The sequence below is a fragment of the Rutidosis leptorrhynchoides genome, chromosome 9 (genome assembly GCF_046630445.1).
Source record: "Rutidosis leptorrhynchoides isolate AG116_Rl617_1_P2 chromosome 9, CSIRO_AGI_Rlap_v1, whole genome shotgun sequence".
In the NCBI taxonomy this organism is placed as follows: Eukaryota; Viridiplantae; Streptophyta; class Magnoliopsida; order Asterales; family Asteraceae; genus Rutidosis; species Rutidosis leptorrhynchoides.
Window position 1 is genome coordinate 15,276,046 of NC_092341.1, and position 72,089 is coordinate 15,348,134.

Below are 72,089 nucleotides of genomic sequence, written 5' to 3' on the forward strand. Positions count from 1 at the left end.
TGGGATGATTGTTGTAGTTGCTGTTGTTGTTGTTGTTGTTGGGCCGTTTGTTGTAGTTGCGATTGATGTTGCGATTGTTGGGATAATTGTTGCGATTGCTGTTGTGGTTGTATTGGTGATTCTTATCACCATTTTCCTCCCACTTTCTTTTGACTTGCTTCACATTGGCCTCTTCAGCAGTCTGTTCTTTAATTCTTTCTTCAATCTGGTTCACTAGTTTGTGAGCCATTCTACATGCCTGTTGTATGGAGGCGGGCTCGTGTGAACTTATATCTTCTTGGATTCTTTCCGGTAATCCTTTCACAAACGCGTCGATCTTCTCTTCCTCATCTTCGAATGCTCCCGGACACAATAGGCACAATTCTGTGAATCGTCTTTCGTACGTGGTAATATCAAATCCTTGGGTTCGTAACCCTCTAAGTTCTGTCTTGAGCTTATTGACCTCGGTTCTGGGACGGTACTTCTCGTTCATCAAGTGCTTGAATGCTGACCACGGTAGTGCGTATGCATCGTCTTGTCCCACTTGCTCTAGATAGGTATTCCACCATGTTAACGCAGAACCTGTGAAGATATGCGTAGCGTACTTCACTTTGTCCTCTTCAGTACACTTACTTATGGCAAACACCGATTCGACCTTCTCGGTCCACCGTTTCAATCCGATCGGTCCTTCGGTTCCATCAAATTCCAAAGGTTTGCAGGCAGTGAATTCTTTGTAGGTGCATCCTACACGATTTCCTGTACTGCTAGATCCAAGGTTATTGTTGGTATGTAGCGCAGCCTGTACTGCGGCTATGTTTGAAGCTAGAAAAGTACTGAATTCCTCTTCATTCATATTCACTGTGTGTCGAGTAGTCGGTGCCATTTCCTTCAAAATAGTCAAATGGAACAAGTTAATCATACAGAATATTAAGAGTAGTTAATAGTATTTCGTAGCATAATATGAACTCATTTATAAAAGCTTTTTCTTCATATTAGCGTTTTATAAGTTTAAATTCGGGTAGTACCTACCCGTTAAGTTCATACTTAGTAGCTAATATACAATTCAACTACTACAATTCTATATGAAAAACTGATTATAATAATATTTCGCGTTCAAACTTTTACACAATATTTTACAAACTTACAATACCGCTTATTTTACATATAGCATGAAATATAGCACACAATAAATTTGATACAAGATGGTTGTGAAGATAATTCAAGCTAGTACACAAGTCGTTCAGCAAAGGCAATAAAGACACGTAATTCATACGTCCAGAAACAAGTCATGCATTCTGGTTTTACTAGGATTACTTCCCATCCTTGGTCTTGTGGAACATAACCGTTATGGCCGTTGATAAGACAGCGTGTTGTAACGTCGTCAAAGGGACGAGGGTTACGTAATGTCCAACAGTCCCGTAACAATCTAAAAACCTCATTTCTTACCCCAATTACCGACTCCGTCACTTGTGGGAACGTTTTGTTTAATAGTTGTAGCCCGATGTTCTTGTTCTCACTTTGGTGAGAAGCGAACATTACTAATCCGTAAGCATAACATGGTTCTTTATGTTGCATGTTAGCCGCTTTTTCTAAATCACGAAGTCCAATATTCGGATATATTGAGTCAAAATAATTTCTTAACCCATTGCGTAAAATAGCATTTGGGTTCCCCGTAATATATGCGTCAAAGTAAACACATCGTAACTTATGGATTTCCCAATGTGATATCCCCCATCTTTCGAACGAAAGCCTTTTATAAACCAAGGCATTCTTGGAACGTTCTTCGAATGTCTTACAAACTGATCTCGCCTTAAATAGTTGTGCCGAAGAATTCTGACCGACTCTAGACAAGATTTCATCAATCATGTCTCAAGGTAGGTCTCTTAAAATATTGGGTTGTCTATCCATTTTGTGTTTTTATACTGTAAAATAGACAAGAGTTAGATTCATAAAAAAAATACTTATTAATACAAGCAATTTTTACATATATCATAAAGCATAAGCACACTATATTACATATATTACACCACACGAATACAACTATCTTATTCCGACTCGCTTGTTTCTTCTTCTTCGGTTTTGGTTCGTTTTGCCAAGTTTCTAGGGATATATGATGTTCCCCTAATACGAGCCGTCGTAATCCACATTGGTTTAGAAAAACCTGGTGGTTTAGAGGTTCCCGGGTCATTGTTACAACTTAAGGACTTCGGGGGTTGACGATACATATAAAGTTCATCGGGGTTGGAATTAGATTTCTCTATTTTTATGCCCTTTCCCTTATTATTTTCTTTTGCCTTTTTAAATTCAGTTGGGGTAATTTCTATAACATCATCGGAATTCTCGTCGGAATCCGATTCATCGGAGAATTGGTAATCCTCCCAATATTTTGCTTCCTTGGCGGAAACACCATTTACCATAATTAACCTTGGTCGGTTGGTTGAGGATTTTCTTTTACTTAACCGTTTTATTATTTCCCCCACCGGTTCTATTTCTTCATCCGGTTCCGATTCTTCTTCCGGTTCCGATTCTTCTTCCGGTTCCGACTCTTCTTCCGGTTCCTCTTCGGGAACTTGTGAATCAGTCCACGAATCATTCCAATTTACATTTGACTCTTCATTATTATTAGGTGAGTCAATGGGACTTGTTCTAAAGGTAGGCATCTATCACATAATATCAAACGCGTTAAGAGATTAATATATCACATAATATTCACATGTTAAAAATATATAGTTTCCAACAAAATTTGTTAAGCAATCATTTTTCAAGTAAACACGATCGAAGTCCAGACTCACTAATGCATCCTAACAAACTTGATAAGACACACTAATGCAAAATTCTGGTTCTCTAAGACCAACGCTCGGATACCAACTGAAATGTCCCGTTCTTATTGATTAAAAACGTTCCATATTAATTGATTTCGTTGCGAGGTTTTGACCTCTATATGAGACGTTTTTCAAAGACTGCATTCATTTTAAAACAAACCATAACCTTTATTTCATCAATAAAGGTTTAAAAAACTTTACGTAGATTATCAAATAATGATAATCTAAAATATCCTGTTTACACACGACCATTACATAATGGTTTACAATACAAATATATTACAACAAAATAAGTTTCTTGAATGCAGTTTTTACACAATATCATACAAGCATGGACTCCAAATCTCGTCCTTATTTAAGTATGCGACAGCGGAAGCTCTTAATAATCACCTGAGAATAAACATGCTTAAAACGTCAACAAAAATGTTGGTGAGTTATAGGTTTAACCTATATATATCAAATCATAATAATAGACAACAAGATTTCATATTTCAATACACATCCCATACATAGAGATAAAAATCATTCATATGGTGAACACCTGGTAACCGACATTAACAAGATGCATATATAAGAATATCCCCATCATTCCGGGACACCCTTCGGATATGATATAAATTTCGAAGTACTAAAGCATCCGGTACTTTGGATGGGGTTTGTTAAGCCCAATAGATCTATCTTTAGGATTCGCGTCAATTAGGGTGTCTGTTCCCTAATTCTTAGATTACCAGACTTAATAAAAAGGGGCATATTCGATTTCGATAATTCAACCATAGAATGTAGTTTCACGTACTTGTGTCTATTTTGTAAATCATTTATAAAACCTGCATGTATTCTCATCTCAAAAATATTAGATTTTAAAAGTGGGACTATAACTCACTTTCACAGATTTTTACTTCGTCGGGAAGTAAGACTTGGCCACTGGTTGATTCACGAACCTATAACAATATATACATATATATCAAAGTATGTTCAAAATATATTTACAACACTTTTAATATATTTTGATGTTTTAAGTTTATTAAGTCAGCTGTCCTCGTTAGTAACCTACAACTAGTTGTCCACAGTTAGATGTACAGAATTAAATCGATAAATATTATCTTGAATCAATCCACGACCCAGTGTATACGTATCTCAGTATTGATCACAACTCAAACTATATATATTTTGGAATCAACCTCAACCATGTATAGCTAACTCCAACATTCACATATAGAGTGTCTATGGTTGTTCCGAAATATATATAGATGTGTCGACATGATAGGTCGAAACATTGTATACGTGTCTATGGTATCTCAAGATTACATAATATACAATACAAGTTGATTAAGTTATGGTTGGAATAGATTTGTTACCAATTTTCACGTAGCTAAAATGAGAAAAATTATCCAATCTTGTTTTACCCATAACTTCTTCATTTTAAATCCGTTTTGAGTGAATCAAATTGCTATGGTTTCATATTGAACCCTATTTTATGAATCTAAACAGAAAAAGTATAGGTTTATAGTTGGAAAAATAAGTTACAAGTCGTTTTTGTAAAGGTAGTCATTTCAGTCGAAAGAACGACGTCTAGATGACCATTTTAGAAAACATACTTCCACTTTGAGTTTAACCATAATTTTTGGATATAGTTTCATGTTCATAATAAAAATCATTTTCTCAGAATAACAACTTTTAAATCAAAGTTTATCATAGTTTTTAATTAACTAACCCAAAACAGCCCGCGGTGTTACTACGACGGCGTAAATCCGGTTTTACGGTGTTTTTCGTGTTTCCAGGTTTTAAATCATTAAGTTAGCATATCATATAGATATAGAACATGTGTTTAGTTTATTTTAAAAGTCAAGTTAGAAGGATTAACTTTTGTTTGCGAACAAGTTTAGAATTAACTAAACTATGTTCTAGTGATTACAAGTTTAAACCTTCGAATAAGATAGCTTTATATGTATGAATCGAATGATGTTATGAACATCATTACTACCTTAAGTTCCTTGGATAAACCTACTGGAAAAGAGAAAAATGGATCTAGCTTCAATGGATCCTTGGATGGCTCGAAGTTCTTGAAGCAGAATCATGACACGAAAACAAGTTCAAGTAAGATCATCACTTAAAATAAGATTGTTATAGTTATAGAAATTGAACCAAAGTTTGAATATGATTATTACCTTGTATTAGAATGATAACCTACTGTAAGAAACAAATATTTCTTGAGGTTGGATGATCACCTTACAAGATTGGAAGTGAGCTAGCAAACTTGAAAGTATTCTTGATTTTATGAAACTAGAACTTTTGGAATTTATGAAGAACACTTAGAACTTGAAGATAGAACTTGAGAGAGATCAATTAGATGAAGAAAATTGAAGAATGAAAGTGTTTGTAGGTGTTTTTGGTCGTTGGTGTATGGATTAGATATAAAGGATATGTTATTTTGTTTTCATGTAAATATGTCATGAATGATTACTCATATTTTTGTAATTTTATGAGATATTTCATGCTAGTTGCCAAATGATGGTTCCCACATGTGTTAGGTGACTCACATGGGCTGCTAAGAGCTGATTATTGGAGTGTATATACCAATAGTACATACATCTAAAAGCTGTGTATTGTACGAGTACGAATACGGGTGCATACGAGTAGAATTGTTGATGAAACTGAACGAGGATGTAATTGTAAGCATTTTTGTTAAGTAGAAGTATTTTGATAAGTGTCTTGAAGTCTTTCAAAAGTGTATGAATACATATTAAAACACTACATGTATATACATTTTAACTGAGTCGTTAAGTCATCGTTAGTCGTTACATGTAAATGTTGTTTTGAAACCTTTAGGTTAACGATCTTCTTAAATGTTGTTAACCCAATGTTTATAATATCAAAAGAGATTTTAAATTATTATATTATCATGATATTATGATGTACGAATATCTCTTAATATGATATATATACATTAAATGTCGTTACAACGATAATCGTTACATATATGTCTCGTTTCAAAATCATTAAGTTAGTAGTCTTGTTTTTACATATGTAGTTCATTGTTAATATAATTAATGATATGTTTACTTATCATAATATCATGTTAACTATATATATAACCATATATATGTCATCATATAGTTTTTACAAGTTTTAACGTTCGTGAATCACCGGTCAACTTGGGTGGTCAATTGTCTATATGAAACCTATTTCAATTAATCAAGCCTTAACAAGTTTGATTGCTTAACATGTTGGAAACATTTAATCATGTAAATATCAATCTCAATTAATATATATAAACATGGAAAAGTTCGGGTCACTACACGACAGACATTCTGGCAGTGTATTTTATTTTTAGTTGGGGTTTTGAGGTACCCGTTACCTCAGTGGGTTTAATACAATAAGGGTGGTTACGGATCGAATGGTCCTGTTCCTTTTTAATAATTAAGGACATTTTGTTATTGTGGTTGTTTTTATTATCTATAGCAAGTTGGAATTTCTCCTTAGTGACCTCTTTTATTTCATTAGAGAAATCCTCCTCTTTACTGATCTCGTCTGATGACGAACTGTCTGAGTCATGTGTAGAAGAATATGATGACGAACTGCGAGAATATGTACCGGTGGTCATGAACCGAAATCTGCCAGGCGTAATCGGCACAACCCGCCTGTCGGCGGTATATCTGGACCAATGTCCATGTTCGTTTAGAAATGGACGATCTTCGTTTACTCCAGGGATCATAGGTCCATGCCAACGATACTGTGGCTCCAGAAAACTAAAGCTGGGTGGAGCTGGAACCTCCTCTGGGTTTACCGGGAGTTGAGATTCCCCGGCTAACACAATTTCTTCTTTAATAGGTATTGGAACGCCTTTTTCAGTTGTGGATAGAATAGATTCAGTGTCCGATTCTGAGTCGTACAAAATGATAGGATTAGAAGAAGTCATCTATCACATAATTGAAACAACAATTACGTTAGCATATAAATATATCACATATAATGTTTTTGACCAGATAATAAGCAAAAATCAGTAAAAACAGATATGGTCATAGTTCAGACTCACTAATGCATCCTAACAATTACTAGTTAAACACACTAATGTAATTTCTGGTTCCCTATGACCTCAAGCTCGGATACCAACTGTAACGACCCGCCAAAATCGCTATTGACGCGGCACGTTAATCATTGATTCCATAGTGAGGTTTTGACCTCTATATGATACGTTTTGATAAAATATTGCATTCATTAAAATAAGTGACTTTATAAACATAGAAATTTATAAACATGTGGGCGAGTGCTTAGGTATAAGCAAAACCCCAAAATACATAAGTCTTTAATTTACAGGTTGACATTACAGTCTAATTATTAATTACACAACGCAGTTTTATTTTGAATGCAATAAACTTTGTACAAAGCATGAGAAACTCCATGCAGGCAACAAGCACATCACAGCGGAAGCATTCTAAGGACCTGAGAATAAAACATGCTAAAAAGTCAACACGAATGTTGGTGAGTTATAGGTTTAATTGTTCGAGTCATAAACATATATAAAGATAGACCACAAGATTTCATCAAAAGTTTATCAATAGATTCTACGTAACAGAGCACCCTGGTAACTAAACTTAACGCTATAGTGATAATTACCCCATTCGTTTTAATACACGCAAACCAACGTGTCTTAAACTCAAATAACATACGTCCGTTAAAAGGATAGCGCTCTAGCTCGAACGGGGATGTCAAGCCCTATGGATCCATATACAATTATTCGCGCCCACCAGTCCATATCCTATGTACTGGCAGCTACTAGTTACCAAAGCTAAGGGATTTTTGATTTAACTCAGTGTAGAATTTAGTATGTACTTGTGTCTTATTGCGTTTAAAATAAATTGCATGTATTCTCAGCCCAAAAATATTTAAAGTATTTAAAAAGGGAGACTATAACTCACGGTTCAATATTGAGACTCAATATTGTAGGCAAATTGCGTAGACGTAATGATGGTAGACGACTGTATAGTTGGCCTTGGATTCAAGAACAATACCCCGAACAATACCCAATATTTCCTTAGCTTAAAGCGGTTTGAAACCCGAATTAAAACACCCTCGTATATATCTTATTATTATTAAACTTAAATTTAAAATTATAATTATAATATAAATATAAATATTGATTGTAAAAAAAATAAAGTGTATATATATCGTCGAACAAACTGGCCTTTTATAGGCACATTTCCTGATTTTTATCCCCATGCGATCGTATGGGTTTTCAGTGTTTTTGCCATGCGATCGCATGGCCGCTGAACCCCTTTTGTTTGCTAGTTTGTCGACATCAAATAGTGTTTACTGTAGCCCATGCGATCGCATGGGTTTTCAGTGTTTTTGCCATGCGATCGCATGGCCGCCTTATCCGTTTTTGTTTGATAGTTCGTCTACATCAAACAGTGTACTGTAGCAATAGTGCACTGTAGCAAATAGTGTTTTACTGTAGCAAATAGCGGTTTACTGTAGCAAATAGTGTTTTACTGTAGCAATTGACTGTAGCAAGGCATTTTCACTGTAGCACTGTAGCAAAATATGGTTTTACTGTAGCAAATAGTATTTTACTGTAGCAAATAGTGTTTTACTGTAACAAAGTCATTTTTACTGTAGCAAAAAGTGTTTTACTGTAGGAAAGTCGTTTTTACTTGTACATATATATATATATATATATACATACATATAATTGTTCATGAATCGTCGAGAGTAGTCAAAGGTAATTGTATATATGAAACAGTTCTAAAAATTTTGAGACTCAATCTAACAGACTTTGTTTAGCGTGTCAAAATAATAAATCGTATAGAGAATTGGTTTAAATAAGTCAAAAAATTTCGGGTCATCACAAACCATAACACACATCAAGGTTGAGAATGTTAAGTCTCACATAATTAGTCAAAATTATGTATGTTGTAAGGTTGATTAGCTCTTGTAAATGTGGTGACATGGAGGTATAAATACCCTCACCACCACTTAAGATAAATAGCCTTTTCTTACAATTACGCCAACTCTCTCACACACATTCTCCAATTCTCTCCAAATTCCGTAGCACATTGTAAACCTAATCTTGTTCAATATCAATTCAACATCCATAATCAACTTCATCATATTGTTCTACTTCATTATGTTCATATATATACACATAGATACACACGCATACATAATGTTATCTCACTCTAAACACAAATTGAATTGAAATTAGGTTTAACACGTTTTGGGAACTCTAATCTTGTTTGTCTACTTTGCTCGAGTCAACAAGATAACCATGATCATTTTTTGCGTGTTGCTTCTCTTCTTAGATGTGTGCACATGCAAGAAGTCACATTCCTTTCAAATTATTGAGCGAGAATTTGGAAGATTAAAATGAGTTATTTGAATCAATTTGCACATAAAAAATTGCACCATGTATTGTTGCTAAGATTCTATTTGGTGCTTCATTGTGTTTTATTTGATAAGAATGCAATAGTAGGCTTCTTAAGAAGAAAGCTAGATCATGCGATCAATTAATGGTGGTTATCTTCTCAGTGGTTCGATTGAAGTTAACTTCGATTCGCTGGAAGAACTCAAATCAAGCTTAGACGAAGAAGACATCTTGAAAGTTTTCTTAATTTAGTTATATGTCTGGTTTGGTTTAGTTAAATTTGGTTGTTTTGAGTGTCTGTATGGTGCTCGTTGGTTTGTTGACTTGTTTATCTTTTTACTTTATTTTTAGATGTTATTCTTTATTTTTTAATATAATTTTAGGTAATTTACTATTTATCTAAAAAATTATATTTACCTTTATATATATATATATATATATATATATATATATATATATATATATATATATATATAGCCAAAAGTTCAAACGAGAATCACAAAAAAACGAGAATTGCGGGAACTTTTGATTTATAAGGATTTTCACATATAACTAGATTGAATCACACATAAATCTTGATGAAAGGTATGAATGAACATAAAATATTTGGAAAAACACTTTAATTTTACCTATATAATTAAATATATAGTTTCTCGTTCACACGTGCATATTTGTTTCCGAACATGTGAACAGTTTCATATAATTAACAATTCAACATGTAATTTGAGCTAATGAACATATGTTTGTTAATGATATGTGCATTAATTAACATTTGCATGTAATTTGTTGCATATAAACACATAAAAACTATTAAATTAAATAGTTCTCGCAGTTCTCACATTTTTATTGGTTCTCGTTTGAACCTGCCCCTATATATATATATATATATATATATATATATATATATATATATACACACACACACATACATACTTACATATAAGCATAAAAGATCATCGTATGTTCTTTTTATCGGACTTTCTGACATTTTTACTTTTATGTTACTGTGAAATTTCTATACTTTTATTAGTTAACTTTTAATCTGAATGTACAAATATACGAATTGCTAACATATTAAAGTTATATTGATAACATAAAAACACATTGTTACTTACTTACTGTATCTTTTCAAAATAAGTGTATATCTTAATATCTATATTCATCACAAAATAATTGTTCATTTTCAATGATAATAACTACATATCATTAAATTCCTCAATTCATTATCATTTGTTAATATTTAATCACATATTTATTAAATAAAGGGCTAAAGTCATAAATAGGCTATATACTTTCATTTTTTTTCCAATGTAGGCTATATACTCAGAAAAATACCAATGTAGGCTATGTACTCTTAAAAAGTGTATCGATGTATACCAACAAAACTTAGAAACCTGATAATATCATCATCTTCATCGTATCAACATCATCATCTAATCGGAGCTTCAAATTACTTGAAAATGATGATGATGAGGATTTTACACCCAAGTTTGAAGAGGTTGAGGATGTTAAGACTGAGTTCTGTCCGGTTTACACGCTTGGGTATGATAGTGATGAGGATGGTACACGAGAGATTTTTTCGGTAAATAATAGTCTGCTCGGGTATGACGGCGATAATGATGAGGTTTTAACTACCGATTTCGAAGAGGTAGAGTCATCAAAGATCATCGAGACTGCGGAGTTTGTTATAGAGGAACGAAATGAGGAGTCCCTACCTCATTTGGAATTAGTATACCCTCAAAAGATCAGCCGATGTGTAACACCCTGAATTTTGTGCGTCAGGAAATGTTCCTAAAAGTGTCAGAAAATGTGTGCACCAGAAAGCACCACAAAAGGTCTACCTAACACTTATGCATTTTCAGAATTTACATCAGAATCAGGATTAGTCAGAATCAGTCCCTGAACTTCAGAATCTGTTTAGACCCTTGTGCGCGACGCGCACCCCACTTGGGACAGTTTTCTGCTTCTTTTCTATTTTAGTTAAATGAGGGGCTTTTTGGTCTTTTCACTTGAGGACGGATCTGTAGCCTTATTGGCAGATTTGGATCCAATTATGGATCACTTTCACATCTACAACTCTCCCATCTTCAAATCCTAGAGAGAGGAAGAGTTTTTAGAGAGGGAAAGCTCCACTTGGAGAAGAAGGAGGTTGATTCGGGCTAAGGTGCAAGAGTTAAGGTTGTTCGCCTCATTAACGGCTACGTTTTGATAGTGTTGGTAAGCTTTAACTTCGAATTTAATTGTTAAGATTCTTGTTCATGTTTAGGGTTTGAGCTTGTTTGGGTTCTAAACCCCATTTCTCATGAAATTGGGGGTTTTTGTCATATTGATAGTGTAAGTAAACCCGATTATTGTGGGTTTAGGGTTTGATGATGAATTTGGAAGTATTCGTCATGGTTTGGGTGTTAATTCACTAGATTGTAAGTGTGTTGGTGTTTTAGATGTTCATAAGAACATGTTTGCTAGTCTAGATGGGTGTTAACCTTGATTTGGTGTCAAACTAAGTTTTGAGTCAAGATTTAAAGAATCAAGTATGTAAATGCTTGGTTCATGCGTTAAATGGTGTTTTGGAAAGTTAATCACTAGCCGTTAGTGATTAAGGATGTTTTCGGGACTTATGTCAAATGGGTGAATTGAATTAGGTCAAATTTGGTAATGACTCTAATTTTGGATTAATTGGATGATAAGCACTTTTGTTAAGTGTTAAATGGCATTTGAAATGATTACTACTAAGTAGTAATTTAGTGTTAAGACCTAGGTTGGTTTAAATGGTGACAAGTATAATTTAGGTTAAATTGTACTTGTTTGATGGGTCGGAATTACCACCCGTAGTGGCAATTGGGTTGAGCTCATTAGGTGATAAATGGGCGGGGTCAAATGAGCAAGGTGAGATCCCTCGACTATGGGATGTGAGTGTTGAGTTCTCTTTTAGAGAATTGTTATTTATGTATATTTGTACCTATATGTGTATTATAGGTAAAGGTTTGCTCGGTTGCGTTTGGAGGCGGTTTATTGTGCGGGCATTTCATGGTGAGTGGAATAATTATGCATGTATGTATATAGTGTATTTATTTGTATGCTATGGCATGAACCACGCAGCCGGTAGTGCCATAGTATGTGCGAGTGTGCTATGATGCGAACTACGGAGCCGGTAGCATCATGGTACGAGTGTTGTAGTGTGAACCACAGAGCCGGTAGCACTATAGCACGAGTCGTTAAAGTGTGAACCACGGAGCCGGTAGCACTATAAAAGAGTATGACTAGAGTTGTGATGTGAACCACGGAGCCAGTAGCATCAAAGTGTGAACCACGGAGCCGGTAGCACTATAAAATGAGGTATGAACCATGGAGCTGGTAGCACCAAAGTGTGAACCACGGAGCCGGTAGCACTATAAAAGAGTATGACTCGAGTTGTGATGTGAACCACGGAGTCGGTAGCATCAAATTGTGAACCACGGAGCCGGTAGCACTATAAAATGAGGTGTGAACCACGGAGCTGGTAGCACCGAAGTGTGAACCACGGAGCAGGTAGTACTATAAAAGATTATGTCTTAAATGCGTAGTGACGTGAACCACAGAGCTGGTAGCGTCATAGCATTGCGTATGGTGTGAACCATGGAGCCGGTAGCACCATGACGCATTTATGGTTAACCATATGGTTGTGTATGTGTTGTTATATAGCATAATATATTATTTTGCAGTATATGCTATTGTTTATGCTAGTTGCGGTAATGGAGGTTATTAGCTTTATACTTGGAGTTCGTATGCTAATATTGTATTGCTAGCATGTTTGCGGTATGTGAGTAGGTGGTTGCAAGTAGGTATATTGTATATGTATGTGTATACTTATTGCACTCACTAAGCATTAGCTTACCCCTCTCGTTGTTTACCTTTTTCAGGTATTGTGTTATAAGGCCAGCTAGTTGTTAGACTAGTTGCATAGGAGCGCTTGGGCTCGATGGGGTAGCTTTTGGATATACGGACGCGGATTGGGGATTTGGTAGTCCCCGGGATTATGCTCTTAGTATCGGGTTGGGTTATAGAGTCCTAACTCGTCTAAATGTAAATTGGGATTGAACCTTGTATTTTGTACGAAAGTCGTAAAATGGCCGATGTGGGCCCGGTGTTGTAAACCTCGTTTTATTATTGGAACGTGTTTGTTTTATCTAATATTATATGTTGTGAAAAGTGTTTCGTCTAAAAGTGTCGGGAAGTGGGAGATCTTTAATTGAAAATTTGAAATTTCGGACAGAAGCTGGCCAGGCCTTGTGCGCGCCGCGCATAGGCAGTGGAGCGCGCCGCGCACCATTCTGTCATATAAAAAAAAAATTTGCTGCGTATTCGGTTGGATAACGGGTTGAGTCGTTACAAGTGATATCAAAGCATAGTCTAAGGGAATTAGGTGACCTTGGAATAGGTGCCTAGTCTTTGACTTATTAACGGTTATGCATTATTTGCAGGACTTGTAGGAATACGGGTCGGATTGAGATTTGTTAGTGTCTTAGAGTAGGTGACTAACTAGGACTTCTGTTTGTCCAAAGTGTGATTATGTGGGGCCTTATTTCGTGTATAAATTCGTGCCTTAGTTGGATAGTGCCTAATGTAAGTAGGCAAACTTGAACGTTGTTTTAGTGATAGTCACCTAGGTTGTAGGTTGACTCGTTGTGCGGTGTACTTATGTACATTTATTATTACATTGTATATAGGTGTATTTATATATAGATATCTATTTGATGCGGTGTCCTAGGGATGAATCTATTGGAGAGATTCAAATGTTTGACGGTTTTGAGTGATCAAGTTCGCGGTATGGACTTTGATCATTTGGGTACTAGGAGTTATCGCATGTTATTTGGTGTAAATGTTGCGTCAGTCCGAGTAAAGTAATTTGCGTGACCATGTGAAAATGGTAAGGTACGCATTTATAATAGTGACCGATCACCATTATTACGAAAGTGTATCTTGACATCATGGTTGGGGTAGATTCGGGATGAATTAGGAATCGTTTATTGGTTCCTAGGATATAGTTGTCTCGGATGATGTGCTTGTAGAAACATCGGGTTCATTGTTAGTCGGGAAGTGTTACGGTGGTTTTGGTTAGTTAAGTGAGTGAGAAAACTCACGAGTTCGACGCGTACTTAGTCACCCTACGTAGTGGGTGCATTATTGAGATTGTCATTGGTTGTAGTTACCCATCGTAACTAGGATAACCGATTAGTGTATGTGTGTACGACGAGGACTTAAATCCCGTAATGGTACGTAACAAGTCTAAGATGGTAGAATTGGGGTTACACTCCGTAGAGTATGTGGTTAGAGAATCGCGTAAGGATTCTAGTTATGAGTTGTCTTGGAATTTTCGAATCGAGGAGTCTTCGGGTCATTAAACTCATGGGAGTGAGATCCGTATGACAATGGTTGCGTTAGTGTGATGGGTTATAGGGTAACATTCCTAATGGAATATCCCTTATTGTAGTGGATGTGTCGATGTGCGGAAGGGTGTAAGAGTTGGTGTTTCAAAGCACCTCTTAGCGGTAGACGGAAGTTTTCGTTAGGCTATATCGTTTGGCCTTGTGGAAATTACGGGTAGCGTGTGATCGGTAGAAACTTTTGATAAGACATTAAACAGTAAGGTCTTTCGGGAAGGTATGACTTCAGGTCATTATTATGAGAGGTAGGTGATGTCGGGTTTATGGAACCCAAAGATCGAGTTTCTAAATCTCGATAGGTTGCGGTGGGAGTGTGCATGACACGGCGTCAGGTGCCTTTTTATACATGCTAGTGTAATGTTCAACTCCGGTGATGGTGTGTTCACTTTGTGCTTAGGGTGCCCGTGAGATACCCTTGGAAGCATCGAAGGTTATAATAGTGATCGACGAGTGATAGTAACTCGACGGTTGCAAAAGTTGAAGTTTAAGAGCATTGCGGTAAATACTTCTTATGAAGTGACGGGTGAGCGAAGCTTGTTGCTCTTAAGTGATAGACGGGTAAAGATGACCGGTGAGTCAGTGATGGACTTAATGGTCGGTTAGGCCGAAGGTTATGATGAAGTGTTGATGTTGCTGTCGATGCAATTATTGTGTCGGGTTGGTCACTCTTCTCCATGAGAGTGAACAATTTTTGTTATAGGTTCGTTGAGTGAAGGGTCGGGTGATCTCGACTGGGATGTACGACTGATTAAGCGGAGTGGAATATGCCTAGTCATAGAGGCGTATGTGGGGTTTTGGTGGAGTTCGCTTTGCGAACGACTAAGGCAGTCGATTTTGATTTATGGTATGAAGGTGCGAAGTCGTCGCGTGTACGACATCTCTGGTAATTTTGTATGACGGCTCTGAGAGCCTAAAGTGAATTTGCAGTGATTCGGTGTTTATGATTAGTGATGATAATGATCATGTGTGTTGTGGAATGGTGATTCCGCGGGATGTTATCATCTTTGCGGTAAGAATGTGGCGCTAAATCCTAAGTGGGGAAGTTTTACTGCCGCCCGAGGAAGCTTCCGTGGTACTAGATCAAGTGAAGTGTAAGACTTCTTATGTAAGGTGGTCGAGTAGTACCAAAGTGCGGTATGAGACCAAGTGTGGAGTTTGAGATCACGGAAGTGAGCGAATGTAACTGTTATTACGGGTGCTCTCGTGATATAAATTTGGGTTGGTGTGAAACCCGGATAGTATTGTCGAGTGAGTACGAGTTCGAGATGGTGGTGAATACTGTATTTTCCCTGTCGGGAAACGTGATCGTGGAAATTGTCAGTGGATTATTCCACTTTATGGACTATTGTGAGGCGGGGAATTTCGATTTCGATTGTCTCACTTCGAGACACGCAGATGTTGTTTGTTTACGAGGGTGTGTTCCCTAGTGGATGCGACCCATTAGTTGCGTTGAAATGTCAAGGCCATCCCAAACGGACAGTCGAGGAAAAAGGATTCACCAGGCATTGGTGGATATTTTTGTGGGTTGCATGATGAATTTTAAATTGTTGTGATGATAATTCACTGTTGGCGGGATTCTAGTACATGAATAGTTTCCATGCTAGTACTAGGAAGCCGTATTGTATAGATATGTTGTAGGGCTTAGAGGAGAAACCCTGTGTCGAGTGTTGATGTTTTGTCCAACTCGTGGTGTGTTATTGTCGTCCTGGATTAATCCAGAGACTAGTGGTCGTGTGCGGATCGATTGATGGGAAAGTTTGTGTTCCCAGTGTGAATATTTGGGGATACCAAAATTTCTTTGTTGAAGGAATAACCCGGTCGTGGTGACTGTAAGAAGTACTAGTCGGAGGAGCGTGTCGATTACCCCGTTGGCATCGACTTGTAAAATTGCGAATCACGGGTTTTCTGGGGTGGAAAACAAATGTTTGCACATAAGCGGATGTGTGATCGTTGAGTGGTACGGTTATGGACCGTTGAAAGTACTGAGTTTCGACACGACATGAATCCTTCTCGATTGGGATTAATGCAAGACTTGGTTCACGGCGTAGTGGACCTAGTAGATCGCGTTGGGTGATGTAGTTATAGATGTAGCTTGTTGCGAGTTTCAGTCGAGAGAACTTGCAGGGATAATGGTGTTTTCCGTATTTTGACGTTGAGTGTATGAGATATCGCTTGTTGCGGTAGTGCACGCTAGTGATTATTAGCGTGTGGTGAGATCTTAGAATTTACGTAAGATGTTATTGGATGTCGGCCTTGATTGTGTTTCGTCGGATACGTGATTACTACATGTGTGACTCCGCATTTGGAGGCGAGAATGTTCAAAGGGAAAGTGCTTAACTTCTGGTATTCGGTGCGGATCACGAGGACGTGATCCAGTCTAAGTGGGGGAGAGTTGTAACACCCTGAATTTTGTGCGTCAGGAAATGTTCCTGAAAGTGTCAGAAAATGTGTGCACCAGAAAGCGTCACAAAAGGTCTACCTAACACTTATGCATTTTCAGAATTTATATCAGAATCAGGATTAGTCAGAATCAGTCCCTGAACTTCAGAATCAGTTTAGACCCTTGTGCGCGACGCACACCCCACTTGGGACAGTTTTCAGCTTCTTTTCTATTTTGAGTTAAATGAGGGGCTTTTTGGTCTTTTCACTTGAGGACGGATCTGTAGCCTTATTAGCAGATTTAGATCCAATTATGGATCACTTTCACATTCACAACTCTCTCATCTTCAAATCCTAGAGAGAGGAAGAGTTTTTAGAGAGGGAAAGCTCCACTTGGAGAAGAAGGAGGTTGATTCGGGCTAAGGTGCAAGAGTTAAGGTTGTTCGCCTCATTAACGGCTACGTTTTGATAGTGTTGGTAAGCTTTAACTTCGAATTTAATTGTTAAGATTCTTGTTCATGTTTAGGGTTTGAGCTTGTTTGGGTTCTAAACACCATTTCTCATGAAATTGGGGGTTTTTGTCGTATTGCTAGTGTAAGTAAACCAGATTATTGTGGGTTTAGGGTGTGTTGACGAATTTGGAAGTATTCGTCATGGTTTGGGTGTTAATTCACTAGATTGTAAGTGTGTTGGTGTTTTAGATGTTCATAAGAACATGTTTGCTAGTCTAGATGGGTGTTAACCTTGATTTGGTGTCAAACTAAGTTTTGAGTCAAGATTTGAAGAATCAAGTATGTAAATGCTTGGTTCTTGCGTTAAATGGTGTTTTGGAAAGTTAATCACTAGCCGTTAGTGATTAAGGATGTTTTCGGGACTTATGTTAAATGGGTGAATTGAATTAGGTCAAATTTGGTAATGACTCTAATTTTGGATTAATTGGATGATAAGCACTTTTGTTAAGTGTTAAATGGCGTTTGAAATGATTACTACCTAAGTAGTAATTTAGTGTTAAGATCTAGGTTGGTTTAAATGGTGACAAGAATAATTTAGGTTAAATTGTACTTGTTTGATGGGTCGGAATTACCACCCGTAGTGGCAATTGGGTTGAGCTCATTAGGTGATAAATGGGCGGGGTCAAATGAGCAAGGTGAGATCCCTCGACTATGGGATGTGAGTGTTGAGTTCTCTTTTAGAGAATTGTTATTTATGTGTATTTGTACCTATATGTGTATTATAGGTAAAGGTTTGCTCGGTTGCGTTTGGAGGCAGTTTATTGTGCGGGCATTTCATGGTGAGTGGAATAATTATGCATGTATGTATATAGTGTATTTATTTGTATGCTATGGCATGAACCACGCAGCCTGTAGTTTCGTGATCGTATGATGGTTCTTGGTTTGGGTTGGCAAACGAAACTTGGAGGTGACGGTTACAATGGTGTTGTGGTGACTTTGTGGTGGATGGCAGTGGTTACACGAGGGTGGTTATGGATGGGAGTGGTGATGGTTTAGCCGTTCAAGAGTACACAAGGATATGCTTGGTGGTTTTTGGTCGATGTCAACAAAGGACACAGGAAACAATTAATTGATGTTGCAAGAGAAGGCTAATTACAAAGTTTTGTATTTTCATTCTTGTGTGGGTTGTCTATATCTATATATATCCTTGTACGTGCAATGAAAAGGCAAAAGCACACTAATCATCAATTACAAATTAGTCACAGTATTTCAATTAAACACAGTACCTTACTTTAATAATTTGACTCTCGTGAAGTTTATTTGTTTTCATACTACCGACAGTTTTCACGGACTACTATTTCGTATCCCGTTGTGAATCAGTGGTGGATAAAAAGTCTTTCAGAAAAATCTCAAATTTTTAAATTAAGTATATTTATTTATTTTGGTTATTATGGTATAAAGTTCACTCATTAATTTAATAAATAAAAATTACATCAATTGTCCCTCTCATTTCAGGGTAAAATATAAAAAGTTCTAAAATTTAATAACTAGATCCTAAATACATTTTTAGTAAGCCTAAAATTTAGAGAACTCATTTTCGGATCACCGTTTATTTTAAAATTACATAAGTTTGAATTTAACTTGCTTAATATCAATCGAAACATCCAACGAGTATTACAATCATTTAATAATTATTTTTAATATACATTATTTATATATAGAGATATATCTTAAATAATAATTATTATAATATCCTATTTTTTTATTTTATTAATTTTTAATAATAACAACATATAATACATCAAATTATATTTCGAATTTTTATTTATATATACATACACACATATTTATTTACAATTAATTGTTCGTGAATCGTCGAGAGCAGTCGAAGGTCAATTGAATATATGAAATAGTTCAAATTTTTTGAGACTCAACCTAACAGACTTTGCTTATCGTGTCGAAATCATATGTAGATTATGTTTAAATTTGGTTGGAAATTTCCGGGTCGTCACAGTACCTACCCGTTAAAGAAATTTCGTCCCAAAATTTGAGTGAGGTGGTCATGGCTAACAATAAAAATGTTTTCATGACGAATATAAGTTGATAAATAGAGTTTTATCATCATTGAGTAATATGGATAAAACAACTCGATTATTCGAAGAGTACGAATGAAGCTATCACAAAAGAGTGAAATGAATGAATGCAGATTCGTCTTAACCGGTGACGTAGTCATGCTTGATTTTCGGAATTCAAGGGATTTAAAGAAAATCTTCGAAATTAAAAAGATCTGATTCTTCGGGATTTAAGGGATTTAGGATCTCTATAAATAAATACCGTGATCTGCCTTGATTACTCTGTCTGATATTTCCATTATAAATTAAACTCTTCCGTTCCATTATTCTCACCATTCCTATACTTTCTTTCTTAGTTCATATATCCAAAAGATTGTGAAAATGCTTAATCACGTTCTAATCCTTAATATTTCCTTAATTATCATTTCTATCATCCTTCTTTTCAATCTTCCACCAGAAGAATCTGTTTACTTCTATTATTACCTTGGGGTGATACTATTCTTAATTCTACCGTGTCTTTATATTGTTATTCGTATTAATATCCACTGTTTGTAACCTCCGTGTTGTTATTGGGCTTTATATTTTCTCTTATATTTCGGAGTTATTTGTCTTTTTATTCTCTTCTCGACCTCTAGTAAGACGAGTAATGGTCCAGAATTCGTAGGTATGGAGTATCGAATGATTATAATATAATAAGTAGAAAGGAATGGTAATAGCACGAATTGTTTTGTCAAATTACCAGAATATCCGGGAAAGATAGAACTATCAAGAAGATATGTTCTTGATATGTTTAGAGATTAAATAGAATGAAAGACTTATGTAACATGGCACATGATGACGGTATGGTCTGTGAATCATCACGTTTCATTAGAAACTCAGCATGACTTACTGTAATATAATCACGTTTATCAAGTATCATTACATTATACTAACTCATGCTTCAGTTCCCAACACTATTTCAATATCATTCATATTTTAAATTCTAATTTTTCAGAATTTTAGAAACAAAAACAAATTCTTTTATGATATAACACAGATAGAGCGGAGAGATAATTAATATCGAACAAGGATATTTATGAATATATCTTCAGAAATATTGAGGATATTAATAAAGAAAGATACGATGATATCTTAGAATTTTAGAATCAAATTGTGATGAAGAGATTCATTCACGATGATTTGGAGCGATTAAGGAGTAAGGTATTCGTTAAAGATTTCATCAGAAACAGAATCATCAGGATTATTTATGTACAAGTTTAGTCCTTGTGATTTGTTCAGAGTCTCCTTTATGGTTTCGTATAATTCGCTTTTCGGTACTAAATTTTCTTTTGAGCGTTTCCAACACTCTATTCTTTATCATCATACTTTTGACTGTTAAAGTCATCAACAGTTTTTGCTGCTTTATCAGCTTTCTCAAAATTCAAAGAACTGATTCGTAGACTAGAGTGCTGTTCAGAATTTCAGAATAGGAGATCATAATTCTAAGAGATAAATGTTATATGTATACATATAACTATTGATGTAGAACGCTGCGAAATTTAAAATACTGATTGCTGATTTCTCGGTACTTGGTATGGCAATTCTCGTTACAAGATGCGGATGAGTATATGATAGGGTTATAATAAGGAGGGATGAAAAGTCAAAATTGTCTTGGTGGAGCTGTGACAAAATTTGCTACTTCGAAAAGGAATCACAAAGTTATTTTGGGTAATAATAACGCTAAAGGAATTAGCTCAGCTACGTGTTGAACATTTACTAAGTTTCCGAGAGTTTTTCAGGTGCATAACTATATGAATAAATATTTTCTTCTGTAGATGAGATACAGTTGGTTCATTCTATCGATTGAAGTGTTTTCAAGAATTATGAAAGGTTTGAATCGCAGATTGTAATTGTCAAGATATAAATGAGGTTTAAGATAAAATCAAGTGGCAAACTTGAAGAATTGTTTAGTTTCATATGTTATAATCAATATTTTAATTCATTTTAATTGTCCAATGTTGGCAGTCCACAGTTAGCAGTCCACAATTAGTAATCCAATAATTCATATATAGTTTAATATATATTATTCGAATTAATTAATACGTATTCGTGACCCATTGTATACATGCCTCAAACTTGATCACAACTCAAAGTATATATATTATTGTAGAATTAACCTCAACCCTGTATAGCTAACTCAAACATTACTGCATATAGAGTATCTATGGTTATTCCAAATAATATATATAGATGCGTCGATATGATATGTCAAAACCTTGTATACGTGTCCCGATATTTAAAGTGCGTAAAATAAATAACAGAAATTAAAGGACAATAAATAAAATTGCGAGAATTTAAATTGCGATAATTAAATTGCAATAAATAAATGTAATAAGGAATTAACAGTTAGCTAGGAACAGTTAGCTAGGACTTTGTTAGCGTGGATTCTTAACAAAATTTCTCATAGTTAATTTGTTTGTTTCTAACAAATTTTATTTTGTCCAATGTTTTCTTCATTATGCCACTTGTTGGATTCTGATAGGTCAAAATCCAAATATGAAATTGGATGAAAATAGTTATTCTGTGGTAAACGGATTCGTATATCCGTGGATGTAAGTAGGATAGTAAATGACTATTGAATCAGATTTGAAAGAATGTACAGTGTATTTATTAATGTGAAATCTAAATATTCCTCGGGTATTACCTACCCATTAAAATATTTTCACCATTAACAGTTTGTACGAAAGAATTTTTAATTACAATCTTTATGAAAAAAAATATATACATATATATTTTCTTCAGATGTAATCATGGATTTAATGAGTCAATATGATATTAAACTCATTTGATTTACCGTTAGAACAAGAATATATAATCTCTAAAACATTAGAGATTATATAATTGCCATGTCGAACGAAGATAAATAATGTAGAACAATTCGCAGATTGATGATTATGCTCGAGGTACATAATGAGATGTTGAGGTGTGTGATGTTGAACTTGGGTTGTTGGTGGTACTGGTATTGATGTTGGTGCAGTGATGTTGCTGAAGCTGGTAAATTTTGCATCATATTCTCCAAAGTCACTACCCGAGCGCGAAATTCGTTGACTTCTTCTATTATTTCGGGATGATTGTCGGTTGGAACGAGCGGATGAATAAGGTTTAGAATTTTAGATAGAATATAATCGTGGCGAGATATTCGGGAAATGAGGTTGAAAATGGTGTTTCGGATTGGTTCGCCGGTGAGCGCTTTAGGTTCATCGCCAACAGGTGAATTTGGTTGATGGAAAGGATCGCATTCTTCTTGTTTCCATTGATTAGGTCGACTACGAACTCAGCCCCAATTCATCCAGAATTGATGATGGCTGATTGGTTGATCCGTTCCGGTTACACTGCTTTCGCAGTTCGAGTGGAAATCCATATCGGAATAGCTGTCAGAAATCCGAGGAATTCGAACTGGTGGAGGGATCCATCTCGTACGATTAGATGAAAGATTTTCGATATGAAATAGATTATAGGATGTAGATTAGTACCCTGCAATACATGATTTACATATGCATATATAATACTAAAATCCCATAAGTTACGGAGGAATCTACGGAAGCTGTCAGGAAAAGTCTATAGTAACAGATACGCTAAGATATGAATTTTGTCTATACACTATCGATGCACTAAATGCAGTAAGACGTGTCTAGACTTAAGATGATAAGCAAGTGATTCCCTAAGAATGATAAGCAGATAATTTTTGACACGAAACGATAAGCAAAACTTTTGACATGCAGACACGGTCGAAGTCCAGACCCACTAATGCATCTAAACAACTATCAGTTAGACATACTAATGCAAGACCTGGTTCGCTAAGACCACCGCTCTGATACCACCTGTAGTGACCCGTCCTAATCCATCTGGACGAAGTCATCAACATTTGGTTACATCGCGAGGTATTTGACCTCTATATGATACATTTTACAAACATTGCATTCGTTTTTAAAAGACAAACTTTCATCATATCGTAAGTTGACAGGCATGCATACCATTTCATAATATATCCAACTCTAATTCATTTAATAATAATCTTGATGAACTCAACGACTCGAATGCAATGTCTTTTGAAATATGTCATGAATGACTCCAAGTAATATCTCTAAAATGAGCAAATGTACAGTGGAATATTTCTTTCATACCTGAGAATAAACATGCTTTAGAGTGTCAACCAAAAGGTTGGTGATCGAAGATGATACGTTATGGTGTTTGTGTGATGATAATGGTTCGATGCTTGTTGCAGGTCGAGCAAGAATAAATGATAATAGTGATCGATGGTAACAGCTACGGTGGTGAAGTAGTTAATAGTTTAGAGTGATTAAGATGGTGGTGATTGAGCTGTTGAAACAGAAGCAATTAAGCAGTTGCAGTACAAGTAGAAACAGAAACGAGTTATAGCAGGTAACGTTGATGGTAGGTTGAACGGGTGTGGTGATTTCTCGGTCATTAACAGAAATAGAGGCAGGAGGTGATCATGGTGGTTTGTAAAGGTGGTTGGTTTGTTGGTATTCACGATGGAAATAGTAAAAAGAAAAAGATAGCAGCAGTTTACCATGAGTGGTGGCCTGAGATGGTGGTGGTGAGTGAGATTGTTATAGTGGTGATGATGAGTTCAAGAAGAGGATTAGAGAGGGAGAGAAGAGAGATGAAGATCGGGAGTGATATCGATGTGATTACAAGGATGATGGTGGTCCGTGAGCTATTTTCCAGCTGTCCAAGATGTCGTAGTAGGAGCAAGAAGCAGCTGCAACAATGATAGTTTCGTGATCGTATGATGGTTCTTGGTTTGGGTTGGCAAACGAAACTTGGAGGTGACGGTTACAATGGTGTTGTGGTGACTTTGTGGTGGATGGTGGTGGTTACACGAGGGTGGTTATGGATGGGAGTGGTGATGGTTTAGCCGTTCAAGAGTACACAAGGATATGCTTGGTGGTTTTTGGTCGATGTCAACAAAGGACACAGGAAACAATTAATTGATGTTGCAAGAGAAGGCTAATTACAAAGTTTTGTATTTTCATTCTTGTGTGGGTTGTCTATATCTATATATATCCTTGTACGTGCAATGAAAAGGCAAAAGCACACTAATCATCAATTACAAATTAGTCACAGTATTTCAATTAAACACAGTACCTTACTTTAATAATTTGACTCTCGTGAAGTTTATTTGTTTTCATACTACCGACAGTTTTCACGGACTACTATTTCGTATCCCGTTGTGAATCAGTGGTGGATAAAAAGTCTTTCAGAAAAATCTCAAAATTTTAAATTAAGTATATTTATTTATTTTGGTCATTATGGTATAAAATTCACTCATTAATTTAATAAATAAAAATTACATCAACTGTCCCTCTCATTTCAGGGTAAAATATAAAAAGTTCTAAAATTTAATAACTAGATCGTAAATACATTTTTAGTAAGCTTAAAATTTATAGAACTCATTTTCGGATCTCCGTTTATTTTAAAATTACATAAGTTTGAATTTAACTTGCTTAATATCAATCGAAACATCCAACGAGTATTACAATCATTTAATATTTATTTTTAATATACATTATTTATATATAGAGATATATCATAAATAATAATTATTATAATATCCTATTTTTTTATTTTATTAATTTTTAATAATAACAACATATAATACATCAAATTATATTTCGAATTATTATTTATATATACATACACACATATTTATTTACAATTAATTGTTCGTGAATCGCCGAGAGCAGTCGAAGGTCAATTGAATATATGAAATAGTTCAAACTTTTTGAGACTCAACTTAACAGACTTTGCTTATCGTGTCGAAATCATATGTAGATTATGTTTAAATTTGGTTGAAAATTTCCGGGTCGTCACACTCGATGGGGTAGCTTTTGGATATACGGACGTGGATTGGGGATTTGGTAGTCCCCGAGATTATGCTCTTGGTATCGGGTTGGGTTATAGAGTCCTAACTCGTCAAAATGTAAATTGGGATTGAACCTTGTATTTTGTACGAAATTCGTAAAACGGCCGATGTGAGCCCGGTGTTGTAAAACTCGTTTTATTATTGGAACGTGTTAGTTTTATCTAATATTATATGTTGTGAAAAGCGTTTCGTCTAAAAGTGTCGGAAAGTGGGAGATCTTTAATTGAAAATTTGAAATTTCGGACAGAAGCTGACCAGGCCTTGTGCCGCCGCGCACAGGCAGTGGAGCGCGCCGCGCACCCTTCTGTCATATAAAAAAAAAATTGCTGCGTATTCGGTTGGATAACGGGTTGAGTCGTTACACGATGGAATACGGTCAAAGATGATCCATTTGGACATGATCCACCTAAGAAAATATACTTAGTACTGCAAGTTGGACTTGAAGAAAAGTCACTTATTGACTATTGGTTTGTGTTGTCGTATTTCGGGAAACTGGAAAAAGGAATTTGCTACTATATTATATACCACCCGAGGAGTTATAGACTGGCTCACGCTACTAAATCATAGAACTTTTTCCACTGATTTCACATGTCGTCCGATAAGTGTGGGGGAGGATGACCCCACTAGGCGATAAAATATGTGGTCGAGTCTAGTGCACGACTCGTTAATAAATATGCACCACATATCCTTGTAAAACCCCCTCTCTGCTGCCTCCGCAACGCAATGTGCGAAAGACGACCTTGGGTGGATTTCAAAGTCAGAGGATAACCTTGTGTGCAATGTTGTAGTCCTCGGGAGTCAAACTCCTGAACTCTAACAAATAGTGTCAGATCACTACCACTTTAGCTACAACACAATGTTTCTTCATGCGTCTTTTATCTTTTGGCTTTTCGTCATTTAACCTCTATTTTTTTCATCATTTTGCCTACAAACACTTGTGATCCATTCCTAATACATACTACGTATAACGTAATTGTTCTTTAGAATATGTCATAATTTAGCTAATGTGTGTAAAATAGCAATTTAGAATAGTTTGTAAAACATGTATGAAATAAACGCTATCAAGGACTAACATTTAGTGGAACCTAATTCTAGAAACTCCTTTTGCCACTTTATTTATTTTATTTTTTATATTAATACATTAATACATTAATTTATATTTTATATTTTATATTTTATATTATATTATATTATATTATATTATATTATATTATATTATATTATATTATATTATATTATATTATTATTTAATATGTAATATTATAATAATTATGTTACTCCGTAAATCATGAAAGTGAAACCTCCTTTTCACTTGTATTTTATAGTGGTCTGGGTCCAACTCTGACCCACAGCGGCACAAACCACTCACCGAACCTCTTTTTCCCCTTCACTACATGAAACACAAAAACAATAAGTATGATATGTCCAACTCAAATTACCACGTTAGTAATATTAGAAGGGAATTGCGCTCTAAAGGCATGAGATAAAGTCCTTAATATTCTCTAAGATTCTAATCCTAACAATAATAACACTCGTAACGGTAGGGGGCGTAATTTAGGGGCGTGTGTTGTTTTTTAATGACTAGGACGTGTGAGTTGTTTGTGTGAAGTAGTGGTAGTATGAGTTTGTGGTGTGAGTTTGTAGAAAGCTGATGTGACATTTTATTTTTAATTTTTTCTGTTTTATTTTTTTTATGTTGTAATCAAAAACTAAAAATAAATAAAACATAAAATTAATACGATTCACCATAAGATTTGATAACGAACCGGTTTGGTTAAGTGGTGTTTGAGGATCTTCATTATCATCTTGCAAAGTGAATGAAGTGTTTGCATTAGACATTTTTTTTTGTTAAAAATATGAAATGTAGTAGAAGTATGAAGATGTGTAGTTTGTGAAATGAGGTTTGGTATATATCCGTTGCTTATTAAATATAAATAATAATAATAATAATAATAATATTTTTATTTACTTATATATATATATATATATATATATATATATATATATATATATATATATATATATATATATATATATATATATATATATATATAAGTAAATAAAAATATTATTATTATTATTATTTATATTTAATAAGCAACGGATATATCACACCCACCCATTCAATTCAAACGGTCAAACCCGCCACGTGTCCCAATCAAAACTTCCCCTTCGCGTTACCTTTCCCGTCGCCATCCCACGCACGTCTCCCCCGCCCCTCTCCACGCGCCGATACACCACCGGCCAGGGAGTGGCCGGTTGCCACCTCTGCAGCCACAGCGTGCCCCTAATGCCTTTACAAGCGTGACCCTAATGCCGTTACAAGCGGTCTAATAGAAATTTTTTCTTTTCCTTTTTTGCATCTCATATTGTACGTAGAACTAGACAAAACATATTACCATTTTTACTATTTTATTGTTAGGATGATACCTCAAATTTTACCTCGTTTATATATATATATATATATATATATATATATATATATATATATATATATATATATATATATATATATATATATATATATATATTAAAATAATGTAATGATGATTTCATTATTAGGCTCATTCATTTGTTAAGAAAAAATCAAAAAGAAAAAAAAAATTAAGCATAGCAGGTGATATCATTAATCTAAATAATTTTGAATTAAAATTAAATCTTATTGATTAATTATTATTATTAAATCTTATTAATAATAATTTTCATTATTAAAATTAAATAATTTTGAATTATTTTAATTAATTATTTTGAATTGAGTAAAAAATGTATAAAAGCTAAGGAAAAGGAAACCAATTCTAAATTTATATATTAATTTAGACTTTTAAAATAAAATGACAACCAATATTATCTCTTATTATTGGATATGAATTGTTTAATATGCATTTTAGGTGTTTGATAAAATGTTCAGCTGACGAGTTTTTTACTCGAACTCTGTGGTTCCACGGGCCATTAAACTAAATAACTTTACCATTTATGTTCACTTAATACCTAAAACATATCATTAAATTGTTTCGTTTAAACAAATTCGTGGTTCCACGGGTCATTTCACTAGTTTAAAATGATTATTTGAATTCTTTTTAAAGGCAAGTTGTACAATCAACATGGATTAATTTCTAAACAATTGCTTACTACTACATCTTTACTAATTTTTTATGGCTCTAGCTCTAGAAATCACGAGGATTGTTTGAATATTTACTAAAATCATACAGATTAATTGTTAATTTTCTCTAGCTCTAGACATCATTATCGATCATCAATAATAGAAATGTACAATCAACATTTAATCATTTCACTAATTAAAATTTTCTTTATACTAACTATGGAATTTTATATAATAGTGTATTAAAAAAATGAAAACGAATATGTAAAAAAGCAAAAGAGCTGTACGTAATTTAGAAAATTAGAGGGTAAATCGGAAGAGTAAAAAACATATAGCCCTTTTAATGTGGTATTATTGTTAGGAATAGAATCCTAGAGAAAATTAAGGACCCTTATCTCATGCCATAAGGGCATTAGTTAGCAATTCCCATATTAGAATTAGAATAGAATAGTAAAGTAATAGTTAAAATAAAAATAATAGTTAGTTTTATATATTAACTTGTTCACATATATGAAAAATTGGACTTTCCAAACTAAAATTTCGACCTATTATATAATCCGATATCATTTCACTTTTGTTTTACAAATTTGTCGACGTCAATGGATCGACATTGTTATTTTTATAATTTTTTATAAATCAGAACTAAAAGCAATTTTCGTTGATACCATTTTATGATTAAAATATTAGTTCTCTCTCTAATATACCACCACCTATTCCGTTCAAACCTTCACCTATTCCGATCAACCACCGCTACGACCATCCATTCCACCATCTCCTCCGGTCAGCCCTCTGGCCGAAGATGATGTAATCCTAATGTCGAAGCCAAATGGCTTTTCGTCTACAAAATCGAGTGTTAGTCGTGTTACATCGTTTTTGATTTTCAATTTTTCGTATTCTTTGTCTCGTGATGATTGTCGGAGAGTATTCGAGAACTATGGGGCTCTCAAAGACGTGTACTTTGCTCGAAAGAGATTGTAGAGTGGCCAACGCTTCGGGTACGTCCGTTTTGATGGCGTTTCTGACATTGATTCCTTCATGAAAGCTCTAAACACCATTCATGTCAACGAGAGGTGGATTCGTGCCTATAAGGCCTTAGAGAGAGATGTATCCAATCGTGTAATGAATAAAGATCGTGTTGCCAACCGGAATGCTGATAATTATGGTCGAGTTTCCAATGTGAATGTTAACGATTATGAAGAATTTCCACATGCTCCTTGGAGTCGTGTCTCTTCAAACCCATCAAATCCAATTAGTTGGGAAGGCAAAACATTCGCTGATTCTCTTGTTGGATCTAACCAACAACCCAATGTGTCTCAGCTTATCAAACCAAATCTTATCGAGTTAAAAGTCGGGGATAAATGGATCGAAACTGATCTTCCAGAATCGGTGAGTAATCATAACCTCGTTTTTAGTTTTATCAAGGACCGACTTTTGTGGTCTCTGGTCGAAATAAATAAGTCCCGTTTCGAAGATGCTGACGATGGGATTCAATCGGAGCCGACCAAGGGTTCCAATACGGGTGATAATGAATCGTCAGGTTTTAGTCCAGATTCGTCAAGTGAGTTTAATGTAACAGCAAATACAAATATGGATGTGAATTGTGAAGAAGAGAAGAAGGATGTTCAACCTGAAAAACCTACTGTTAAAGTCGTGGAGGTCGATGATGAAAAGGTTGAAGATGGTGAATTCGCGCCGGATTCTGATCAGTCACCGTCCGACACTGCTTCGATTTCCACACCAGAGTTCAATTTAAACGGAGTCCCAATGCCCGATACTTTTCAATCGCCGAGGTTGTCAGTTGCAAGTTCCAATGCTGATAGTGCAGGTCTCGAGGAAAGCAAGGGCACACATGTTTCTTCGTTTTCCAATTCGAGTTATAGTCAAACTCAAAATGGGTCAATAGCTCCTATTGGGCCAGATTCCACCTGTGAGAATGTTATGGACAATCAGGCCCCAATCGAGTTAGACCTTGGCTCAGACCCTAGCCCAAAAGGAAAAGATTGTGCTGACTTATCAGACGTACCTCCCGATCCAGCATATTCCGCGGTAGATCGTTTTCGTGTTAAAAGGAAAAAAGCTCCTCTTTGATCAAAAGTCGTTTTATTAATCATGTGTGGGGTAGGAGTAATATTAAGCGCAACCGACGTCGAGGTAATTTTTGATGGCACGAAAGATATTATATTGAGAATGTGATGAATAACTCGGAGGAGGATATTGGTTGCTGCTCATGTTGCTCTTCTTGTGCGTTATCGGACTCGAAAACATAGTTGCTTTGTTGTCGTGTCATGTTATCTCTAATGTCCTCGTGATTGTGTGCCTAGCTTATGTTTGTGTGTGTGTTCTAATCATGCGGTTACGTGTTGTTCGTGTTGTGTCTAGCTCCTTGTTAGTTTATTTTTCGTGTATTGGTTTTTTTTAATAATAAAAATTTACTTGCCTTTCAAAAAAATAAGTTAAGCACAAGTATAAATTTTCTTATGATTTGCTTCTCCTAATAACAAAAAGGTTTTGTTGCTATGTTTTTGGCTAATTGGCTCACACAAGTGTTACCTTGTACTTCGGATAGTGGTGCATCATTTTCCTGATGTTGTCCCCTATCATTTTTTTAATATACTGTTTTTGCGATTAAAAAAAAGTTGATCCTTTTATTGTGGCATTCTTTTTTAATTTCAACTTTATAAAGAGATTATTACGGAGTAAATAATAACACTCGTGGTAAATGTGCTAATGATAAAGGTTTGGGGTACAAAAAGATTAAAAGTAATAGTACCAATTTTGGAAACCACAGCTGTTTACAACAAGTAACTTCACATTTTCATTTTCATTTGCATTTTCATTTGACCAAGTAATAAAAGCAAAAAAGCTTTCTTACTCTATTGGGTTTGGTTGGTTTAACATTTTCATCTTTTTAAACATACCACTTCTTATTGGTTTTCTCTTTTTTATAAAGTTTTCCTTCTTTTAATTAGCTTTCCTTTTTCCCCACTAACCCTAGAACCATATATGTGATAATAATGTACCAATACTTGTACCCTACACTTTTTGTCGTGTGAAAAAGGAGAACACTCGATTTGATCATATATTCAACGTAAAATTAAAAACCCGATATAACGATTTATTTAGTTTAATTGGTTCTCTTCCATAACATAACTTAGGTTAGATAACGCTTTGTAGAACGATTTCGATCTTCTTATCTTTCCAATTAGGAATTACACAAATATACTCTCATTTCGACTGTATAACTGGTAGATGCGTGATTATCTTTTTATGTATGAAATGGATAGATTTGTTAATGTTTATTTTAATATAAAGTTATCAAACCTAATAAATGTAAGTGTTTGAGAAAAGCAAACAAAAAGTGAACACACAAAATTTAAATTACTAAATCTTAAACAAATACAACATAAAATTTGTATAACTTAACGCACTTGAACACATATGGGATACACCATCCTTAAAGTTAGTTTATAATACTAGAAAGAATTCACATTATTTGGACTTTTGGTATTGGCCAAACCCTACCTAAAAAAGTACACAAACCATACGAGAAATCCAATAATAAAGATTAAGTAGTTTATGATATGGGTGTTAGATATTCACTTTTGATTTTAATATTTTCACTTTTACCATTCTTTAATTTATATATAATGTAATGTAATAAATACCTTTTGTATAAGGAATGTGATTCTCACACACCACTTTTTGAACCATGTATATCTAATTACCTATTTTACCCTTAATTATACTTATAATAATAATAATAATAATATAAGTTCAACTCCCTAGATTAATCTAGGGGCATAACTGTAAGTTTATAAGACAAAAATGTACATAAATAAAAAAGTAGTGTGTGAAGATTACGTCCCTTTTGTATAACATTGGGTGGTTTTATCAAAGTAAAAAATGAATATATCACTACCCTTATGTGATATATATATATATATATATATATATATATATATATATATATATATATATATATATATATATATATATATATATATATATATATATATATATATATATATATTGCGTTTATATTAAATTACAAAATCTTTTTTAGATACACTAATTTATAACACGAAATTTTATGAAATGAAATAATTATAAATAATTAACAATAATAATAACAATAACAACAACAATAATAATAATAATAATAATAATAGATAATAATAATAATAATAAAAAAAATAATAAAAAATATAATAATAATAATAATAATAATAATAATAATAATAATAATAATAATAATAATAATAATAATAATAATAATAATAATAACAATTATTATAATAGTTCAAAATAATAATATAATACTTCGTATATGATATATTAATAAGAAGAAAATAAATTTACTGTAAGTATCACATTAATAGTTGAAATTCAAATTAATAATTTAAAATTCTAATTAATTGTGAAAAAATTAGAAGAGAAATTTATAAATATATAATTATCTAATTCATTAGCGAAATTATCATCTTAAATGATCATCTAACAGTTTAAATATTTGTTACTTAATTTAGTTTTATGTTTAAAGTATATATAACGAATAAAAGTTAGAGTTAGAAATTAAACTCTGTTAAATAAAGTTAGAGTTAGAACTTAGATTAGATAAGTTGTTAGTGAAAAGAACCATTTTATACGTGACTTATATTCTTTCTTTTTTTACATTTGTGCGAGTGAGTTACTCTCATATGTTAGTTTAGAATTTGATACTTCTACCGTTTTGATGTATTTTTGTCGGGTTATACTCTAAGATTTTGTTTATTTTTTTTTCTACCCTTATTACATAAAGTTTTAAATATTATTTTAACTTGTCTTATACGAGTACTATACATCTTGCTATTTAAATACACTAGCAGATTGTTGTGATTTCAACGGTCAATGAATTCAAAACAATCATTTTAAACAGACTGTGCAGTTTAATACACAAGAAGACTGTTGTGATTTCAAACTTTTATATCTTTTTTAAGACACATCTAATCAAGATGAAATTTTTACACAATCACCATCTATATGTAATCAATATGATCCAAATATCGTAAATATATAGATTAGACCGAAGATACTATAATTATATTACTGAAACTGCACTGAAAAACCCTGAAAAACCCCGAAGATACTATAATTATATCACTGAAACTGCACTGAAAAACTCTCCAATTTCAACAGCAAATTTCGGTAAATGATATATCTCAATCCAAAGATCCGATTGAAATTTTCTTCCGTAATAATTTACATCCGTGTGTTATGAAGCTACAGTTAAAATTTCGTAACAATTGAATGGTTAACGAATCAGATATGGTCATTTGAAAATCGTTGCGCATAGCATGAAGAATCAGAAAACGATTTTTATGTTATTTCTTTAATAAGAATTATTTTGCTCTGAAACGACTATATCACCAACAAAATATGTTGTACCTGCTCTTATACCAATTTACAAACCTCGTATTGTCGATCAAGCAAAATAATTAAGCATTATTCTTGAGTCAATCATGTAATTAATGATTTAATTATGATAAAACATGGTCTGTAACGCTAATTGTATTTATGTGCGTCCAATAAAGTTTACTAAAATTATTCTATATATAGAAACGGCATTTTAGTAGTGAGTCTAAGGGTGCGTTTGATAAATCAGAATGATTAAGCACTGAATGGTTCAAAATCTGAATAATTCGGAGGTTCTGAATAAATTTAGTTATGAATAAAACAAGCTGTTTGATAATCTTTGTGGATAACACAATATGAACGGATTAAATCAACTTATTATCGTTTAACATTAAAGAAAACTTCAATATACTTATTTGCAAGTATTCTTGATACAATTTAAGAAGAATATTACATAAAATTTAAGCTCATAATAGTTAAAAGAGTGTTTCAACTCTGAATGGTTCAGCACTGAATGCTGAACCATTCAGCACCATATGTTATTCAGAGGTCAGAAACAAACGCAGTGAATGTTGAATGGTTCAGCATTCAGTGTTGAACAATTCTATTAAAAGATAAACAAACGCACACGCACCCTAAGTGTTTAGTTGTGTTAAATGGACTATTGACACATTAGATAGTTAGATATATGGATGTGTATTTTAAATAAATTAATGACACGTACAATCGTTGCATAATATGTTCAGTTTTTCAATATTTCAATATATGCAATGCAATTTATTTATCTTGCTATATTCAACCCTATACATGACGGTACTTGTTTGAAACACCCTTAAATCCTTAATACATTACTCCGTACGATTTTACATTTATACTTCAATCAAGGGACTAAAATATTGCACTTCTTATGTCACATTTCAGCATAGCAAATCCAACAATTCCACCTTCACTTTCTTCTTCCTTGATGAACAACTTCAATTCGCATTACAAATTTAATCCAATTTCAACTTCATCTTAACACAATGAACCAAATTAAAGATGTATCGATTAGGGTTATATCAATCTTGCTTCCTCAAATCATTGTAAAACCGGCTAATAAACCTCTCGGCCGCCTCATCAACTACATGGTTGTCCTCATCAACGCTAATTAATGGAAACGGTGAGTCGGTTACTCTAAGTTGCCTAACCATTGGACTCTTCCCATAACCTAGGTTCATCGGGGAAGCCGTTTCGCTATAATTCATCTCCATTGCTTTCCACACCGCAACATTAATCGCGATCATGTCAATTTCCTCTTTAGAATGATTGTCTAAACGATGTTGTTTCTTATGAAATGGGAATAATGAAAATGTGTGATGATAGTTGTTAGTAGAAGGGGAATTAGTGCAACTAAACTCGTATTCATCGGATGGTGGGCCAGGGGACATGTTGTGGTTGTTGGTTGCGATAGTAGATGGACAATTGTTGTTGTGAAACATAAGGTTGAGTAGGGATTTGGTAGCGATTCTGCCACGTTTCATCATCTTGTTGAGGTCGTGTAGTAACTTACTCTTGGAGATGCCTTTGCGTAACATGAAGTACAAAACTCGTACGAATTTCTTTAATCTTTTCGCGAAAATTGGAGCCTTTTGTTCCATTTTTGTAAGTGTTTTTTGTGTTGATCAAATTGAGAGATAGATGTGAATGTATGATTGAGAGAGGAATTGTTTGCATAAAAGGAGGGTGGGAGAAAGAAGTATTTATAGAGATACAAAATAAGGGGGAGGAGGTAGGAAGAATGAGTCATGCACTATATTCTTTCATGTTAACTCGACTTACCGGCCCATTAAAAGAATATACTTCGTATATATTATTTAACTAAAAAAAAACACTCATTTTTGATTTGTAATCTGTACATATTATTTTTGTTAACTGAGTTATTAAAGTCACTATCAGGGGCCATTAACCATTCCCCGAGCATATTCAGATAGTCACGGGACAAGGATCATGCTCACTTTCTAGAGCCGTTAGGAGGAAACCTTACAAGATATGGTCAGAACTTGATGTTTGCAAGTTACCTTCAAAAGACTCCATAACCAATTGCAAAGCAAACTGCATTATGAAATTTTCAAATGAGACTCGAACTCAAAACATCCGGACACTTAAAAAAGAGTGTTAACCACTCAAGCATAATCGTCCGGGTGTTTTTTATCACTCCTAGTAAACAGCTGTCATTTTCATGAATTTTGGCAATCCTTTCACTTTCAATACAATCGCATAAACCTGTGTTTTTTTTTCATATGTACTTTACAAACGTGCAATACCTATTCCATTTGGTCTTCGCATAAGCTCACTTCTATAACGATCAATAATACACTTACCAAAATTGTGTAAATAACTCTATGACTATTTTTTTCACTCATTTGTAAGGATTCTTAAGCATATCTGGTGTAGTTCCATACGCCAATTGACGAATAACGGATGTGCACTTCTGTAATGGTGTTAACCCTTGACGACCAATCGCATCGGGTCGTTGTTTAAAATTCTTAAAATGCTCGATATATTATTAAATGAATAATGAATAATTAGATATACCTTCAACGATCCAAAGAAAAAAATTGCATACGGAATCTTTTTTTAAACATGGTTGGTTTATAATTTTGGATTCAAAGAAAAATAGTCGTCTTGTAATCGTTGAACCACACCTTATCGATCTCTAATATATAAGTTCGCGGGATAACTTTTCTTGAAGATGTGCCGCGTTCTTGTGCAAGCTTTAAAAACTCTAATATTTTTTTCATCAATCAAATCATCTTCAAAAACAAAATCTAGCATTTCCTTTGTTCTAGTCACATATTTTTATCCATTTTCTTTTTTTTTTCGAGAAAAAGGATAAACTTTTATTAAACAAAGAAAGATCATTAAAAAAAAATAAAACATACCTACAACTTACAAACAGAGAAACCCGAACAAATCTAACCGACAGATCTTTGTCATCTCTGAGTTATCTGTAAATGTTCAAGAATAGAATAGAATTCTACACTTGAAAGATTAAGGTAGCAAGACTTTGTTGCTAAAGATTAAAATAGCAAGACTTTGTTACTAAGTAGTTTAGAATACATAGTGAAAGTGTAGAATATAAATAATTAGAAGATTGAGTGTATTATTTGAAGATTAGTTATCTTATACAACTCTTGATTACAACTCCTATTTATAGGCTACAAAAAACTAATTTTCTTAACCTCTAAGAAAACTTAAGAGGTAAGTATCACGAATATCGATAATTACTTAACAACTAAGGATACTAAAATATCTATCTATCCTTAATGGATAAGAATACTTAATGGATGAGAATCCTTAATGGATAAGAATCCTTAATGGCTAAGTATTCTTAATGGATAAGAATCCTTAATGGATAAGAATACTTAATGGTTAAGTATCCTTAATGGATAAGAATACTTAATAGACTAAGAATACTTAATAGCTAAGAAAACTTAATAGCTAAGTTTTCTTAGTAACTAAGTTTACATAACATAAGACAAATGTCTAATAACAATCTTAGATACACTAACACTCCTCCTTAAGATTGTTGTTGGACATCATAAGTCGAGTCTTCAATTGATCTAGCTTCATTCCCGTGAGAGACTTTGTAAGCATATCTGCCAATTGATCATCGGAGGTGCAGTGTTTCAACTTGACTTCTCTATTCTTCTCGGCTTCTCGAATAACATGATATTTGACATTGATGTGTTTTGTTCTTCTGTGTTGCACCGGATTCTCTGCTATAGCAATAGCAGATTTGTTATCACAATATATAACTGTTGGACTGTCTTGTGTAAGATCCAAGTCGGACAACAGCTTTCTTATCCAAACAACATGATTCACAGCAGCCGCGATTGCAATATATTCCGCCTCTGCAGTAGATTGTGCGACAACGCTTTGCTTTTTTTGAGTTCCAGCAAAATGCACCTGAACCAAGATTGAAAACATAACCAGAAGTACTCTTCATATCATCAACACTTCCAGCCCAATCACTATCAGAATATCCTTCAAGTTTCACATCTTTGTTTCTCTCGAACATAATCCTTAGATCGATAGAACCTTTTAAGTATCTTAAGACTCTCCTGGCAGTTCCCAAGTGAGAACTAGTTGGTGAAGTCATAAACCTTGATAAGAAACTAGCTGCATAAGCTAAATCGGGTCTTGAGATTGCCGAATATAATAGACTCCTGATAATACTTCTGCATAGAGTTGGATCAGCTAGCTTATCTCCATCTTCTTTAGGCAACTTGCAATTTAAAACAAGTGGTGATGTGACTGGTTTGCATGAAAACATGTTGAATCTCTTGAGCATGTCACTTGCATACTTTTTCTGAGAAATATAAACACCACTAGTTTGTTGATTAATTTTCATGCCAAGAAAATAATGCATGAGTCCCAAATCTGACATTTCAAATTCAGATTTCATTTGTTTCTTGAACTCTTCAACAAGATTATCGTTGCTCCCGATCACAAGTAAATCATCAACATAAAGAGAGATAATCAGTACCTCTTGAGAATTTAATTGTTTCACATAAAAAGTTGACTCATTTAGACTCCTCCTGAAATTATGATTTATCAAATGAGCATCAATCTTAGAATACAAAGCCCTTGGTGCTTGCTTTAGACCATAAAGTGCCTTATATAGTCTGTATACTTTATCTTCTTGGCCGGCTACTTTAAAGCCTTGAGGTTGCTTTACATAAATCTCCTCCTCAAGTTCAGCATTCAAAAATGCATATTTCACATCAAGATGATGAATTTTCAAATTGCGTTGAGCAGCTATAGCTAACAATAACTTGATCACGTCATGACAAGCAACTGGAGCAAAAGTCTCTCCAAAATCCACACCTGCAATCTGATAATACCCTTTCGCTACCAATCTTGCTTTGTGTTTATGAACTGAACCATCAGGTTGAAAATTAGTTCTAAACACCCATTTGACACCTATTGCATTCTTACTCTTTGGCAAATCAACAAGCTTCCATGTTTCATTTTTCTTAATCATTTCGAGTTCGGATTTCATGGCTTCATTCCATTCATCATGTTTGGAAACTTCAATATAGCTTTCGGGCTCCATAACAACGTGATTACAAGACTTGTAAACATCAGCAATTTTTCTGGTTCTCAAAACTTCGGTGTCAGTTGTGTCTTCGACCTCAAATTTTGGATCATCATAATGAGATTCATTTTGGAGACTTGAAATAGTAGCTTCATGCCTTTTAACTTCTTTCATCTTCCAATCCCAATAGGCTCCTTCATCAGCAGTCACATCTCTACTTTTGTAATCGACATGCGAGGCCATGAACAAATGTTCAGTTGCTTCCTGATCTTCCTCAGAAACATTTGCTAACTGAAATTCTTTTGTTTGGCCCAGATTTTTCTTTGCTCTACAATATTTCTCAATATGTCCAAACCTTTTGCAAAAATTGCACTTAAAGTTTGGTTTATCTTTGAATCAACAATCAATTTCTTCATAATTTGTATTTTGACAAATTTTACATGGAGGAAAAGTACCTTTGTAATTTCCTTTTTTTTACGTGTTTTGTCTTGAATTTCCAGCCTTGTTATTTTTGAAAGACACTTGAAAAGCACCTTCAACCTTTTCTTCAGATCTCATAGAGACCCTTTGTTCTTGTGCTTGAAGCTTGCTAGTTAGTTCAGAAACTGTAAGCATACTAACATCACAAGATTCTTCTATTGCGGAAATTTTGGCTTCAAACTTTTGAGGAACACTTATCATTATTTTCTCCACCACTTTCTGATCTGAAATCTTGTCACCATGAAGTCTAATTTTATTAACAACATCCATTATTCGCGATGAATAATCTTTTACGAGTTCATCATCGTTCATTTTCAACAATTCAAACTCTCGTCTGAGAGTCAATAATCTGACAGCTTTTACTCTATCAGAACCTTCATAGGTATCTTGGATTTTATCCCACACAGCTTTTGGTGTGTCCAAGTCCATTATTGAGGTAAAAATTTGATCAGCAAGTCCTGAATGTAAATAGATAAGTGCCTTATCTTTCTTCAGCAACTCTTCTTCATAATTTCTTAGTTGAGCAACAGTTGGGTTTGCTATGAGTGCTGGATGATCTTCATCAGTCTCTACAACCTTCCATAAACCTTGAGACTTCAAATATGTCTTCATCTTTACTGCCCAAATGTGATAGTGCAACCCATTAAATGTTGGAATTGCTGGAGCAGTTGAACTAGATGCCATGTCGTCTAAAATTTCTTTAACGTGAATAAAACAGCCCCTTAAGAAGAAAGCTCTGATACCACTGTAAATGTTCAAGAATAGAATAGAATTCTACACTTGAAAGATTAAGGTAGCAAGACTTTGTTCTTAAAGATTAAAATAGCAAGACTTTGTTGCTAAGTAGTTTAGAATACATAATGAAAGTGTAGAATAGAAATAATTAGAAGATTGAGTGTATTATTTGAAGATTAGTTATCTTATACAACTCTTGATTACAACTCCTATTTATAGGCTACAAAAAACTAACTTTCTTAACCTCTAAGAAAACTTAAGAGGTAAGTATCACGAATATCGATAATTACTTAACAACTAAGGATACTAAAATATCTATCTATCCTTAATGGATAATAATACTTAATGGATAAGAATTCTTAATGGATAAGAATCCTTAATGGCTAAGTATTCTTAATGGATAAGAATCCTTAATGGATAAGAATACTTAATGGTTAAGTATCCTTAATGGATAAGAATACTTAATAGACTAAGAATACTTAATAGCTAAGAAAACTTAATAGCTAAGTTTTTTTAGTAACTAAGTTTACATAACATAAGACAAATGTCTAATAACAATCTTAGATACACTAACATTATCGTCATGTTTATGGAGTAATTAACCTCTAAATATCTAATTAAATAAAAAAATTAAACAAAAAATTAAATAAATAATTACTCCATAAAGGCTGACTTGTGTACCTTATTACCCTTTTTGTCACACCCCCAAATAGGACAGGGGGTATTTGTGACCAATTATATCAAAACAAGTATTGTACATAAACGAGAACGACTTTAATGAGGCATTTTATAAAAGTAAACTTCTTTATTTGCAGCGGAAGTAAATATTGTCTTTACATTGAAATAACAATGTATTAAATGAAACTAAAATAAATGATGATAATATGCAGACTCCATGTTAAGCTAGCAATCCACATTATCAGCATCTTAATTACCTGAGACAAAACATGCTTTAAAAAGTTAACACAAAGGTTGAGTGATATCATAGGTTTATAATTATTCATGAATTGTTAAGACCATAAAATTTCAATAAAATAGACTGACATTCATCATATCAATCTTTAAAATATATGCCGAATTGTAATATCGAAACTAAACGGTAACCCCAAGGCTCTTTCTGGCCCCAAATCATTATTATGTATCCACAACCATAGGTTAATGGACAGAGGCGTTACCCTCAATAGCGCTATTCACAATAAGTAAGCTAACTAAACATATCAATTAACGATATTACTCTAAGGGGAATTTAATATGACTTAAGCATATAACATGGCATTTTAAGATTTTGTACTTGTGTCTAACATGTAAAACGTTTAAAAGATAGCATGTGTCTCACCCCCAATATATATAAAAACAGTAAAAGAAAATGGGGCTATGAAATCACCTTAGTAACAAGAAGAGTTATTCCGCAAACGAAATGAATGAACGAAAGTAGTAGACCGGGAATCTCAACCTAGAGATAGAACGTAAGAACGAATATAAGTATACTTATAAGTATAACAACCTATATTCGTAGTGATGATTTACTAAAAGAATTCTATTTTTGAAAGTTACTATCTTTGGAACGTTTCCTATTACATTATAAGTTATATTATATTTATTTATTAATGACGTATTATTTATACTTATAGTAAAAAGTATTAATAGTTACATTATAATTATTTGCTATTAAAGTGTTACTATGTTTATTATTATGAATTATTATTAAATTTAATTATTATATAATAACTAAAGTATTTTAATAATTTATAACGTAAGTATTTATTAATAATGTATTATTATTTTTTATTAACTTATATTATAAACATTATATTTATTATTTATCTCCTTAAATTCGTTTTTAATTATAATAAATTCCCAATAAATATAAATAAAATTTTTATAAGTTTATTTTAGTATTTTAAACTGTGTAAAATTTTATAAATATAAATATAGCTCATTTTTATATCTATTTCCCATTTTCTTCATATATATATATATATATATATATATATATATATATATATATATATATATATATATATATATATATATATATATATATATATATATATATATATATATATATATATTCAATTCACTTTAATCAAGGTTAATTAGTTAATAATTATTAATTCGACCTAAATAAATAATTCTATATTTTTTATAGGTTCTATATTCTATAAATATGTTATAAAATTATAAATTCGAATTTTATATTAATATATTATTTATTTAATATTTTCCTATCATTTAACCATTAATTTGGGCTTATAATTGAATAAATAATTTAAGTTAATTTAAAATTAATTTTTATAATTTTTACAGTACCTATACATCCTAATGATTATATAAAAATTTTATGTTATCAGATTTAATACACTTTGTTATTTATTTTGTATTTCTTTTTCTTTTCCTTCTCGGTTTACAATTAAACACAAACAAATTCATATTAAATACTAATCGACCTATTTATTTATTTTTTATAATTTTTTCTGCTTTATACAGTTATAATAATCTCAGAAACAAAATTTAGAATTATTTTTATTTCTGTTTAATATTTATTACGAATTTCACTCAGATTTTGTGTTTAATCACTACTTAATTCGTAATTTAATATAAATAATATTATAAAACTTATTATAAATATTTTTATGAATAACTCTACTGTTATAAATAATTTCTAAGTAAAAATTACTGTTATGAATATTTTTATTCAATTTAAATTCGTTTTATTCATTAAACTAATTCGATAACTATTTAAATATAGGATAAATATATAAAATGTTATTTTAATTAATTTTTCGAATTCAATAATATTTATATGACTAATAGCTTCTGTAAAAATTATCATAATGAATTATAAGTATTTATAACAATTACTTTTAATTTTTGCATGTTATACGATATATATATTCCAATGTTACCTAATAATTCGTTTTAAATATTTATAAATTATACAATAATTATTTATGATCAATTTTATATCATATAATAATTAATAAACCTGTAAAAATTATTTTTATCAATTATAGATATTTATTGCATTTTCTATCACTTTTAACCGTATATATATACTATTAATTATTAAATTCGTATTTATATTATAATAACTACATTTTTTGATTATAATATTTTTTATAGGTTATTAGGGTTCTGTAAAAATTATATTCATGATTTTTATGTGTTTAAAGATATTTATCACAATTTATGTACACCTATATAATTCGAATCACAAAAGAATACCAATATCGATAATAAAATTGTAAAAATAAATTCATAATGTGTACTAATACTTAAAACTAATTATTGCATGATCATATTAATTTTTAACATTTGGTTTCAATTTAATACTAATTAAAAATACAATCGACTATTAATAACAAAAAATATATATATATATATATATATACCGAAACAAAAAAAAAAATAAAAAAAAGAAGTTGGATGAGAGGATACCTCAAAGGCTACGTGGCTTTTTTTTTTCTTGAGAGAAAGATTATTTTTTGTGAGTGATAAAAAACATATTATGAGTGTGCTAGTATTTATAGGAAAAGAGTTTAGTATTTAAAAATAATAATAATAATAAAAAAAATAAAGATACAGCTAAATGAGCTGTAAAAACATGGATCATAGTTTGAAATTTGTTGTTGCACACTTGCTTAGTCAATTTTTTTAAAAGCCTTATCCCCACTTAAAATCTAAAAAGTCTAAATGTGCTCTTATCTCTTTTTTTTTCGGCCGAGTGATACACATATGCATATTTATATATATATATTTTTAGATAAGTAAGAGATCATTCTAGAATATTTTTTTTAGGATTTCAATTTTTTATTTTTATTTAATTATTAATTATGAATTTAATATAAATTTATTTATATTTTTGATATTTAAAAATATTAAACTCTTACTTTTAAATTATTAACTTGTAGTTTTTATTATTTATAATTGTGCCACCTTACTTATCATAAACAATTTTTTTTTTGTTACTAAGTTAGTGAAGTAGCATTTTAATTATTAACAAGTTAATATATATTACATTAATTACTTATGTACTAAATTAATATTAGAATTAGGGCTTATATAATGAGTTACTATTTAGGGTCATGGTTTATAATTATTAAATGTGTTAGGGTTTACAGTATTGATTAATATCTAGGGTTTTATATCGTTAATTAGGGTTAGAGTTTATTTAATACGAGCATTTAATATTTCTGGACATTTATTATCCGGATAACAACCCTAATGATACAAGACACTGAAACCCTAAGGGTAAATTAGTAAATTTAGAATGGAGAAGTGAGGGTTGTTATAGTACCTCCCCGTTAATTTAAACTTCGTCCCGAAGTTTCAGGAAGACTCCTCCGATGCATCAGCGGTTGGAAAAAGATGAGGATATTTCCGCTTCATCTGGTCTTCACGTTCCCAGGTATACTCAGGGCCTCTTCGTGAATTCCAACGAATCTTAACAATAGGAATAGTACTTTGTTTCAAGCCTTTAACCTCACGATCCATAACCTCTATCAGTTCTTCAACGAAATGTATTTTATCATCAATGCAGATATCATCCAATGGAATAACGAGTGTGTCATCAGCAAGACACTTTTTAAGATTCGAGACATGAAATACATCATGTACATTATTAAGCTCAGAGGGTAATTCTAATCGATACGCCACAGGACCAATTCTTTCAGTAATCTTGAAAGGTCCAACAAATCGTGGGCTAAGTTTACTTCTCTTGCCAAAACGGACAACGCCCTTCCAAGGAGATACTTTCAACATGACTTTATCACCGACTTGGAATTTTATATCTTTCCGATGAATATTAGCATAGCTTTTCTGTCGGCTACGGGTAGTTTCTAATCGTTTCTTAATCTGTACGATCTTTTCTATAGTTTCATGTATGATTTCAGGACCAGTTAACTGTCTATCTTCAAGTTCATCCCAGCACAGTGAAGATCTACATTTTCGCCGGTATAAAGCCTCAAATTGTGCAGCCTTAATACTTGAGTGATAGCTGTTATTGTAAGAAAATTCAGCCAAAGGCAAATGTCTATCCCATCCTTTGCCAAAATCGATAACACAAGCACGTAGCATTTCTTCCAACGTTTGGATGGTTCGTTCACTTTGACCATCGGTTTGAGGATGATAGGCAGTACTCATGTCGAGTTGAGTTCCAAGTGCAGATTGTAGAGATTTCCAGAATCTAGAAATGAATCGACTGTCGCGGTCAGAAATGATAGAGATAGGTACTCCATGACGGGAGACGACCTCTTTAATGTATAGTTGTGACAATCTCTCCATCTTGTCAGTTTCCTTCATCGGTAAGAAATGTGCAGATTTAGTAAGACGATCCACTATGACCCAAATAGTATCATTGCCACTAGAAGTCTTGGGCAATTTAGTGATAAAATCCATAGTGATGCATTCCCACTTCTACTGCGGAATATCCGGTTGTTGAAGTAAACCAGACGGCTTCTGATGCTCGGCTTTAACTTTCAAACAAGTTAGACACTTACTAACATACGTAGCAATGTCTGATTTCAGGTTAGGCCACCAATAAAACTCTTTCACATCATGATACATTTTACTAGAGCCTGGGTGAATAGAATATATAGTCTTATGTGCTTCATCCAAGACTAGTTCTCGTATGTTTCCAAAAACTGGGACCCAGATTCGGCCATTGAAATAACGTGTTCCATTTCCCTTGGTTTCAAATTTCTTTTTGAGACCTTTAAGTCCCTCGATTTGGACATTCTCCTCCTTCAATGCCTCAAGTTATGCCTCATGGATTTGAGATGTAAGATTAGTACGAATACGCACATTCAAAGCTCGGACTCGGATTGGTTTGGCATGATCCTTTCTACTAAGGGCATCGACTACTACATTTGCCTTTACAGGATGATATTTAAGCTCACAGTCGTAGTCATTTAACAACTCGATCCAACGCCTTTACCTCATGTTTAGCTGCTTCTGGTCAAAAATATGTTGAAGACTTTTATGATCGGTAAACACCGTGATTCTAACACCATAGAGGTAATGTCTCCACATCTTCAATGCAAATACTACAGCTCCTAACTCCAAGTCGTGTGTGGTATAGTTCTTCTCATGTTTCTTCAACTGTCTAGATGCATAGGCGATAACCTTTTTACGTTGCATCAGAACACATCCGAAACCTTGATTCGAGGCATCGCAATAGACTACAAAATCATTTCCCTCAGGTAATGATAGAATCGGGGCTGTGGTCAATTTATCCTTTAGAATCTTGAAAGCAGATTCCTGTTCCTCGGACCACTCGAATTTCTTCCCCTTATGAGTTAGCTTGGTGAGAGGTTTGACTATAAGAGAAAAGTCTTTGATAAACCTTCGGTAATAACCAACAAGTCCCAAAAATTGGCGAATATGCTTCGCACTTCTAGGTAATTCCCAGTTCTGGATAGCGGTGATTTTTGCAGGATCGACATGTATTCCATTACTATCAACTACATGCCCGAGGAATTGTACGGTTCTCAACCAAAATTCACACTTGGAGAATTTGGCGTACAGCTGTTCCTTCTTTAAGAGTTCTAGAATTAATCGCAGATGTTGCTCATGCTCTTTCTCGCTCTTGGAATAGATTAAGATATCATCGATGAAAACGATCACGAATTTGTCAAGATAAGGTTTGCATACACGGTTCATAAGATCCATGAATACAGCAGGAGCATTGGTTAATCCAAAAGGATGAAAAGCAGTCTTAGAAACATCAGCTTCCTTGACCCTCAATTGATGATAACCCGACCTAAGATCAATCTTCGAATAGACACTTGAACCTGTAGTTGGTCAAATAGATCATCAATACGCGGAAGTGGGTAACGGTTCTTAATGGTCAGCTTGTTGAGTTCACGGTAATCGATACACATTCTCAACGTGCCATCTTTCTTTTTAACAAAGAGAATGGGTGCTCCCCACGGAGACGAACTAGGACGAATGAAACCTTTGTCTAAGAGTTCCTGGAGTTGGTTGGATAATTCCTTCATCTCTGATGGAGCTAATCGGTATGGTGCCAGCACCGAGAGTCAAGTCAATCTGAAACTCAACCCGCCGTTGGGGAGGGAGACCAGGGAGTTCCTCAGGAAAAACTTCAGGAAAGTCTCTAACTATCGGTACATCTTCAACTCGTTTCTCATCCGGTTTGACTTCCTTTACATGAGCTATAATGGCTTGGTATCCTTTCATTAGGTACTTGTGGGTTTTGATGCATGAAATGAGGTTAAGTTTGGAACCACTATTTTCTCCTTGAATGATTAAGGTTTCATCATTCTCAAGGGGAATGTTAATGGTTTTATCGAAACACATAATTCCCTCCTTTATTGGGGATAACCAATCCATCCCTACAACTACATCAAAGCTTCCCAACTCGACTGGCAATAAGTCTATCTTAAAGTGTTTGTCGGCTAGAATCAGATCACAATTTTTATAAACACTGTCTACTTTCATAAGTTTACCATTTGCTACTTCTACAAGACGCTTAATTTCTAAGGCTTGCGGTTTTTTAGTGAATAAGGCACAAAATTCAGTAGACACATAACTTCTATCAGCACCAGAATCAAATAGAACAGTAGCGTAGAAGTTGTTAACAAGGAACGTACCTGTTATCACTTCATCATCATCACGGGCTTCTTCAGTAGTCATGACAAAAGCCCTGCCTGTAGCATTACCAGCATCAGTTTTCTTCTTTGGACAGTGATGTGCATAATCAGGTATATAAATTATTGTATGGAAAAATACCGATTAAAAAGACTGTTACACACTAACGGGCAGTGTACCCGATCGTGTAGTAGTATAAATAATGGTTTAGTTCCGTGTATCGTTCCAAGGACAGTTGTATTAGTCAAACTAGAATTAGAAACTATATTATGATTAACTAAGTAAATGAAACTTAAAAGTACAAGATATTATGTTTTTGTGGCTATTTAACGATTTAGCCAAATCAGAGAAGGTTAAAAAGTAAAAATAATATTTTTGGTCTTTTAAGTTTATAATGAAAACAAGTGCAAAGAAAACAAGTAAGATAGTTTGATTTGGATCAAAGAGATGAAATGTTCATCTAGATATTTTACCCTCGGTATTGGATGTAAGTTTTGCTATTAAGGCCTGATTGAATGATTATGTGTGTAAGTTATCTAATAGGTTCACTAAGAGTTCTCTTAAATAAACACGCAAACACAATTACAAGATTAAGGGTTCCCTTTTCTCTAAAGTTCTCGTGTTTGTAATCAAATAACTATGAAATATGCTAATCACCTAAATCGACCCGCCAAGAGTTCTCTTTAGCGAGTACTCAAACTAGAAGTACTAAGCGAGGGTTCCCTATTACCTAGACCTTTTCGTCTGTGACTAGTTGATTAGCAAGATCAAAGACTTAAATAACAATTGTCTTTGCGTTCGCTCTAAACAATTCATTCCTATATCGTTTAATCGTATTGATCTAATTTACCCCCTTGGTCCGGTTTAGTAAACAATCAATCTAAGACAAGTTGATTGTAAGTCAATATGATACATCAACAAGAGTTCTCTTTATCAACAACATATCAATTAACTAGATACAAATTATTTTAACAACAATAAGCATGGTTCTTAATTCAAGCTTCAATCTTTCACACATAGTACATACAATCAATAGGATTACATCCAATACCTCGGTTATTAATCTAGACAAACATTATAGAAACTAGCCAACAATCATGGTAAAAGACAACATAACAATCAGATTATCAATGGAAATCATTACTTTAGAACAAGGAATAACCTACAAGAACAATGAGTTCTTGGATGAAGAAGGTTTTGATCTTTGATGCCTTGATGTTAAGCCTCTTTCAAGAGCTTGGAGTTCTCCAATATTGCTCCCAAAATTCGTCTCTGTACTCTATGGTTCGTATCTGGTAAACTGGTCTTCAATCATGAGGTTATAAAGTGGAGAAAGTAGGTCAGAAAGTCAAAAGTAGGCTGAAACCTACTTCTGGACGGCGTCCTAATCTTCTAGACGGCGTCCCATTGTTAAGGCTTGGACGGCGTCCCATATGTTTGGACGGCGTCCAAGTATGAAAAGCTGGACGCCCTCCCACAATCTTGGACGGCGTCCCGTTGTACTAAATTTTACTATCTCGTTTTCTTTTCAATCTTCTTTCATTTGGCCGAATTCCCAATCATTTAAAGCCTTGTTTTACCATTTTAGAGCACTAATTAGACCTTAACTTGTATCGGGATCAACCACGGTCATAAATCATCAAAACTCTTTACAAATCACTCTCCGATACAAATTTGCATATCTTAGCCTATCACTTGTAGAAACGCTTTCAGTATCCTTGATTCGAGAGTATTTTACACGATATTGCGATAGATATATATAATGTTATTGAGCAATATCAAAACACCCCACACTTAAACCTTGCTTGTCCTCAAGCAATTCTTCCTTTACAAAGTAGAACAATATCAAACACACTTACATAATATAGATTACAAACATTGCACAAATCACTCAAAGCACACGAAACACACACGTTCTTTTGAAACGCAACTCACGCTATATGAAACACACGCTTTAAGTATAACACACCTTTATTGTAATCACACTCACACTATATATACAATGAAAACACACACACACATTTTTGGGAGATTAGAGCCAAGTATCCGAAAAATTTGATCCTAGGGAAATCAGGACCTTATGAAAAACGTTTTATGTTTTTGAAAATATAATGCTAGTTTTTACACTAGGCACGTTTTCCGATTTTTTTTGTCGGATTTTCTGAATTTTTGGAAAATGAGTGCGGGTTTCCCGCTATTGGTCAAGCCAATCGCTCCCACAGTACCTAACATCGTTAGATGTTGGTAAGAAAATAATGTGTTTAAGAGGATACACATTACGTCCAGATATCATCGATAATCATGAGGTAATCATCTAATCCGTTAAGTCAACCAAAAGATTGAGGCTCATCAAGCTTAAAAGCTGATGTCTTACCTTTCCGGAGGTTATCCTCTGGGAATCTGATCAATTCACTAACATTTTGTGTATCATGGTGCGCTTCCCATTTGGCCAGCAATTCTCCCTCATTGAGAAAAGCTTTGACTACCAGTTTCCCTGTTTGATGTTGAGGCCTGGTAGATTTCCAGTCGATTTTAGCAATGACTTTTCAAGATTTTTCGTCACCCTACAACTGGTCTGGACTACATCTTCTGAATTGAATCAGTAAGTGTGTCATTCGGAAGACTTTACTTCCTTGAGGATGGAATAGATACATCCTATTGGTCATAAAAAGTGGTCGGACGCAACATTGTCCTTGTTAGGAGAAACAATGAGGATCGTCCTTAGGGTTTTCGATCTGGCGCGAGATCCGGTTTCCGACCACGCTATACAATCACCGCTCTCTCACGGTTTACACTTGTTTTGGTACAAGTGACCTACAAGTTAGCTCTACTAAACTAGTAGGATTTTCATCCAAATAATTGAATGATAGTGCAACTTCAAAGACTATTAATAATTTAAAACATAAATCAACATTTATTTTCTAGATTTAGAATTCAATGTATGTAAAATGGTTTTGGACAATTTTCGTTTCTAAGGCTACCTGAAAAATTTAAAATTTTGATCATAAACACCTTAAATTTTTTTTTTTTGTAAAACAAATCTATCTCCCACCCCACACTTAAGATCATGCAAGGCCCTCATTGCATTAAATCAGAAAAATGATTAAATTTAGAGGGCAAAGTGATAGGGTGTTTTTAGAAATTTTCAAATTTTTGACCTGTAAATCGTGGAACATGTAGACGAATGCCGCTGAACTTACTGCCAGCATAAGAGCATCGTCCATTCCTCGATTATCAACATACATATATCATAATATCAAATGTTGCTGAACTTAATGCCAGTCTTTGAAGTTCAACCACGCTGCACAAAATAACAAACTACACAAATAATAATAAAAATAACGATGTTTTTACAACCACAACCGTTTATCAAACCACATGATTAGTTAATATTACAAACCAAACATTGTTTAAAAACACACCATAACAAATAACTAGATTGTTTGAAAATGTAACAAGATGATCAAAGGCTCGCAGGCCTTCAGTTATCGTAAGGCCAAAAGTAGTTTTCTGAGCCATCTCTGCTTCGGCGTCCTCGTGGGTATTCCTGCTCAAATCGGCTCCTTGCATCCTGCATCGCATCGTTAGTATTATAAATTGGGTAAGGCGGAGGTGGATGTTCTGGATCAGTGTAGTATTGGGGTGTCAGACGTGTTGTGCCATAGTACTGATCGGGGTTGGAATAATATAACTCGGTGTTATGGTTATTCCAATCAATACCATAACTGTTCCATCCCTGGTTATGTACTTGAGCAATCTGGCATTGCTCCATATCTTGCTGACCCAACCTAATACTGTTCATACTATTTACCAAATCATCCCAACCAGATTGAGACGGATACCAAGGACCTTGACCTTGAACATTTGTCTGGGCTTCCATTTTTGCTTCTTCCTCTGCCTGCTGTTCCTGCTGCACGTTTGCTCCACTACTACTCGCGCCACCTGCCACAAAAGGCACTAAATGCCCATTTCCATCCTTCATAAGAATTTCAGTGTTGATATAAGAAATTTTCTTTAATGGTTTCATGACATTAGTACACTCCATCAATCGGCTGAAATCTATGTTGAAGTGACGAGCAATCCTCGTGATATAGTGGCCTCCAAGAAGCGGCTTTTCTCTCCGTGTCTCGGTAGCGATGGCCAGAAAATAGTTTCCTATCAATCCAGGAATATCAGTCTAGCAACCACGTTTTATTTGATCCATTATCCATAGATCTAACGTTTTAACCTTTTCGTTGCCTTCGACTCTCGCATTGAAAGTGCATGCGATAAGTCGATGAAGAAGTCTATCATCCCGGGATGCAATCTCATTATACCTGTGTCTGCTCGATACCACTTGTAACAACCCAACCCGTTAACCAACCAATAACACGGAATAAAAAAAATATTTTGCTGGTACAGCACATGGCGCGGCGCGCCACCTTTCTGCGCGACGCGCAGAATAGCCTGGACAGACTGCTGTCCCAAAAAGTCCCAAATGCGAAAATGTTTGATCACTTCCCGACACATTTAGACCAAACGGTTTTCACAACATATTACAATAGTTAAAATTAACACGTTCCATTAATAAAAAGGGTCTTACGACACCGGGCCCACATATGCCCAAATTAACCCTTTAAGTACAAAGTACGAACTTCGACCATATGACTTTTAATACAAAATAAAGCCGAGCATGGCGATTGGGGATACGCTACCCAATCCTAAACGATCCAAAAGCACATCCTCTAAAGCAAACTACGCAAGTCCAGTAGTCCCCACGCTTACCCGATCCATCGTCTCCATGCAATCTATAAAAATGTAAACAACGAGAGGGTAAGCTAACGCTTAGTGAATGTAAAGATACTATACACATACATATGCATAAAATGGCTACGCATCACCAAGCATCAAAATAGCACATACCGTCTCCGCATGGTAAACAAACTACAAAGAGCACATTACACAAAGTAGCTACACGCTATGTAATCGCCAAGCTAACATCACACAATTAGCTACAACACAACAATAAGTATATACGCGTATATAACAAATATAATCAAACAATAACGATAAGGTTAACCCCTTAACCCAAACCACATGAAGGTTGGCCGAACTACCCGAGCCTTAGTGAATTCGCACTACCCGAGATTCACTCCCTTCACCACTTCTACAACCGAGGTTGGCCGAACTACCCGAGCCTTAGTGAATTTGCACAACCCAAAATTCACCACCTCATCACCAAGATGACCGAAACAACCCGAGTCATCATGAATCCGCACTAACCGAGATTCATTTCCTCAACAACAAATGCTAGCAACCCATCTCCAAAAGGGTTATCCAAAACGCTAGCCAATTTACAATACCAAGGGTAAAGACCCACAACGCATAAGCGTATCACATGGACCCGAAGCACAAGGTCCATTCTTCCACACGAACATAGAGTAAACCCGAACAAGGGTCACCCTACACGCACGCACCCATCTTACACATACGCATGTGCATAGTAAATTTACACTCACCTTAAACGTCTCGATGAATGCAACCGAATAATCCGCAACACGCCAATGGAACGTACCTATTCCATTAACAACAATTACAACAACACAATTTGGGTGGATTTACAAATCAACCCAAATCGACAACTAGTGCAATTTTGACCCAAATGCACTTCCAAGTACAAACCGCGCCCAAAATTAACCAATAATCACTAACACAAGTGAGAATGGTCCTAATACGCCAATTAAACCCAATCATAGGTGTTAAACACCTATCTTGCCCATAAAGACACTTAAACCCTAATTTTGACCCAAAGGAGTCAACATCGCGCCATTAGCGAGTTTTGACACCAAAACATATTTAACTCGGTTTTATACTTCAACTTAATTCATTTTAAGTTTATAAACCTTATTAAATCGACAATTGGGTCATAATCATCACCAAACCCTAATTTTGACTCTAGTCAAAATTAGTCAACCCAAATTCACCTAAAGTGGTTCCAACACTTCCATAATCACTAAACCTAGTGATTAAACTCAAGATTAAAGCCTAATCAAGGCCAAATCGTCAACCAACCCAAAACCCGCCAAGTGACAAGAATAACTAGTCACCATAAACCCATTTCATCATCTAAGAGGGTTTCATTACAAATCAAACTCAAATCCTAACTTGAATATCAAATCAAACAATGTAATTCGGAGTTTGAACTTACCAATACCACCAAAATGATGCCGTTGACGAGTAGAACAACTTTAATACCCGAGGTTTGACCCGAAACACCCTTCTTCTTCTCCAATTGGAGCTCTCTCTCTCTCTAAAACTCTCCTCTCACTCTAGGGTTTGAAGTTGAGAGTGTTTGATGAGTGAAAATGAGCTCCAATGGAGTTCTAGATCAGTTTTGGTGACTCTAAACCGACCCTAAATGAAAAGACCAAAGTACCCCTCATTTAAGCCTTTTAAAAAGGCTGAAAATTGCATCAGACGGGTTCGGCGCGCCGCGCCAAAAGGTGGAGCTCCGCTCCAACCTACATGTCAGTTTTCAGAAACTTGTTTTGGCCATAACTTTTCGACCGTAACTCCGTTTTCGATGAATCAAATATCGTTGGAAACGTAATAAGATTTCCTTTCTAATGGTAAGGCTTTGAAACATCAACACAAACTTTATTTGGGGTTGAAAAGATACGTACACACCTTGTCACTTCAGACAACGTCCAGTTTCCTTCGACGTTCGAGCAAGCAACACGTACACCTCATACACGCATCGTACACCATAAATACATTATGTACAATAAATATTTGGGTCTTACAACTCTCCCCCACTTAAACTCGATCACGTCCTCGTGATCTTCTCCACTTAACCAATCCGGAACTACTCAACGGCCCTCAATCCTAAGTTCCAATCTGAACTTTCCTAGACTATTCTTCCCAATGAATCACCTTTAACAACTAAAATCGTCACCCGCGATTTATCAAAACCACTATCCGAGCACTAAAACCTGCTCTTTTCCCCATATCGGGAAAAACTCAACCAATCTCGTACCGAGATATCAATTCCTTAGCGTACCTTTACCAAGGACAACGCTAAAAGCGACCATGTCTCAACCTAAAGTCAACAATCCGAACGTTGAGGATCGAACCACATGAATCCTTACGGATTACACTTACCACTAAACATCCTTTGTAGTGCGCAATACAACCAATACGCCACTATCCTAACATCATAAACAACGGCTAAAACTAAAAGCGCCCAAAACGACAATGGCAACGCTAATCCTAAGGCGTACAAAATCGACTATTGTCACACCCGTAACAACATGTGAGCGAAACACGGATATCGTATCACTAATCACATAACACAGTCCTCACGATCCCACCATCGGTGTATAAAAAAAACGATAGATCACACCACACGGTCCTTACGACCCCACCATCGGTGTATAAAACAACCGATAGATCACACAACACAACATGGCCGAAACAACCCGAGCCTAAACACATATGGAGGATGGTCGAAACAACCCGAACCTTAGTGATTTCGCACAACCTGAAATTCACCAACCCAATCCATATATCCCACAACGAAATGACCGCACAACCCGAGTCATCGTGAATACGCGCAAACTGATATTCACTACCTCCGTCACATAGTATAACCGAGGATGGCCGTACAACCCGAGCCTTAGTAAATCCGAACTACCCGACATTCACTACCTCAAACTATGAGTCCAACCAACAGGGACAATAGTACTACCCGAAATATTGTGAATACGAACAACCTGATATTCACGTCCCACAACACAACTCATGAATGGTACTCCCATTCCGATAACGTTATACCATACCGATATAACACTAAACCTATGATGAAGTCAGCGGACCCCGAAGGTCATGCTCCACCAATCAACAATACCATGATGAAGTCAGCGGACCTCGAAGGTCATGCTCCACCAATCAACGATCCCATGATGAAGTCAGCGGACCCTGAAGGTCATGCTTCATCAATCACCAATACCATGATGAAGTCAGCGGACCCCGAAGGTCATGCTTCATCAATCAACGCCCTTTTGGCCTCGAACGACGAGTAGCGTAACATCGCGCTCTGCTACGCCATAGTGAATCCTAACGGATACCACTAACCATTCACACAATCGAGCAAGAACCACCTATATCGAACATAGGCACAAAACAATAATTCTCCAAAAGAGAACCCGACTCACACACATCCCTTAACCGAGGGATATCACCTTGCTCACCAACCACGTCCATTATCCCTCAACGAGGTTTACCATCTTACCACCTCGATGATAATTTACAAATCCAAAATCATAAGTACAATTTAACCATATTTGTACTCTACCACAAATCGAACAAAAACTAGGTCTCGACAAGATTTTCGGATCTACCAAAACATCATCCGAAATCTCACACTAAAACTTCCTCGGGCGGAAGTGTAACTCCCCCACTTGGAACTACGTTCCATAACCGCATCTCTTACACCCGCACAATGCTACCAAAGGTAGACTTTACCAATAATTGGGTTCACACGGCCCATCACCACATCTTGCTCCAACCTTGAGCACACGAAGGATTTTAACCAATTCCTTAAATACTTCGAACGAAAAGTGTACCACAAATTATCCAAACTATACTCTCGCAATCATCCACTTGCTTAGTTTGTCAAACTTCACCTAGTCACTCATGTACCTAAGGGTTTCACTTCGGTACCCTAAGTACAAAGTAACCGCAACATAATCGGAGTCGAACACCACGCTAGTAGGTATAAAAGAGGCACCTAATGTCGCGTCACGTAGACTCCTTTACCAACATACATTGAGATCCAACACTCGATCTCTCGGGTTTCATCCCACCCACCTCCTGGTTCATCAACTTTAACACGAGAGCGACACGCTCTAACATCTGAACACCGAAGCTCACACACATGGCTTGGTAGAAACAATTCCCAATACTAAGGAATGCTTGGTTGCACCAAGTCTTACGCCCTTCGCCCGACAATCAAAACGTCACCATAGGGTACTTCCATTAGGAACGTCACCCATAACAACAATATGCACAACACAAGGCATTTAACAACTCAAACTCATCGGCACAAAATAAATAATCAAAGGACGTATCTATTAAAATGAAACGTACCTCAACGTCTCCTTGCGGCATTCGCCGCCGCCAACTCGGGACAATCCGGCTTGCGATGTCCCTCTTTATGACAATAGTAGCACATTCCGTCATTACTTCTCGGCATTGTGCATTCCAATAACTTGTGACCCCTAACACAACAATTGAAACATCTAGGCGCATGAGAACTCGTCGAACCTTTCTCCACGTTACCCATACTCGCACTCGCGCCCTTAGTTTTCTTACTTGGAGCACCATAAGAAACAACCCTTCTCTCACTTGAAGGTTCACCAACCTTCGATCGCGAATAAGACTCGAAACCTCTAGCCAAGGCAAATAACTCCGCAAACAATTTCGCTTGACCCCGGCTAATCTTATTCTTCAAGTCATCATTTAAGGTCCGATAGAAATCCCCCATCAACAAACTATCATTCCCCAAATACTCCGGGCAAAAACGAGCCTTCGCCATAAAGGTCGTCTTGAGAGTATTCAAATCCATAGATCCTTGTCGCAAATTTTGCAACTCATTACGCAACTCCCATAAATCGGCTGAAGTCCGGAACTCCTCGAAGAATTCCTCCTTAAATTCGTCCCACGATAAGGTCATAAACGTTTCGCCACCGACAAGATCAATCTTACCATCCAACCAATCCCTTGCCCTACCCCGCAACAAACTAGTAGCGAGTCTTGTCCTCTTCTCGGGAGGGCATTTAATAGTACGAAAACACCCTTCGACATCCGAAATCCAAGTTGTGCTTATCAAAGGATCCGGTTTCCCGTCATACATAGGGGGTTTAGTCCTCATGAAGCTCTTAAGACAACGCTCCATTTCACTACTACCCCGAAATTCGGAATACTTCCTATCCATTTCTTCTCGTAACGCACCCACTTGCTCCGCAACGGCGGCCGCAACTCTAGCGTTAAATTCCACATCGTTCGTCTCGATCCCGTTTCATGTCGCCATTCTAAGGAATGCAAAGCGATTAGATCATGAACGTATAAAGCACACACACAACACCACCCCATCTTACTAAACACTCGTCGTACATCACTTGCTAGACATGATTTGCACCCGTAATAAGGTTTCCAAGTCCTTATTAAGCATACACGCCGTATCAGTTCGTTAGTACAACGACCGTCTCGCTCAATGATATATGCAAACGCAAACATAAACAAAACACAACGCAATCACATATTAATAATATCCACATATTAATATAAACGTTAGTCCATCTATAAACAAGGCACTAACTATAACCCATTTTGACCCGTAATCCTATAAGTCCCGCAACAATTAAGCACACACAAAAGTCTAAGTCTAGGCACCTTTCTCAAGTCACCTAAATCCCTTAGACCATGCTCTGATACCACTTGTAACAACCCAACCCGTTAACCAACCAATAACGCGGAATAAAAAAAAATATTTTGCTGGTACAGCACATGGCGCGGCGCGCCACCTTTCTGCGTGGCGCGCAGAATAGCCTGGACAGACTGCTGTCCCAAAAAGTCCCAAATGCGAAAATGTTTGATCACTTCCCGACACATTTAGACCAAACGGTTTTCACAACATATTACAATAGTTAAAATTAACACGTTCCATTAATAAAAAGGGTCTTACGACACCGGGCCCACATATGCCCAAATTAACCCTTTAAGTACAAAGTACGAACTTCGACCATATGACTTTTAATACAAAATAAAGCCGAGCATGGCGATTGGGGATACGCTACCCAATCCTAAACGATCCAAAAGCACATCCTCTAAAGCAAACTACGCAAGTCCACTAGTCCCCACGCTTACCCGATCCATCGTCTCCATGCAATCTATAAAAATGTAAACAACGAGAGGGTAAGCTAACGCTTAGTGAATGTAAAGATACTATACACATACATATGCATAAAATGGCTACGCATCACCAAACATCAAAATAGCACATACCATCTCCGCATGGTAAACAAACTACAAAGAGCACATTACACAAAGTAGCTACACGCTACGTAATCGCCAAGCTAACATCACACAATTAGCTACAACACAACAATAAGTATATACGCGTATATAACAAATATAATCAAACAATAACGATAAGGTTAACCCCTTAACCCAAACCACATGAAGGTTGGCCGAACTACCCGAGCCTTAGTGAATTCGCACTACCCGAGATTCACTTCCTTCACCACTTCTACAACCGAGGTTGGCCGAACTACCCGAGCCTTAGTGAATTCGCACAACCCGAAATTCACCACCTCATCACCAAGATGACCGAAACAACCCGAGTCATCATGAATTCGCACTAACCGAGATTCATTTCCTCAACAACAAATGCTAGCAACTCATCTCCAAAAGGGTTATCCAAAACGCTAGCCAATTCACAATACCAAGGGTAAAGACCCACAACGCATAAGCGTATCACATGGACCCGAAGCACAAGGTCCATTCTTCCACACGAACATAGAGTAAACCCGAACAAGGGTCACCCTACACGCACGCACCCATCTTACACATACACATGTGCATAGTAAATTTACACTCACCTTAAACGTCTCGATGAATGCAACCGAATAATCTGCAATACGGCAATGGAACGTACCTATTCCATTAACAACAATTACAACAACACAATTAGGGTGGATTTACAAATCAACCCAAATCGACAACTAGTGCAATTTTGACCCAAATGCACTTCCAAGTACAAACCGCGCCCAAAATTAACCAATAATCACTAACACAAGTGAGAATGGTCCTAATACGCCAATTAAACCCAATCATAGGTGTTAAACACCTATCTTGCCCATAAAGACACTTAAACCCTAATTTTGACCCAAAGGAGTCAACATCGCGCCATTAGCGAGTTTTGACACTAAAACATATTTAACTCGGTTTTATACTTCAACTTAATCCATTTTAAGTTTATAAACCATATTAAATCGACAATTGGGTCATAATCATCACCAAACCCTAATTTTGACTCTAGTCAAAATTAGTCAACCCAAATTCACCTAAAGTGGTTCCAACACTTCCATAATCACTAAACCTAGTGATTAAACTCAAGATTAAAGCCTAATCAAGGCCAAATCGTCAACCAACCCAAAACCCGCCAAGTGACAAGAATAACTAGTCACCATAAACCCATTTCATCATCTAAGAGGGTTTCATTACAAATCAAACTCAAACCCTAACTTGAATATCAAATCAAACAATGTAATTCGGAGTTTGAACTTACCAATACCACCAAAATGATGCCGTTGACGAGTAGAACAACTTTAATACCCGAGGTTTGACCCGAAACACCCTTCTTCTTCTCCAATTAGAGCTCTCTCTCTCTCTAAAACTCTCCTCTCACTCTAGGGTTTGAAGATGAGAGTGTTTGATGAGTGAAAATGAGCTCTAATGGAGTTCTAGATCAGTTTTGGTGACTCTAAACCGACTCTAAATGAAAAGTCCAAAGTACCCCTCATTTAAGCCTTTTAAAAAGGCTAAAAATTGCATCAGACAGGTTCGGCGCGCCGCGCCAAAAGGTGGAGCGCCACTCCAACCTACAGGTCAGTTTTCAGAAACTTGTTTTGGCCATAACTTTTCGACCATAACTCTGTTTTCGATGAATCAAATATCGTTGGAAACGTAATAAGATTTTATTTCCAATGGTAAGGCTTTGAAACATCAACACAAACTTTATTTGGAGTTGAAAAGATACGTACACACCTTGTCACTTCAGACAACGTCCAGTTTCCTTCGACGTTCGAGCAAGCAACACGTACACTTCATACACGCATCGTACACCATAAATACATTATGTACAATAAATATTTGGGTCTTACATGAATGGTGTAGATGAATTTGGCCTACAAATTCTTTGCCAATAAGCAATCTCATTAAAGGGAACTCGACCAACGTAATCGGAACCCCGCAAGTACTCACCCAATTGGTTGTCGGTAAGTTCCTCAAAAATCCCCAACACTCTGCACAACTCAAATCTGCTTATCCCTCTATATTCGCCCCCTAACCGAAACCGAAGAAAATCATTCGACAAATAATCCCAAACATTATTAAACCGTACAGTTGAGTAAAATTCTTTTAGCAACACCAGAAAAATTGGTTCGCAGATGCTAAAAATGTGCTCCCATGCATAGGTAACGATCCTATCGTATGGGATGGCTAGCAAACGGGAAACATGTTGGTGCATATTCGCCTCATCCAATGGGCCCCAAATAAAGTACCACGTGGCATTTATAGGCCTACTGTTTATCCTATCAAATGTTTCTGCGTAATCGTTGTCGTTTTGAACTTGTCTCAACCAAACTTGAGGATCATTTAGATCCTCCTCTTCTTCTTTGCCAGATGATGATGATGAATGTTGTTGTGGTGGTGGTGGTGGTGGTGGAACCAGACCTGAGGTCCTGCCTCTCTTTAGTTGACCTCTTCGGCTAGATTGTCCCTGCAAAACATAATAACACCAAACCAAAAGTTCATAGAAACCGTTGTGTTAATGTTAGCTAAAAACATAACCGGATAGCAAGAGCATTTAGTCATTCCATTCATAGTTCATAAGCATTATGATTCATTTAAGGAAAAGCGTATGTTCAAAATTTTTAACCAAAGTCAACACAAACTCGCTAATACACTTTCAAAAATGAAAATCACAAATTCACAATTTAGCATCAACTTAGGACTTAGGCATGTTGCGTTCATAGGTCATAACATTTAAACTTGCATTCTAATGATTTTCATCACAAATCATAACACAATTTTTCACAATTTTAGCTCAAAAGGACCATTATAACGCCACTACATTATAGCATTCCATACCATCAATCTACTTCAACGGGCCTAAACAAGTGAAAGTCAAGCATACATATTTCATAAGTTCATTACAATTCAAAAATATGCTAAAAATTCAAGAACATTCAAATTATGACCCGGCCAATATGACATCTATATCATCAACAATGTTTAAACACTTTACAAGCTTTATTAACATCATACACAAACTCAATATCTTGACTTAATTACCCTAAATTCGGATTCAATTACAACAAACCCTAGAATCATGAGCATACCCCTTAAAACATGTAATTTTTTTACAAAATCAAGACAATATGGGTAATTAAACAACTAAGGTATGTTAATTTTAACAAGAATCATGAAAATCAAACGCCCCACACTTATCTTTCACCAATGTATACATATAAACATACAATTCAAGTAATTGAGAAAGAAAAGTGTGAAAATGAAGTAACCATACCCTAGAAAACATGATTGGAGCTTGGAATTGATAGAATAAATCACGAATTTGAAGTAAGAAATTAGGGTTTTTGGGAGTGGGTTCGTGTTTGGCAGAGAAAATATGATAGAAGTGTGTTTTGTGGATGAAAAATGGGTTGGATAACCCTTAAAATGCGTATTTTTTTCTTAATCAGACATGTTGGACAGCGTCCAGATTGCTGGACGGCGTCCAACTTTAAAGAGTGGGACGGCGTCCAGGCTTTTGGGACGGCGTCTAGATTTAAAATATGGGACGGTGTCCAGACAAGTGGGACGGCGTCCAGATTAACTACAAAATTCTGACCAAATTTTTCGACACTCGCCAGTTTATAATCCAAACGTAAATCATTTTGCACAAAACTAAAAACAATCGTACACACAATTCAAAATATTTACACTTGTGAACCATTTTTTAACGAGTCGTTCACCCAACTCGTCCCCATATCGATTTATGCTTTGTTGTCGAAGTTGAGGCTAACCTCATCTTCGATTTCCAGGGGACCATCAATATAGTGCTTGACCCGGTGGCTATTCACTTTAAAAGTATCACCCTTCCAGTTCACCATTTCAATTGTACCATAAGGGTACACCTTTCTTACAATAAATGGTCCCGTCCATTAGGACTTAAGCTTTCCTGGTGATAACTTAAAACGGGAATTGTAAACAAGGACACGATCTCCTTCCATGAATTCCTTTGGATTTTTCAATCTCTTATAGTGCCATTGTTTGGTTTTTTCTTTGTAAATTAGAGAGTTGTCATAGGCTTCAATCCTCAACTCGTCTAATTCATTTAACTGGGTCAAACGTAACCGACCCGCCTCTTGGTAATCCAAATTACATGCCCTTAGCGCCCAATGCGCTTTGTGTTCAATCTCCAAAGGGAGATGGCATGCTTTTCCGTATACCATACGGAAAGGATTGGTTCCAATTGGTGTTTTATAGGCCATGCGAAAGGCCCACAATGCATCGTTTAACTTGAATGACCACTCTTTTAGATTCGCACCAACGGTCTTTTCAAGTATGAGTTTTAACGACCTGTTGGTATTCTCCACTTGCCCACTTGTTTGAGGATGATAAGATGTTGAAATTTTATGGATTATTCCATATCTTTTCAACACCTTTTCTAATTGCTTGTTGCAAAAGTGGGTGCCCCGGTCACTGATAAGAGCTTTTGGCGTGCCTAACCTAGAGAAAAGTTCCATCAAAAAGTTTACTACAACTCGGCCATCATTTGTCGGGAGAGGTTTTGCCTCCGCCCATTTGGAAACATAATCAATGGCTACGAGTATGTAGAGATAAGAATGAGATTTTGGCTACGAGTATGTAGAGATGCTTTGTTGAGGCATTTCATCCCGTTTAGTTATTTGACCGGCCCGTTGGCACGCGTCACAAGCCTTATAAACGGCGTAGGCATCTTTGAATATTGTAGGCCAATAGAAACCGGCCTCGTAGACTTTCCTCCCCATAATTTGGGGACCAAAGTGCCCACCCGTTGGACCACGGTGACAATCAAGAAGAATTTGAGTGCATTGCTTTCCTGAAATGCACCTTCGAATCATACCATCTACGCAACACCTAAAAAGATAAGGGTCTTCCCAGAAGTAGTATTTCAGGTCACTAAAGAATTTTTTTCTTTTCTGATGTGACCAACCGGTTTCTAAGTACCCTCCTACAAGATAGTTGGCTATGTCAACAAACCAAGGATCATCGATTTTCTCAATTTTCATGAGATTTTCGTCCGAAAAGTTATCTTGGATAACAGTCTCATGGAGAACCTCAAGATTCGGGTTCTCAAGTCGAGAAAGGTGATCGGCAGCTAGGTTTTCGGCCCCCTTTTTGTCTTTAATATCAATATCGAATTCTTGCAAAAGCAAGACCCAACGTATTAACCGGGGTTTAGCATCTTGCTTAGCAAGCAAGTACTTTAATGCTGAATGGTCTGTATAGACAACCGTCTTTGCTAGTACCAAATAAGATCGGAATTTATCAAACGAAAAGACAATTGCTAGGAGTTCCTTCTCGGTGGTAGTGTAATTAAGTTGGGCTCCTTGCAATGTCTTACTAGCATAATAAATGGGCTAAAAATGTTTTTCAATTCTTTGCCCCAAGATGGCACCAATAGCAAAGTCACTAGCGTCACACATAATTTCGAATGGAATTGACCAATTCGGCGATATGAGAATGGGTAATTGCGTGAGTTTTGCTTTAAGGAGGTTAAAGGCATTAAGACACTCGTCCGTAAAGACAAATGGTATGTCTTTCTCAAGAAGTTTGTTCATTGGGGTCGCAATTTTAGAAAAATCTTTAATGGACCGACGGTAAAAACCGGCGTGCCCCAGAAAACTTCTTACACCTTTCACGTTCGACGGTGGTGGTAATTTAGCTATGATTTCCACTTTAGCTCTGTCCACCTCCAGTCCCGCAGAGGAAATTTTATGACCTAAAACAATGCCCTCTCTTACCATAAAATGGCATTTTTCCCAGTTAAGTACAAGATTAGATTCTTCACACCTAATCAACATACGCTCAAGATTATGAAGACATGAGTCAAAAGAATCACCGAAGACTGAAAAGTCATCCATGAATACTTTCATAAAGTCTTCAATCATATCATGAAAAATAGCTACCATACACCTTTGAAAGGTAGCAGGAGCATTGCATAAGCCAAAGGGCATACGTCGATAGGAGAAAGTACCATAAGGGCATGTAAAGGTTGTTTTCTCTTGGTCCTCGGGTGCTATAGGGATTTGGAAATATCCCGAGAAACCGTCAAGAAAACAATAAAAATTCTTTCCTGCCAACCTTTCCAACATTTGATCAATGTAAGGAAGGGGAAAATGGTCTTTTCGGTTAGCATCATTTAATTTTCTGTAATCAATACATACCCTCCAACCCGTGACAGTCCTAGTGGAAATTAATTGATCGTTTTCGTTGGTGATAACGGTCATGCCACCCTTTTTGGGTACACATTGCACCGGAATCACCCAAGGACTATCCGAAATTGGGTAAATAAGACCTGCATCAAGGAGTTTGACAATCTCCTTTTTAACGACTTCTTGCATATTAGGGTTCAGTCGCCTTTGTCTTTGTATACATGGCTTATAGTTATCTTCCATTAAAATCTTATGCGTACAATAAGAGGGACTTATACCCTTGATGTCATGAATTTTCCACGCTAGAGCCGGTTTATGGGCTTTTAACATGGAAACAAGTTTAGACTTCTCACTTACAGAGAGTTCGGATGAAATGATAACCGAGAGAGTAGAATCCTCTTGAAGGTAAGCATATTCCAAGTGACTTGGAAGTGGCTTCAGTTCCAAAACGGGAGGTTCTTCAATCGATGTTTTACATCGGTACTCATTTTTTAAATCCAACTTTCTGTATTCTTCATCATTTGGCTCATAACCGTTAGCCATCAAAGTGGTCAGCATCTCCACTTCTTCCACCATGTTATCTTCATCACCTTCCACCAAAATGAATTCTCCCGAACCTTGCAATTCTGGAAATTCCTGCAACAACTCTGAATATGCGTCTATGATTTGTAAATAATAACATTTATCATCAGTAGACTCGGGGTATTGCAAGGCATGGTCAACGGAAAAGGTAACCTTAATATCCTCAATGCTAAGGGTCAATTTCTGCCCATGAACATCTATCATAGCTCTAGCGGTATTGAGGAAAGGTCGACCTAATATAAGAGGCACACGTGTGTCGTCCTCCATGTCCAAAATTACAAAATCGGCCGGAAATACTAGGGTACCCACTTTTACTAACATATTCTCTAAAATTCCACGAGGGAATTTAACAGAGCGGTCCGCTAGTTGAATTGCCATTCGGGTTGGTTTTAGTACCCCGGGGTCTAGTTTAACATATAATGAATAAGGCATCAAATTAATGCTAGTCCCTAAATCCGCTAATGCTTTAATGCATTCCAAATCTCCTAGGAGACATGGCGTGGTAAAACTTTCAGGATCTGCTAACTTCTTTGGTATTTTGTTCATCAAAATTGAGGAACAATTAGCATTCATGGTGACGGATGAGAGTTCCTCCATTTTCTTCCGATTAGTAAGTAAGTCTTTTAAGAACTTAGCATACTTGGGCGTACCTGAGATCACATCAATGAAAGGCATATTTATGTTAATTTGTTTAAACATATCTAGAAATTTTGACCTTTCGGCTTCGAGCCTTTCTTGTTGCTGTTTCCTTAGGTATGGGAGCGGTGGTTGATATGGCTTCACTACGGGTTTTTCCCGTTCTTCCTTCTCAACCACTTGTTCCGGCTCCTTAATTGGTTCATCATTTTGGTTCAACGGAACACTGAAATCAGAATTTTTGGGCATTCTTGGAGCATCGTATGCTAAACCACTCCATGTGGTAATAACATTGGCGTGCTCATTTCGGGGTTCTTATTGGTATCGCCCAGTAAACTTCCTGGTTTTCTCTCCCTAAGTAAACCAGCTAAACCACTCATTTGCTTCTCCAAATTCTGAATTGAGACTTGTTGGTTTCTAAACTGGTGTTCGTTTTTCTCGTTTGTTTGGTTTATGTTTGTGACAAGCTGAGTTTGTGATGCAATCAACTTTTCCAACATACTCTCCAAATTTGACTTTTTCTCTTCCTGTTGGGGTTTTTGATAAAAACCCGGAGTTTGTTGTTGGAACCCACTACTTGACCCTTGTTGGTAATTGGAATTTTGACCTTGCGGGTTGTAGGGGTTGTTGAAGTTCCGGTTAAATTGGGCTCTTCCTTGAAATTTATTATTATTTCTTTGGCTTATGAAAGCCACTTCTTCTTTTTGAGCCATTGTTAGACCGGCATCACAATCTTTTCCTAAATGGAGTCCACTACAGTATTCACAACCTACTTTCATACTATGAATTTCCTTGGTAATTTTGTCCATGTTTCGAGCAACACCGTCTATTTTCACACTTAGGGAACTAAGGTCATCATAAGCACCGGCGCTTTGGACTTGAGCATTACGAGTAATTGGTCTTTCTTGATGCCACTCATGAGAATAATTGGCTAACTTCTCAATTATCTCATAAGCCTCTTGCTCGGTTTTGTCCATGAGTGAACCTCCGGACGCTTGATCAATGGAAATTCGGGTTGCAACATCACAACCCTTGTAAAAGATTTGGACTTTTTGGAAGGTATCCAAACCATGGTTTGGACAACCTCTCAGCATTTTGGAAAATTGATTCCATGCTTCGTACAAGGTTTCCATCGGCTTTTGACAGAATTGGGAAATTTCATGTTGGAGTCTCGCGGACTTAGATGATGGAAAATATTTCTTAAGAAATTTTTCCAACATACCATCCCAAGTTTCTATCGTAGCCTCGGCCAATGAATCTAACCAACTTTGTGCTTCCCCGTGGAGTATCCATGGGAAAAGTCTTAAAAATATGGCCTGGTCAGTGTCTGGTTTAAGTTTGAAAAGAAGACATATCTCTTGAAAGAGACGAATACGTTCGTTTGCATCTTCATTTGGACTACCACTAAATTGACACCTGTCATTAATCAATTGGAGAATAGGTCCTTTTATTTCAAAATTTACCTCACCAGTGGGCGGAGTAATGGCACTACCTTGCCCGGTTCGGGTTGCCTTCATCTTGGCTGCCATTGATTGTCTTTGTACCACCGGTCTTGCTTCTCCTTCCATTTCAAATTTTGGAGGAGGAACGAGCTCACCAAATTCAGAATATCTCGGCTTGGTTGTACTTGATTCCGACTCAAAAGTTTTCTGCTTTGATGAAGATTCAAAAAGTTCAAGTACTTCTTTCGGGATCCTACCAAGCTTTCTATCAGGTTCCGTAAGCGGTGTAAGTAATGGAGAATCTGAAGTTCGGGTATGTGGCATATAAAACCTAAAATCTGTCAATCACACAACTAACAAAACTATTAAATGCACCGATTCTATAAGTCTAAAATTCAAAGACTATTAATAATTTAAAATAATTAAGAAACTACTTAATCACAAATTAGTCAATAATTCTATTTTGACACAAAACTGTCCTCGGCAGCGGTGCCAAAAACTTGATGTGCGAAATCAGGTATATAAATCATTGTATGGAAAAATACCGGTTAAAAAGACTGTTACACACTAACGGGCAGTGTATCCGATCGTGTAGTAGTATAAATAATGGTTTAGTTTCGTGTATCGTTCCAAGGACAGTTGTATTAGTCAAACTAGAATTAGAAACTATATTATGATTAACTAAGTAAATGAAACTTAAAAGTACAAGATATTATGTTTTTGTGGCTATTTAACGATTTAGCCAAATCAGAGAAGGTTAAAAAGTAAAAACAATATTTTTGGTCTTTTAAGTTTATAATGAAAACAAGTGCAAAGAAAACAAGTAAGATAGTTTGATTTGGATCAAAGAGATGAAATGTTCATCTAGATATTTTACCCTCGGTATTGGATGTAAGTTTTGCTATTAAAGCCTGATTGAATGATTATGTGTGTAAGTTATCTAATAGGTTCACTAAGAGTTCTCTTAAATAAACACGCAAACACAATTACAAGATCAAGGGTTCCCTTTTCTCTAAAGTTCTCGTGTTTGTAATCAAATAACTATGAAATATGCTAATCACCTAAATCGACCCGCCAAGAGTTCTCTTTAGCGAGTACTCAAACTAGAAGTACTAAGTGAGGGTTCTCTATTACCTAGACCTTTTCGTCTGTGACTAGTTGATTAGCAAGATCAAAGACTTAAATAACAATTGTCTTTGCGTTCGCTCTACACAATTCATTCCTATATCGTTTAATCGTATTGATCTAATTTACCCCCTTGGTCCGGTTTAGTAAACAATCAATCTAAGACAAGTTGATTGTAAATCAATATGATACATCAACAAGAGTTCTCTTTATCAACAACATATCAATTAACTAGATACAAATGATTTTAACAACAATAAGCATGGTTCTTAATTCAAACTTCAATCTTTCACACATAGTACATACAATCAATAGGATTACATCCAATACCTCGGTTATTAATCTAGACAAACATTATAGAAACTAGCCAACAACCATGGTAACAGACAACATAACAATCAGATTATCAATGGAAATCATTGCTTTAGAACAAGGAATAACCTACAAGAACAATGAGTTCTTGGATGAAGAAGGTTTTGATCTTTGATGCCTTGATGTTGAGCCTCTTCCAGGAGCTTGGAGTTCTCCAATATTGCTCCCAAAATTCGTCTCTGTACTCTCTGGTTCGTATCTGGTAAACTGGTCTTCAATCATGAGGTTATAAAGTGGAGAAAGTAGGTCAGAAAGTTAAAAGTAGGCTGAAACCTACTTCTGGATGGCATCCCATTGTTAAGGCTTGGACGGCGTCCCAAATGTTTGGACGGCGTCCAAGTATGAAAAGCTGGACAGCGTCCCACAATCTTGGACGGCGTCCCGTTGTACTAAATTTTACTGTCTCGTTTTCTTTTCAATCTTCTTTCATTTGGTCGAATTCCCAATCATTTAAAGCCTTGTTTTACCATTTTAGAGCACTAATTAGACCTTAACTTGTATCGGGATCAACCACGTTCATAAATCATCAAAACTCTTTACAAATCACTCTCCGATACAAATTTGCATATCTTGGCCTATCACTTGTAGAAACGCTTTCAGTATCCTTGATTTGAGAGTATTTTACACGATATTGCGATAGATATATATAATGTTATTGAGCAATATCAGATAGTTAGGCTTGATATGACCTTTTTCCCCACAACCATAGCAGGTAGGGACATAGGCCTTTGTGGCAGAAGCTGTAGCAGAAGGAAGTCTACAGTTTTTGGCAAGATAACCTGTTTTCTTGCAGTTGGTGCACGGTACCATACATCTCCCATAGTGGTTTTTCTCACATCGGTTACATCTAGGTTTCCCATCAGCTGGCTTCTTACCTGAGTTCTGGCTGGGACTATTACTTTGATTGTCAAACTTTCTTTTGTTATCCCCTGTCCTTACCTCAGCTGGTTTACTAATTGCCTTCTTTCTTCTAGCAGCCATAACTAAATCTTGGGCTAACAACATAGCACCCTCAATGGTTTCCTTACCAGCAGATATAACATTCCCCTGGATATCAGAAGGTAGACCCTCAACATACTTTTCTATCATCTTGTATAAGGGGGTGACCATAGATGGACACAAGGATGCTAGTTCCAGAAAACGATGATTGTACGACTCTATGTCGTCATTCTTTACCACGTGTCCATAGAATTCGGCCTCCAATTTCTGGACCTGATTCTTAGGACAGTACTTATCGGTCATCATTCTTTTGACGGTAGCCCATGGAGTAGCGTTAGCAACATCAATCCCCACAGTTTGGCAATGGGCATTCCACCAGGTCAGAGCACTCCCAGAAAGGGTGTGGGTGGCATACTTAACACGATCAGCTTCTAAACAGGTACTGATGTGAAACACGGATTCAAGTTTCTCGAACCAACGAATCAATTCGACTGGTCCTTCAGTTCCGTTGTAAGATGTAGGCTTGCAATCCAAAAATTTTTTGTAGGAGCAAGTAACATTGTGGGTCGGAGCTTGAGCAGCACCACCACCTTGAGCTGCAGCGAGTAGCTGCTGAAATTGTTCTGCAGTTAAGGTATAAGTTGAAGTAGCTGGAGCTCGTGGGCGAACCATTTCCTTCAAGAGACATAGACAAATCGAGTTAGATGAATAGAGTGGTAACGTCTAAACATTTTATGACAGGTGATCATTAAGTTCATATAACACTTGTAGTAATAAATTCAAGGCAAGTCATTAAAACACATAACAGCTTTTATTAATAAGTCCTAGAGGAAAATCCTCTTTATTTACACTGAACTGAAAAAGGGAAATACGCGGGCAAAGCCGTTACAATCAACTATGAATTTAAAATTAATAACTAAGGAATGGAAAAACATGGATAGATATCCTAGTAGACATGAATCCTACTTAGGATCGGGACCCTTCTTCTTTTTGTCCTTGAGAGTGTTTTGGGCATCTTTCATGAACTTCTCCACTTTTTCATTCTTTTCCTTCTACTTATCATCAAGGTACTCAAGGTTGTTATAGAAGTTATCAACCCTGCCTCCGAGCACGTTGAGATGGTAGTCCATCATGGCAAACCGATTATCGACACGGGTTCTCTCCACTTTCATTTTAACCTCCATGTCTTTTTCCAAATAAGCCATGGACTGTTTACCCCATCGTGTACCACGTTCCTCATCAGCCTTTACCTTCAAGATCTCTTCTCTCAACCCCTTCAAGTTGTTTTGAACAAGCTTCTCTAGTCTCTCAGTTTGAGTGGCAAAGGAGTCTATTACAATCTCTTTCAAGACCTTGTTCTCTTTCTCCAAACTGTTTAAACGCACTTCAATTCGAGCAACATGGTGACGTAAAGCTTTCTTACACTTTTCATTACTGCGCTGAAGGTTTATGAGATCACATTTGTTCAGTACATGCTCCATGTTATTACAGAATGGTGAGCTAGCCCTTTTTGATGGACCGGCTTCATCAGCAGTAGCAGTTTCTGGTTGCTTTCTTTTTAGATATGCCTCCTTAGGAGTGGGCTCTTCTTCAGGCTCATAGTCTGAGAAGTCACTGTCGTAGTTTGGGAAACTTTCGTAAACTTCCCACTCAGGAGTACTCATTGGCTTATACTTTGGTGAATCAGCAGAGTATGCGGAGTCATTAGAGTGTGGTGGAGTAGCTGGAGAGTACTTAGGAGAGTTGACTGAGTTTCCTAACTAGCTGGACATTCTAAGAAAGAAATAAAGGGTGTAAGTATAAGCAGATAACACCTAAATGTGTCAATTAAAAGCACTAAGGTCAAGGAGAGGTATAGTCCTACATTGCTAAGGTACCTATTTGTATAAGGTGTAACATCCCGCCTTTTTTCGTTTACTTTCCGTTTATTCATTTTAAAGTC

At 35.6% G+C, this 72,089-nt stretch overlaps 1 protein-coding gene across 1 annotated transcript; it reads right to left on the minus strand.

Annotated features, from left to right (window-relative positions):
* Positions 1 to 34,966: 34,966 nt before the first annotated feature.
* Positions 34,967 to 35,545, minus strand: LOC139867771 (uncharacterized). Its single transcript, XM_071856125.1, has one exon. The coding sequence runs from the start codon at positions 35,543 to 35,545 to the stop codon at positions 34,967 to 34,969; it is 579 nt and encodes a 192-aa protein (XP_071712226.1).
* Between the last annotated feature and the right edge of the window lie 36,544 nt (positions 35,546 to 72,089).

Coding starts and splice junctions, on each gene's coding strand:
- LOC139867771 (XM_071856125.1), bottom strand. CDS start 35,545: ATGGAACAAAAGGCTCCAATTTTCGCGAAAAGATTAAAGAAATTCGTA.